Source organism: Arachis hypogaea, chromosome 17, assembly GCF_003086295.3.
Source record: "Arachis hypogaea cultivar Tifrunner chromosome 17, arahy.Tifrunner.gnm2.J5K5, whole genome shotgun sequence".
NCBI lineage: Eukaryota > Viridiplantae > Streptophyta > Magnoliopsida > Fabales > Fabaceae > Arachis > Arachis hypogaea.
Window position 1 is genome coordinate 43,406,502 of NC_092052.1, and position 72,089 is coordinate 43,478,590.

The following is a 72,089-nucleotide window of genomic DNA, read 5'->3' on the forward strand; positions in this document are numbered from 1 at the left end:
CATGATGGCCCGGTCTATAGTAACTTCAGACCGGTTGCTAGTGGGAATGATTGAGCATTGAATAAACTCCAACCATCCTCTAGCTATAGGCTTGAGGTCCAATCTTCTTAGTTGAACCGGCTTGCCTTTGGAGTCAATCTTCCATTGAGCTCCTTCTACACATATGTCCATAAAGACTTGGTCCAACCTTTGATCAAAGTTGACTCTCCTTGTGTAGGGGCGTGCGTTCTCTTCCATGTATGGCAAGTTGAACGCCAACCTCACATTTTCCAGACTAAAATCTAAGTATTTCCCCCGAACCATTGTAACATAGTTCTTTGGATCCGGGTTCTTACTTTGATCATGGTTCTTGGTGATCCATGCATTGGCATAGAACTCTTGAACCATTAGGATGCCGACTTGTTGGATGGGATTTGTTAGAACTTCCCAACCTCTTCTTTGAATTTCATGTCGGATCTCCGGATACTCATTTCTTTTGAGTTTAAAAGGGATCTCAGGGATCACCTTCTTCTTGGCCACAACATCATAGAAGTGGTCTTGATGGGCTTTGGAGATGAATCTTTCCATCTCCCATGACTCGGATGTGGAAGCTTTTGTCTTCCCTTTCCCTCTTCTAGAGGATTCTCCGGTCTTAGGTGCCATCAATGGTAATGGAAAAACAAAAAAGCTATGCTTTTACCACACCAAACTTAGAATATTGCTCGCCCTCGAGCAATAAACAAAAGAATAGAAGAAGAAGAAGAAGAAATATGGAGAGGGAGAGGGAGATGTGGTTTCGGCCAAGGAGAGTGTAGAGGGGTGTGTTATATGAATCTGGTGAAGAATGGAGGTCTTTATATAGGGTAGGGAGGTGGGGTATTGGTTCGGCCATATGGGTGGGTTTGGGTGGGAAATTGGTTTTGAATTTTTGAAGGTAGGTGGAGTTTATGAGGTAGGTTTATTGGGAAGAGTGGGTGGATGTGAGTGGTGAAGGTTTAGTGGGGAAGAGAGATTGAGGTGATTGGTGAGGGGTTTTTAGGGAAGAGTGTTTATGGGGTTGTGTGAAAGAGAGTGGTGAGAAGAAGTGAGTGGAGGTAGGTGGGGATCCTGTGGGGTCCACAGATCCTGAGTGGATCCTGTGGGGTCCACAGATCCTGAGTGGATCATGTGGGGTCCACAGATCCTGAGGTGTCAAGGCATTTACATCCCTGCACCATTAGGCATGTAAAAATGCCTTTGTACCCAACTCTGGGCGTTCAGCGCCAGGTTGGTGGCCATTTTGGGCGTTCAACGCCCATTTGCTGCCATTTCTGGCGTTGAACGCCAGAACCATGCTTGTTCTGGGCGTTCAGCGCCAGAATGCTCCCATTCTGGGCGTTCAGCGCCAGAACTATGCTCTGTTCTGGTGTTTGAACGCCAGACAGATGCTCCTCCAGGGTGTAATTTTTCTTCTGCTGTTTTTGATTCCGTTTTCAATTTTTCTATTTATTTTGTGACTCCACATGATCATGAACCTAAGAAAACATGAAAAATAAGAATTAGATAAACATTGGGTTGCCTCCCAACAAGCGCTTCTTTAATGTCAATAGCTTGACAGTGGGCTCTCATGGAGCCTCACAGATGTGCAGAGCTTTGTTGAGACTCTCCAACACCAAACTTAGAGTTTGGATATGGGAGTTCAACACCAAACTTAGAGTTTGGTTGTGGCCTCCCAACACCAAACTTAGAGTTTGACTGTGGGGGCTCTGGTTGACTCTGCTTTGAGAGAAGCTTTTCAAGCTTCCTCTCCCTGGTTGCAGAGGGAGATCCTTGAGTTTTGAATACAAGGGAGTTCTCATTCCATTGAAGGACTATTTCACCTCTGTCAACATCAATCACAGCTCTTGCTGTGGCTAGGAAAGGTCTTCCTAGGATGATGGATTCATCCTCTTCCTTTCCAGTATCCAGGACTATGAAATCAGTAGGTATGTAAAGGCCCTCAACCTTTACTAATACATCTTCTACTTGTCCATAAGCCTGTCTTCTTGAGCTGTCTGCCATCTCTAGTGAGATTTTAGCAGCTTGTACCCCATAGATTCCCAGTTTCTCTATTACAGAGAGGGGCATGAGGTTTATTCCTGAATCAAGGTCACACAGAGCCTTAAAGATCATGGTGCCTATGGTACAGGGTATTATGAACTTTCCAGGATCCTGTCTCTTCTGAGGCAATGTCAGTTGATCCAGATCACTTAGTTCATTGATGAACAAGGGAGGTTCAACTTCCCAAGCATCAATGCCAAACAATTTGGCATTCAGCTTCATGATTGCACCAAGAAACTTGGCAGTTTGCTCTTCAGTGACATCCTCATTCTCTTCAGAAGAGGAATACTCATCAGAGCTCATGAAGGGCATAAGGAGGTTCAATGGAAGCTCTATGGTCTCTAGATGAGCCTCAGAGTCCTTTGGTTCCCCAGAGGGAAGCTCCTTATTGATCACTGGACGTCCCAGGAGGTCTTCCTCCTTGGGATTCACGTCCTCTCCTCTCCTCACAGGTTCGGCCATGGCGCTTATGTCAATGGCCTTGCACTCTCCTTTTGGGTTCTTTTCTGTATTGCTTGGGAGAGTACTAGGAGGGATTTCAGTGATCCTTTTACTCAGCTGGCCCACTTGTGCTTCCAGATTTCTAATGGAAGACCTTGTTTCATTCATGAAACTTACAGTGGCCTTAGATAGATCAGAGACTAGATTTGCTAAATTAGAAGCATTTTGTTCAGAGTTCTCTGTCTGTTGCTGAGTTGATGATGGAAAAGGCTTGCTATTGCTAAACCTGTTTCTTCCACCATTATTAAAGCCTTGTTGGGGCTTTTGATCCTTCCATGAGAAATTTGGATGATTTCTCCATGTTGAGTTATAGGTGTTTCCATAAGGTTCACCTAAATAATTTACCTCTGCTATTGCAGGGTTCTCAGGATCATAGGCTTCCTCTTCAGAAGATGCCTCTTGAGTACTGTTAGATGCAGCTTGCATTCCATGCAGATCTCTGAGAAATCATATTGACTTGCTGAGTCAATATTTTGTTCTGAGCCAATATGGCATTCAGAGTATCAACCTCAAGAACTCCCTTCTTCATAGGCGTCCCATTGATTACAGGATTCCTTTCAGAAGTGTACATGAACTGGTTATTAGCAACCATGTCAATGAGTTCTTGAGCTTCTGCAGGCGTTTTCTTTAGGTGAATGGATCCACCTGCAGAGGTGTCCAGTGACATCTTTGATAGCTCAGATAAACCATCATAGAATATATCCAGGATGGTCCATTCTGAAAGCATGTCAGAAGGACACTTTTTGGTCAACTGTTTGTATCTTTCCCAAGCTTCATAGAGAGATTCACCTTCTTTCTGTCTGAAGGTTTGAACATCAGCTCTAAGCTTGCTCAGCTTTTGAGGAGGAAAGTACTTGGCTAAGAAAGCCGTGACCAGCTTATCCCAAGAGTTCAGGCTGTCTTTGGGTTGAGAATCCAACCATAATCTAGCTCTGTCTCTTACAGCAAAAGGGAAAAGCATGAGCCTGTAGACTTCAGGATCTATTCCATTAGTCTTAACAGTATCACATATCTGCAAGAATTCAGTCAAGAACTGAAAAGGATCTTCAGATGGAAGTCCATGAAACTTGCAGTTCTGCTGCATCAGAGAAACTAATTGAGGTTTCAGCTCAAAGTTGTTTGCTCCAATGGCAGGAATGGAGATGCTTCTTCCATCTAAATTGGAATTAGGTGTAGTAAAGTCACCAAGCATCTTCCTTACATTATTATTATTTTTGGCTGCCATCTCCTTTTCCTGTTCGAAAATTTCTGAGAGGTTGTCTCTGGATTGTTGTATTTTAGCTTCTCTTAATTTTTTCTTCAGAGTCCTTTCAGGTTCTGGATCTGCTTTAACAAGAATGTTCTTGTCCTTGCTCCTGCTCATATGACAAAGAAGAAGGCACAGAAAAATAATAATAATAATAGAGATTCTCTTTACCACAGTATAGAGGTTCCCTTATGTGAGTAGAAGAAAAGAGGAAGAAATTCGAACACAGATAGAAGAGGGGGTTCGAATTTGGTGATGATGTGAGGAAGAGATGTTAGTTAATGAATGAATAAATAGAATAGGATGAGAGAGAAGGAGGGAATTTTCGAAAATTATTTTGAAAAAGAGTTAGTGATTTTTGAAAAATGTTTAGTAATTTTTTTTTCGAAAAAAAAATTTTTTTTTTTTCGAAAATTTTTGAAATTAAAAATAAAAATAATTAGTTAATTAAAAAGAAATTTTTGAAAAAGGGGGAGATATTTTCGAAAATTGAGAGAGAGAGTTAGTTAGGTGGTTTTGCAAAAGTTAAGAAACAAACAAAAAGTTAGTTAGTTAGTTGAAACAAATTTTGAAAAGATAAGAAGTTAGGAAGTTAGAAAAGATATTTTGAAAAGATATTTTTGAAAAAGATAAGATAAGAAGATATTTTTGAAAAGATATGATAGGAATTAGTTTTTGAAAAATATTTGATTTTTAAAATCACAATTAATGACTTGATTCATAAGAAATCACAAGATATGATTCTAGAACTTAAAGTTTGAATCTTTCTTAACAAGCAAGTAACAAACTTCAAATTTTTGAATCAAAACATTAATTGATTATGTTATTTTCGAAAATTTGATATAAAAATAAGAAAAAGATTTTTTGAAAAATAATTTTTTGAATTTTCGAAAATAACTAAGAATTTTGAAAAAGATTTGATTTTTGAAAAAGATTTTGAAAAAGATAAGATTTTCAAATTGAAAATTTGATTTGACTCATAAGAAACAACTTGATTTTAAAAATTTTTGAAAAAGTCAATCCAAATTTTCGAATTTGAGGAGAGAAAAAGGGAAAGATATTTTTTTTTTTTTGAATTTTTATGAAAAACATGAAAATTATGCAATGCATGAAATTTTTAGATCAAAACAATGAATGCATGCAAGAATGCTATGAATGTCAAGATGAACACCAAGAACACTATGAATGTCATGATGAACATCAAGAACATATTTTTGAAAAATTTTTAATGCAAAGAAAATATGCAAGACACCAAACTTAGAAATCTTTCATGTTTAGACTCTAAGAAACGAAAAATGCATATGAAAAACATGAAAAGACACAAAACAAAAAATCATCAAGATCAAACAAGAAGACTTACCAAGAACAACTTGAAGATCATGAAGAACACCATGAATGCATGAAATTTTCGAAAAATACAAGATGCATATGCAAGTGACACCAAACTTATAATGTGACTCAAGACTCAAACAAGAAACAGAAAATATTTTTGATTTTTATGATTTTCTAATTTTTTTGGATTTTTATTTTATATTTTTCGAAAATTATATGAAAAAGAAAAATAAGGATTCCAAAATTTTTAATATGAATTCCAGGAATCTTGCATTGTTAGTCTAAAGCTTCAGTCCAGGAATTAGACATGGCTCACTAACCAGCCAAGCTTTCAAAGAAAGCTCCAGTCCAAAACACTAGACATGGCCAATGGCCAGCCAAGCTTTAGCATGTAAATCAGAAACAGTAGCAGGTGGATTAACTCCAACTAGCTTGCTCTTGATAGCAAATTGCTGCCTCAGTCCAAATAAATTTATACATGGCTTTACAGCCAGCCAGGCTTCACATGCTTCATGAAACACTAGAATTCATTCTTAAAAATCTTGAATAAATTTTTGAAAACATTTTTATTTTTTTCGAAAACATAAGAGAGATTTTTGAAAATATTTTTGAAAGATTTTTGAAAAGAAAATAAAATAAAAAGAAAATTACCTAATCTGAGCAACAAGATGAACCGTCAGTTGTCCAAACTCAAACAATCCCCGGCAACGGCGCCAAAAACTTGGTGCACGAAATTGTGATCTCCAGGCTCGAACAATCCCTGGTAATGGCTCCAAAGCTTGGTGCTTTGATCTTAATACATAATTGTCACAACTTCGATACAACTGACCAGCAAGTGCACTGGGTCGTCCAAGTAATACCTTACGTGAGTAAGGGTCGAATCCCACGGAGATTGTTGGTATGAAGCAAGCTATGGTCACCTTGCAAATCTCAGTCAGGCGGATTTAAACATGATACTTTATTAGATTAAAATAAACAATAAAAGGGATAGAGATACTTATGTAGATTCATTGGCAGGAATTTCAGATAAGCGAATGGAGATGCTTTTCGTTCCTCTGAACCTCTGCTTTCCTGCTATCTTCATCCAATCAGTCTTACTCCTTTCCATGGCTGGCTTTATGTGATACATCACCACTGTCAATGGCTACTTTCGGTCATCTCACGGGAAAATGATCCAATGCCCTGTCACGGCACGGCTAATCGTCCGGAGGCATCACCCTTGCCAGTGGCTTCATCTTATCCTCTCAGTGAATAATATGCTCACGCACCCTGTCACGGCACGGCTATTCATCTGTCGGTTCTCGATCATGCTGGAATAGGATTTACTATCCTTTTGCGTCTGTCACTAACGCCCTGCAATCGCGAGTTAGGAGCTCGTCACAGTCATTCAATCATGGAATCCTACTCGGAATACCACGGACAAGGTTTAGACTTTTCGGATTCTCTTGAATGCCGCCATCATTCTAGCTTACAACACGAAGATTCTGGTTAGGAGATCTAAGAGATACTCATTCTAGCTTGATTCATGTAGAACAGAAGTGTTTGTCAGGCACGCGTTCATAAAGGAGAAGGATGATGAGCGTCACACATAATCATCACCTTCATCACGTTCTTGGGTGCGAATGGATATCTTAGAAGAGAAATAAGAAGAATTGAATAGAAAACAGTAGTACTTTGCATTAATCTTTGAGGAACAGCAGAGCTCCACACCTTAATCTATGGAGTGTAGAAACTCTACCGTTGAAAATACATAAGTGAAGGTCCAGGCATGGCCGAGATGGCCAGCCCCCTTGATCTAAGAACAATGCGTTCAAAGATGATCCTAAGATCCTAAGGTAATCCAAAGATCCAAAGATGATCAAAAGATGGTCAAAAAGACCAGTAAAAGGTCCTATTTATAATAAACTAGTCACTAGGGTTTACATGAGTAAGTAATTGATGCATAAATCCACTTCCGAGGCCCACTTGGTGTGTGTTTGGGCTGAGCTTAAGTGTTGCACGTGCAGAGGCCATTTGTGGAGTTGAACGCCAGTTTCTGTGCCAGTTTGGGCGTTCAACTCTGGTTTTGGATCCTTTTCTGGTGCTGGACGCCAGATTTGGGCAGAAGGCTGGCGTTGAACGCCAGTTTACGTCGTCAATTCTTGGCCAAAGTATGAACTATTATATATTTCTGGAAGGCCCTGGATGTCTACTTTCCAACGCATTTGGAAACGCGCCATTTCGAGTTCTGTAGCTCCAGAAAATCCACTTTTAGTGCAGGGAGGTCAGAATCCAACAGCATCAGCAGTCCTTTTTCAACCTCTGAATCTGATTTCTGCTCAAGTCCCTCAATTTCAGCCAGAAAATACCTGAAATCACAGGAAAACACACAAACTCATAGTAAAGTCCAGAAATGTGAATTTAACATAAAAACTAATGAAAACATCCCTAAAAGTAACTAGATCCTACTAAAAACATACTAAAAACAATGTCAAAAAGCGTATAAATTATCCGCTCATCACAACACCAAACTTAAATTGTTGCTTGTCCCCAAGCAACTAAAAATCAAATAGGATAAAAAGAAGAGAATATACTATAAATTCCAAACTATCAATGAAACATAGCTCCAATCATATGAGCGGGACTTATAGCTTTTTGCCTCTTGAATAGTTTTGGCATCTCACTTTATCCATTGAGGTTCAGAATGATTGGCATCTTTAGGAACTCAGAGTTCAGATAGTGTTATTGATTCTCCTAGTTCAGTATGATGATTCTTGAACACAGCTTCCTTATGAGTCTTGGCCGTGGCCCTAAGCACTTTGTTTTCCAGTATTACCACCGGATACATAAATGCCACAGACACATAATTGGGTGAACCTTTTCAGATTGTGACCCAGCTTTGCTAGAGTCCCCAATTAGAGGTGTCCAGGGTTCTTAAGCACACTCTTTTTTTGCTTTGGACCTTGACTTTAACCGCTCAGTCTCAAGTTTTCACTTGACACCTACACGCCACAAGCACATGGTTAGGGACAGCTTGGTTTAGCCGCTTAGACCAGGATTTTATTCCTTTAGGCCCTCCTATCCACTGATGCTCAAAGCCTTGGGATCCTTTTTATTTGCCCTTGCCTTTTGGTTTTAAGTGTTATTGGCTTTTTCTGCTTGCTTTTTCTTTTTCTTTTTTTTTCTATATTTTTTTTCGCCTATTTTTTTTTTTCTGCAAGCTTTGTTCTTTGCTGCTTTTTCTTGCTTCAAGAATCATTTTTGTGATTTTTCAGATTATCAAATAACATGTCTCCTAGTCATCATTTTTTCAAGAGCCAACATATTTAACATTCTTAAACAACAACTTCAAAAGACTTATGCACTGTTCAAGCATACATTCAGAAAACAAGAAGCATTGTCACCACATCAATATAATTAAGCTAAGTTCAAGGATAAATTCGAAACTCATGTACTTCTTGTTCTTTTGAATTAAAACATTTTTTATTTAAGAGAGGTGATGGAGTCATAGGACATTTATATCTTTAAGACAAAGTTACTAACTACTAATGATCATGTAATGAAGGCACAAACTTAGATAAGCACATAACATAGAAACGAAAAACAGAGAAAGCAAGAACAAGGAATGAATCCACCTTAGTGATGGTGGCGTTTCCTTCTTGAGGAACCAATGATGTCCTTGAGCTCTTCTATGTCTCTTCCTTGTCTTTGTTGCTCCTCCCTCATTGCTTTTTGATCTTCTCTTATTTCATGAAGCATGATGGAGTGCTCTTGATGTTCCACCCTTAGTTGTCCCATATTGGAACTCAATTCTCCTAGGGAGGTGTTGATTTGCTCCCAATAATTTTGTGGAGGAAAGTGCATTTGAGGCATCTCAGGGATCTCATGGAAATGAGCTTCTTGCGCCTCTTGAGCTCCAAGACTGGGCTCTCTTGCTTGCTCCATCTTTTTCTTAGTGATGGGCTTTTCCTCTTTAATGAGGATATCTCCCTCTATGTCAATCCCAGCTGAATTGCATAGGTGGCAAATGAGGTGAGGAAAGGCTAACCTTGCCATGGTGGAGGACTTGTCAGCCACCTTGTAGAGTTCTTGAGGTATAATCTCATGAACTTCCACCTCTTCTCCAATCATGATGCTATGGATCATGATGGCCCGGTCTATAGTAACTTCAGACCGGTTGCTAGTGGGAATGATTGAGCATTGAATAAACTCCAACCATCCTCTAGCTATAGGCTTGAGGTCCAATCTTCTTAGTTGAACCGGCTTGCCTTTGGAGTCAATCTTCCATTGAGCTCCTTCTACACATATGTCCATAAGGACTTGGTCCAACCTTTGATCAAAGTTGACTCTCCTTGTGTAGGGGCGTGCGTTCTCTTCCATGTATGGCAAGTTGAACGCCAACCTCACATTTTCCGGACTAAAATCTAAGTATTTCCCCCGAACCATTGTAACATAGTTCTTTGGATCCAGGTTCTTACTTTGATCATGGTTCTTGGTGATCCATGCATTGGCATAGAACTCTTGAACCATTAGGATGCCGACTTGTTGGATGGGATTTGTTAGAACTTCCCAACCTCTTCTTTGAATTTCATGTCGGATCTCCGGATACTCATTTCTTTTGAGTTTAAAAGGGATCTCAGGGATCACCTTCTTCTTGGCCACAACATCATAGAAGTGGTCTTGATGGGCTTTGGAGATGAATCTTTCCATCTCCCATGACTCGGATGTGGAAGCTTTTGTCTTCCCTTTCCCTCTTCTAGAGGATTCTCCGGTCTTAGGTGCCATCAATGGTAATGGAAAAACAAAAAAGCTATGCTTTTACCACACCAAACTTAGAATATTGCTCGCCCTCGAGCAATAAACAAAAGAATAGAAGAAGAAGAAGAAGAAATATGGAGAGGGAGAGGGAGATGTGGTTTCGGCCAAGGAGAGTGTAGAGGGGTGTGTTATATGAATCTGGTGAAGAATGGAGGTCTTTATATAGGGTAGGGAGGTGGGGTATTGGTTCGGCCATATGGGTGGGTTTGGGTGGGAAATTGGTTTTGAATTTTTGAAGGTAGGTGGAGTTTATGAGGTAGGTTTATTGGGAAGAGTGGGTTGATGTGAGTGGTGAAGGTTTAGTGGGGAAGAGAGATTGAGGTGATTGGTGAGGGGTTTTTAGGGAAGAGTGTTTATGGGGTTGTGTGAAAGAGAGTGGTGAGAAGAAGTGAGTGGAGGTAGGTGGGGATCCTGTGGGGTCCACAGATCCTGAGTGGATCCTGTGGGGTCCACAGATCCTGAGTGGATCATGTGGGGTCCACAGATCCTGAGGTGTCAAGGCATTTACATCCCTGCACCATTAGGCATGTAAGAATGCCTTTGTACCCAACTCTGGGCGTTCAGCGCCAGGTTGGTGGCCATTTTGGGCGTTCAACGCCCATTTGCTGCCATTTCTGGCGTTGAACGCCAGAACCATGCTTGTTCTGGGCGTTCAGCGCCAGGATGCTCCCATTCTGGGCGTTCAGCGCCAGAACTATGCTCTGTTCTGGCGTTTGAACGCCAGACAGATGCTCCTCCAGGGTGTAATTTTTCTTCTGCTGTTTTTGATTCCGTTTTCAATTTTTCTATTTATTTTGTGACTCCACATGATCATGAACCTAAGAAAACGTGAAAAATAAGAATTAGATAAACATTGGGTTGCCTCCCAACAAGCGCTTCTTTAATGTCAATAGCTTGACAGTGGGCTCTCATGGAGCCTCACAGATGTGCAGAGCTTTGTTGAGACTCTCCAACACCAAACTTAGAGTTTGGATATGGGAGTTCAACACCAAACTTAGAGTTTGGTTGTGGCCTCCCAACACCAAACTTAGAGTTTGACTGTGGGGACTCTGGTTGACTCTGCTTTGAGAGAAGCTTTTCAAGCTTCCTCTCCCTGGTTGCAGAGGGAGATCCTTGAGTTTTGAATACAAGGGAGTTCTCATTCCATTGAAGGACTATTTCACCTCTGTCAACATCAATCACAGCTCTTGCTGTGGCTAGGAAAGGTCTTCCTAGGATGATGGATTCATCCTCTTCCTTTCCAGTATCCAGGACTATGAAATCAGTAGGTATGTAAAGGCCCTCAACCTTTACTAATACATCTTCTACTTGTCCATAAGCCTGTCTTCTTGAGCTGTCTGCCATCTCTAGTGAGATTTTAGCAGCTTGTACCCCATAGATTCCCAGTTTCTCTATTACAGAGAGGGGCATGAGGTTTATTCCTGAATCAAGGTCACACAGAGCCTTAAAGATCATGGTGCCTATGGTACAGGGTATTATGAACTTTCCAGGATCCTGTCTCTTCTGAGGCAATGTCAGTTGATCCAGATCACTTAGTTCATTGATGAACAAGGGAGGTTCAACTTCCCAAGCATCAATGCCAAACAATTTGGCATTCAGCTTCATGATTGCACCAAGAAACTTGGCAGTTTGCTCTTCAGTGACATCCTCATTCTCTTCAGAAGAGGAATACTCATCAGAGCTCATGAAGAGCATAAGGAGGTTCAATGGAAGCTCTATGGTCTCTAGATGAGCCTCAGAGTCCTTTGGTTCCCCAGAGGGAAGCTCCTTATTGATCACTGGACGTCCCAGGAGGTCTTCCTCCTTGGGATTCACGTCCTCTCCTCTCCTCACAGGTTCGGCCATGGCGCTTATGTCAATGGCCTTGCACTCTCCTTTTGGGTTCTTTTCTGTATTGCTTGGGAGAGTACTAGGAGGGATTTCAGTGATCCTTTTACTCAGCTGGCCCACTTGTGCTTCCAGATTTCTAATGGAAGACCTTGTTTCATTCATGAAACTTACAGTGGCCTTAGATAGATCAGAGACTAGATTTGCTAAATTAGAAGCATTTTGTTCAGAGTTCTCTGTCTGTTGCTGAGTTGATGATGGAAAAGGCTTGCTATTGCTAAACCTGTTTCTTCCACCATTATTAAAGCCTTGTTGGGGCTTTTGATCCTTCCATGAGAAATTTGGATGATTTCTCCATGTTGAGTTATAGGTGTTTCCATAAGGTTCACCTAAATAATTTACCTCTGCTATTGCAGGGTTCTCAGGATCATAGGCTTCCTCTTCAGAAGATGCCTCTTGAGTACTGTTGGATGCAGCTTGCATTCCATGCAGACTCTGAGAAATCATATTGACTTGCTGAGTCAATATTTTCTTCTGAGCCAATATGGCATTCAGAGTATCAACCTCAAGAACTCCCTTCTTCATAGGCGTCCCATTGATTACAGGATTCCTTTCAGAAGTGTACATGAACTGGTTATTAGCAACCATGTCAATGAGTTCTTGAGCTTCTGCAGGCGTTTTCTTTAGGTGAATGGATCCACCTGCAGAGGTGTCCAGTGACATCTTTGATAGCTCAGATAAACCATCATAGAATATATCCAGGATGGTCCATTCTGAAAGCATGTCAGAAGGACACTTTTTGGTCAACTGTTTGTATCTTTCCCAAGCTTCATAGAGAGATTCACCTTCTTTCTGTCTGAAGGTTTGAACATCAGCTCTAAGCTTGCTCAGCTTTTGAGGAGGAAAGTACTTGGCTAAGAAAGCCGTGACCAGCTTATCCCAAGAGTTCAGGCTGTCTTTGGGTTGAGAATCCAACCATAATCTAGCTCTGTCTCTTACAGCAAAAGGGAAAAGCATGAGCCTGTAGACTTCAGGATCTATTCCATTAGTCTTAACAGTATCACATATCTGCAAGAATTCAGTCAAGAACTGAAAAGGATCTTCAGATGGAAGTCCATGAAACTTGCAGTTCTGTTGCATCAGAGAAACTAATTGAGGTTTCAGCTCAAAGTTGTTTGCTCCAATGGCAGGAATGGAGATGCTTCTTCCATGTAAATTGGAATTAGGTGCAGTAAAGTCACCAAGCATCTTCCTTACATTATTATTATTTTTGGCTGCCATCTCCTTTTCCTGTTCGAAAATTCCTGAGAGGTTGTCTCTGGATTGTTGTATTTTAGCTTCTCTTAATTTTTTCTTCAGAGTCCTTTCAGGTTCTGGATCTGCTTTAACAAGAATGTTCTTGTCATTGCTCCTGCTCATATGACAAAGAAGAAGGCACAGAAAAATAATAATAATAGAGATTCTCTTTACCACAGTATAGAGGTTCCCTTATGTGAGTAGAAGAAAAGAGGAAGAAATTCGAACACAGATAGAAGAGGGGGTTCGAATTTGGTGATGATGTGAGGAAGAGATGTTAGTTAATGAATGAATAAATAGAATAGGATGAGAGAGAAGGAGGGAATTTTCGAAAATTATTTTGAAAAAGAGTTAGTGATTTTTGAAAAATGGTTTTTGAAAAATGTTTAGTAATTTTTTTTTCGAAAAAAATTTTTTTTTTTTCGAAAATTTTTGAAATTAAAAATAAAAATAATTAGTTAATTAAAAAGAAATTTTTGAAAAAGGGGGAGATATTTTCGAAAATTGAGAGAGAGAGTTAGTTAGGTGGTTTTGCAAAAGTTAAGAAACAAACAAAAAGTTAGTTAGTTAGTTGAAACAAATTTTGAAAAGATAAGAAGTTAGGAAGTTAGAAAAGATATTTTGAAAAGATATTTTTGAAAAAGATAAGATAAGAAGATATTTTTGAAAAGATATGATAGGAATTAGTTTTTGAAAAATATTTGATTTTTAAAATCACAATTAATGACTTGATTCATAAGAAATCACAAGATATGATTCTAGAACTTAAAGTTTGAATCTTTCTTAACAAGCAAGTAACAAACTTCAAATTTTTGAATCAAAACATTAATTGATTATGTTATTTTCGAAAATTTGATATAAAAATAAGAAAAAGATTTTTTGAAAAATAATTTTTTGAATTTTCGAAAATAACTAAGAATTTTGAAAAAGATTTGATTTTTGAAAAAGATTTTGAAAAAGATAAGATTTTCAAATTGAAAATTTGATTTGACTTATAAGAAACAACTTGATTTTAAAAATTTTTGAAAAAGTCAATCCAAATTTTCGAATTTGAGGAGAGAAAAAGGGAAAGATATTTTTTTTTTTTTGAATTTTTATGAAAAACATGAAAATTATGCAATGCATGAAATTTTTAGATCAAAACAATGAATGCATGCAAGAATGCTATGAATGTCAAGATGAACACCAAGAACACTATGAATGTCATGATGAACATCAAGAACATATTTTTGAAAAATTTTTAATGCAAAGAAAATATGCAAGACACCAAACTTAGAAATCTTTCATGTTTAGACTCTAAGAAACGAAAAATGCATATGAAAAACATGAAAAGACACAAAACAAAAAATCATCAAGATCAAACAAGAAGACTTACCAAGAACAACTTGAAGATCATGAAGAACACCATGAATGCATGAAATTTTCGAAAAATGCAAGATGCATATGCAAGTGACACCAAACTTATAATGTGACTCAAGACTCAAACAAGAAACAGAAAATATTTTTGATTTTTATGATTTTCTAATTTTTTTGGATTTTTATTTTATATTTTTCGAAAATTATATGAAAAAGAAAAATAAGGATTCCAAAATTTTTAATATGAATTCCAGGAATCTTGCATTGTTAGTCTAAAGCTTCAGTCCAGGAATTAGACATGGCTCACTAACCAGCCAAGCTTTCAAAGAAAGCTCCAGTCCAAAACACTAGACATGGCCAATGGCCAGCCAAGCTTTAGCATGTAAATCAGAAACAGTAGCAGGTGGATTAACTCCAACTAGCTTGCTCTTGATAGCAAATTGCTGCCTCAGTCCAAATAAATTTATACATGGCTTTACAGCCAGCCAGGCTTCACATGCTTCATGAAACACTAAAATTCATTCTTAAAAATCTTGAATAAATTTTTGAAAACATTTTTATTTTTTTCGAAAACATAAGAGAGATTTTTGAAAATATTTTTGAAAGATTTTTGAAAAGAAAATAAAATAAAAAGAAAATTACCTAATCTGAGCAACAAGATGAACCGTCAGTTGTCCAAACTCAAACAATCCCCGGCAACGGCGCCAAAAACTTGGTGCACGAAATTGTGATCTCCAGGCTCGAACAATCCCTGGTAATGGCTCCAAAGCTTGGTGCTTTGATCTTAATACATAATTGTCACAACTTCGATACAACTGACCAGCAAGTGCACTGGGTCGTCCAAGTAATACCTTACGTGAGTAAGGGTCGAATCCCACGGAGATTGTTGGTATGAAGCAAGCTATGGTCACCTTGCAAATCTCAGTCAGGCGGATTTAAACATGATACTTTATTAGATTAAAATAAACAATAAAAGGGATAGAGATACTTATGTAGATTCATTGGCAGGAATTTCAGATAAGCGAATGGAGATGCTTTTCGTTCCTCTGAACCTCTGCTTTCCTGCTATCTTCATCCAATCAGTCTTACTCCTTTCCATGGCTGGCTTTATGTGATACATCACCACTGTCAATGGCTACTTTCGGTCATCTCACGGGAAAATGATCCAATGCCCTGTCACGGCACGGCTAATCGTCCGGAGGCATCACCCTTGCCAGTGGCTTCATCTTATCCTCTCAGTGAATAATATGCTCACGCACCCTGTCACGGCACGGCTATTCATCTGTCGGTTCTCGATCATGCTGGAATAGGATTTACTATCCTTTTGCGTCTGTCACTAACGCCCTGCAATCGCGAGTTAGGAGCTCGTCACAGTCATTCAATCATGGAATCCTACTCGGAATACCACGGACAAGGTTTAGACTTTTCGGATTCTCTTGAATGCCGCCATCATTCTAGCTTACGCCACGAAGATTCTGGTTAGGAGATCTAAGAGATACTCATTCTAGCTTGATTCATGTAGAACAGAAGTGTTTGTCAGGCACGCGTTCATAAGGGAGAAGGATGATGAGCGTCACACATAATCATCACCTTCATCACGTTCTTGGGTGCGAATGGATATCTTAGAAGAGAAATAAGAAGAATTGAATAGAAAACAGTAGTACTTTGCATTAATCTTTGAGGAACAGCAGAGCTCCACACCTTAATCTATGGAGTGTAGAAACTCTACCGTTGAAAATACATAAGTGAAGGTCCAGGCATGGCCGAGATGGCCAGCCCCCTTGATCTAAGAACAATGCGTTCAAAGATGATCCTAAGATCCTAAGGTAATCCAAAGATCCAAAGATGATCAAAAGATGGTCAAAAAGACCAGTAAAAGGTCCTATTTATAATAAACTAGTCACTAGGGTTTACATGAGTAAGTAATTGATGCATAAATCCACTTCCGAGGCCCACTTGGTGTGTGTTTGGGCTGAGCTTAAGTGTTGCACGTGCAGAGGCCATTTGTGGAGTTGAACGCCAGTTTCTGTGCCAGTTTGGGCGTTCAACTCTGGTTTTGGATCCTTTTCTGGCGCTGGACGCCAGATTTGGGCAGAAGGCTGGCGTTGAACGCCAGTTTACGTCGTCAATTCTTGGCCAAAGTATGAACTATTATATATTTCTGGAAAGCCCTGGATGTCTACTTTCCAACGCAATTGGAAACGCGCCATTTCGAGTTCTGTAGCTCCAGAAAATCCACTTTGAGTGCAGGGAGGTCAGAATCCAACAGCATCAGCAGTCCTTTTTCAACCTCTGAATCTGATTTCTGCTCAAGTCCCTCAATTTCAGCCAGAAAATACCTGAAATCACAGGAAAACACACAAACTCATAGTAAAGTCCAGAAATGTGAATTTAACATAAAAACTAATGAAAACATCCCTAAAAGTAACTAGATCCTACTAAAAACATACTAAAAACAATGTCAAAAAGCGTATAAATTATCTGCTCATCATCAAGCTTCTTGGAAGAGGGCTTTATGATTCTACATTCTCATGGACTTCCAACATCTCCTAGGTCTTCAACCACTCCTTCCGGCTCAATTATCTTAACTTCCTCCCCTTGTGGCAATTCTTGCTTCAACTCCTCTTCTTCACCTTGAAGCTCTAAACTCACTCCCTCACTATGCTCCTTGGTTGCTTCTCCACATTCGTCAATAGGAGTGCCTTGGTTGCTTAGGCTTAGTTGGGAGGAGGCCATATTGCTAACGCTTCCACTAGGATAGCCATCTTGGCTCCTAGCTCTTTAAACTCCTTTTACATCCCCTCTTGTTACCTTTGGAGTTGAGAGTCAAGATCTCTTAGTTCTAGCGTGAGGGCTTCATCAGGGGACGGTGGTGAAAGAGAGGGTTCATTGTTTGAGGGAAAGGCGTTGTAGCTGGAAGGTGGCTCATATTGGTAAGGGTATGGAGTTGGTGTATATTGAGATAGTTCTTGAGAGTAGTTGTGTTGGAATTATGGTGGTTCTATGTATGGTTCATATGGCTCATAAGGTGGTTGGTAGGGTGGATAAGGATTGGGGCCATATGGAGGTGTTTGGTGGTATGGGGCTTGTGAGCAAGGTGGTTCAAAATTATGTTGAGGGGGTGATTCATAGGCATGTGGTGGTGGTTGTTGACAATCACAATAAGGATCACCACATCCATTAGATTGATATGCATTAGGATGAGAGTTATACCCATAAGAATCCGGAGGTTGTTGTTGCCAAGAAGGGTGATCAATCCCTTGAGGCTCCTCCCACCTTTGATTGTTCCATCCTTGATGCATATTGTCATTATAGTTCCTATTTCCTACAATATAATTTGAACCAAACTCAGAGCCAAAGTGGTGAGAATTCATAGTGGCAAGAGAAAATAAAACAAATACTAATAAGAACTAATAAAAACTAACTCCTAAAACAAGAAAAAACTAGCAAAGAAGCATATTAACATATATACAATAGCCAATAACATAACACCATTGCAACTCCCCGACAACTGCGCCATTAATTTGATACAAAAATTGTTGTCGGTCTAGATTTTCTTCTTAAAGAAAGGAATTACTTCGTTGTAAGCATAGCTCCAAACCAACAAACAACTTTCAAATCAAATTAAATTTATGGATTTGTCACAAGTACAAACCCCAATAAGAATTAACCGAAGTATTTAGACTCCGGGTCGTCTCACAAGGAATTTCAATGAAATGGTCAATTATTGGCTATGAAGGAACAAAGGGGGTTTGGTTGATAAAAGGGGCAATAACATAAATGACAAGAAAAGTAAAGAGAGCAATTAAAGAAAGCAATTAATAAAGAGAGACATTCGTGGCAAGGTTTGAGATCATGGGCTTTCTATCCTAGTCATTAATCATAACAATAATTAACAAGAATTTATCTTATTTTGTCATCCCCAATGTTGGAAGAAGGTGTAAGTTATCTTCTATTACAGAAAGTCAAACAAGACTAGTTAACCTAAAATCAAAAATCCTAATTAACTCACTAATTGAATTAGCAAGAGATTAGAGTAATTGAAAATGATATTAACTAACAACTCTAGATCACCAATCTAAATTAGGTATTAATGACTCAAGATTGTCCAATTACTCTTCCCAAGCCAAGAATGCTCAAAATCTACTCTAAAGCCCAACCAAGCATTTTGTCAAACACTTAGTGGGTAATAAAAGAAAGCATAATAAATGTGCAAGAATAATAAATCTACCAACTACCAATTGCAAGAAAAGTAAATCAACAACTCAAATCATCAATAAAGAAACATCAACTATCAAATCTCATTAAAAGAAAATCCAAATCCAACATGAGTTCATCATCACAAAAGAGAGCAAAAAGGGAAATTAACACTACAAATCATGAGAATGAAAGAGTAGAAGCATGAAATTGTAAAGAGAACAAGATGAAAACATGTAATTGAACCTAAATCTAGAAGAGATTAACCTAACCTAATTCTAGAGAGAAGAGGGATCTTCTCTCTCTAGAAACTAACCTACATGATGCTAAAACCGTAAACAATTGCTCTTCCCTTGCCCAAGCTTGAATTCTGCATGAAATAGCATTAGAAATAAGTTGGGTTGGGCCCAAAATGCTCTACAAATCGTTGGCCATGATTTCACTTTAGTGAATCATGCTGCTCCATCGGCGCGCACATATACAGTGCACGTGCGTGTCCCTTAACGCAAAGCAACTATGGTAAATTTTATATTATTTTGAAGCTCCAGATGTTAGCTTTCCAATGCAACTAGAACTGCCTCATTTGGACCTCTGTAGCTCAAGTTATGGTCGATTGAGTGCGAGGAGGTCAGGCTTGACAACTTTGTGGTTCCTTCATTTCTTCATGGGTTCTCCCACTTTGCATACTTTTCTCCTCACTTCTTCCATCCAATACTTGCCTTATGAACCTGAAATCACTCAGCAAACACATCAAGACATCGAATAGAATTAAAGTGAATTGAATTTAGCTATTTTAAGGCCTAAAAAGCATGTTTTCACATTTAAGCACAAATCTAGGAAAAATTACAAAACCATGCTTTTTCATTGAATAAATGTGAGAAAATGTGATAAAATCCCCCAAATTAAGCACAAGATAAACCACAAAATTGGGGTTTATCAAAAAACCACTCAATTTTGCACAAGATAAACTATAAAATAGTGGTTTATCATCATGCCTTCATTCAAAGAAAACAAAAAGGGAAAACCCTAGCTAGCCTCCACCGCCGCCGAACGGAGTGACCTGCTGCCACCGTCTGTGGCTGTCCGAGGAGTCTCACTTTGTACTGTCGGTGTTATCCAAGTCAAATCCCCTGTTTGATGTCTTCTTCCTCACTCGGCGCCCATCCTCCGTCGGATTCGTCCTGCTCGCCGTCGTCTTGTCGCCGTCGTCTTGTCGTCATTGTCTCGAAGGTCAGTGGCTTTGGTGTGCACCTGTTCTTCGATTTCATTTTATTCTCTGAATCTCTGTTCTGAAATCAACAAATTATTGAATGATTATAGGGTTTTATGTTTTGTTGAAATCGTTGAATGATTATTTTATTTTTGGGTTCTGGCTTTATTGTACTGCTGCTGCTTTGTGTTTTTGTAAAATTTGTAGATGATTATTTGATTATTTAGCTCAGGGTTGTGTGTTTTGTGTTTTGTGTTTTAGATTACATAGAAAAAAAACCAATTACTTAAAACACTTGCACACAAACATGCCCAGAAAAAATAACAGCTTCCCAATGGATCCTTCGTTGGGTCCTTCCCCTGTTCTCAGAACCTTGGTTGTAATCATGGTAAGTCTCTAAACTAATTCATTAATATATGTAATTTAAAACCCTAATCCCAAATTGCATGCGACCCATATATAATTAATTTTATCATACAATTGATCCTATTTTTAATACGTCTTTTCACATAATTTTTTTATTTTGTCTAAATCTTATATTTTTTTTATTTGTCTTATGTTGCAATATTCTTTTTAGAGTCAATAAAAATCAATGTCTCAAATTTTAAATTATAGAAATTATGATACTATGTTATAAAATTATTTTTTCTAATAATTTAAGCTCATAAAAAAGGCATATGAATGGGATAAAACTATCTTAAATTTGCTGCATATGATATCTGGTTTAGAAAACAACAATAAAATGATGAGATAACCACAGATTTGTTGAAATAGGAGTGTTCACGAAGAAGATCGTACAAGTTTTAAGCAATCATGACATGGGACCGATGTATATTATTCATATTCTAAATTCTTCAACCTGAAACTCAAAATCCGCAAATAAAAATTAGTATATGAATTTTTCCGAAATAAAATAATAACAATATATTTTTTTCTGATAAAAGTATTATGTGTATTACTATACACGTATATATTATGGATTTTTCTGATACATATATTATGGGTATTATTATATATATATATATTTTGTAATTACAGAAAGGCATGGATTCAGATCTTATTTTCATATCTTTTTTTACTCAGTATATTTTGGATTGACAGTATTTATGATGTAGAATAAGTGTTTTATTTTCAAGTCAAATCTTTTTTTCATTTTTTAAGTTATCAAGACAGATTTTTTCTTCTTTTGGATTATGGAGGATATGTAATTTTGGATGCAGTCTAATTTTAAAATGATTTACCCAAATATATACCTCTTCTTAGTTGCTATAAAAGCCTAGAATGTATGGTCCTATACTCTTACCATACATACTTGCTAGAATTTACGCTTGCTCTTATTTTTTTTTTCTAGAAAAAAACTAGATAGGCGATATGATTTGTTAGAGATAATTGCACCGCCAAAAGAATGCTGGAAGATTCATGTCAGAATAAACAGACTCTGGTCTTTACCGAAATTCAAAAACCCCAAATCCAATAGCTCCATTGAAATGGTGTTAATGGATGAGCAGGTACTTCTAATTTATTCATCCACACAATTATTTTTCTGTTTTTATACACATAGTCCCACATTTGTATGATCCTCACTCTCATAATTATTACAATTTCAATCTCAACAGTTTTATGCTTATCTTGGGACTATTCAATTAAAAACTGAACAAGAATAAAACCCAATTGTATATTTCCCTGCAAGAAAACGTAAAATTTTTATTATAAAAAAAATTTTGCAGTCAAAAAGAGATTTAATATATATAAAATAAATTTATCTTTAATCTGATAAGTCATGTCACAATAAGATCCCCGTCTTGCTTGCAGCTTATATATATCTAAAAAAAAGTATTGCATTTTATTTTGAAGTATTTTATTTCATAAATTTTTTAGGTAATTCAGTATATGTCCTTATTAAGAGTCAATTTAAAGAAAAAGAATTCAATCCAAATACTAAGTCTTTCAATAAGTGTGCGTGGAGAACTAGCACGCATATGTATAGAAAAGAACAAAATCTAGGTGAAAAATATAAAACTAACTCTTCCTTTTAAAAAAAAGTGTACACTAGAAAAAAAAAAATAAAAAATTTTGACTATCGGACATGAGGAATTATAAGGGAAAAGCGAAACAAGGGCTCCAAAGAGTGAGGGGTATTTAGCCAATAAAGAGGGAGATTTGGGGGACTTTTAGCAAAATTTTCATAAATAGTTATATAAAATTATAAATTTTAATATACATGATTAAGAGAAAAATAATAAAGGCATTACTAACGCATATGCATGATTGTCATTAATCTTAACCCTCTTCTACATAATACTTAATGTTCATGCATGATTGTCATCACACATTTTTGCTTTCTAATATCTATGGTTAAAAAAAAATAATTAAAAATTTTCTCAACCTGTTTTTCATGAATTGCGTGAAAAAAAAAGTGTCGTACAAAAATTTTATACTCAAGTGAAAGTCACTAAACAATAAAATCAGTCGTTTAAAATTAAATATTTTAATTATTCTTTCAATATATAGTTAAATATATGTTTAAAATATAACAGTAGTATATATTAAAGTATTAAATATTTGAATCTATTATATGTATATTCTTCCTTTTGGGTGAATATAAATCTGTTATTAATGCTTAATACTTAATATTTTATATTTAAATCATATTTTTAATTTATTCAGTTATAACTATTGAAAGAAATATTTTATATAAATTTTGTTTGTTTATTTAGTTGGACTTTATTTGTACTGTGTGTAGAAAGTGAATAATAAAATTTTATACTTTGTGAAAAAATAGGGAACAACTATGCATGCTTCTGTAGGTGAGGATGTGATATTTGTGTTCGAATCATTGATATCGGAGAGAACTGTGTATATTTTTACATACTTTGGAGTTAGCAACAACTGTGGGTTGTATCGCACAACATCGCATCAATTTCGGTTGTTTTTTCAAGAGAGAACTACTGTCTTACCCTCTTTCTGTGATGCAATACCGTTATATGGTATTAAGTTGGTTCCTAAATTATGGGATACTCTCTTTTGGTTGGTAAGTGTATAATTTATGGCAAGTACACAAGTTGATTTTTCTTCTGTAATTATGACAAAATATCACTAAAACGTGTGATTTGTGCACAATTTTCTGTTTGATATTTATTTAAGACGTTGCTGGAGTTATGACCGGTGTAGAGGGTGAGAGAAAATATGTGAAAGATGACAAACTTATTGACATGATAGTCATTCATATTGAGAATGACGGGTGTATTTTTTTCCAACAACCCTTACTCAGCAATTAATATGTTTATATAAGTAATTTTTTATTTTCTAAATAATTTGTATTTTCTCTACAATTTAAAGCTTAATATTATTGTTTTTGAAGAGATGGTGGACCGGATCAAGGATCTTGTGGCATCGGGCAATCAACAACTGCCAGTGGTTATTTTTCAATTTACAAAAGTAAAAAATGCTGGAGGTATGTGAAAATTTGATTATTATCAAATGATTATATCTTATTGTCACTATTTCTACTAATTATTGAGATGCGAAAAGAGTTAACACTCTCTTTCAGTGATAAAAAATTAATAGTTTGTGTGTGAATTGTTGAAATGAGATAGCAGACTAATAGTAATAAGAATTTTATGTATAACGATTTTAAATATTTATAACTTTAAATGTATTACGATTAATATTATTATTATTATGATTCTTTTAATATAAATATTTATTATATTTGATTAGTTATTTATGTTTTCATTTAATAATCATATATAATAAATTAATTAGTTACTAGGGTTATAATTTAATTGTGTCGTTTTATTGTCATATTTTATTAGAATAGATTTATTTTCTAACGGCAAAATATTGTGAATATTAGGACTCACATTTCTATATGTTACGAAGGAGAGATACATTTTTTTTTATGTTTTGTTCATTTTTATGTTCAATGCAGTGAATTGTTTAATTTTTTTTAAGTTAACCATTATTAACAAGTATTTGCTCAGACACTATTAAGTTATTATTATTTTAATTAGTATTTTTTTATTGTACGTTGTATATATTCCGATTACTTATGTATACTTTTTCAACAGTTTCAATTTATATATAAATTTATGTAGTAGAATTATTTTTTATTTTGGTAAGCTATAATTAAATAATTGTTACTTATAGTTTACCGTTTGGAATATTATTAGACTCATGTTATATAGTTTCAGTGCGAATTAAATTACATGAGAATGTTTAATATTAAATAAATATTTATTTATTTATTATCATTATTAATATATTAAAAAATATTAATGTAAGGACTAATTCACTTTTTTATAATATGCTTTTTATAAATTATATATAATAAGGATTATTTTTGTGTGTTTAATATAAAAATAATATTTTATAATTAATGTATTTTTCTTAAAATAATTTCTAAATTATTCTGTATTCAATTTATGATTGAGAATCTATTATCAAAATAGAAATGTAATACAAAAAAATTTATAAAAGTTAATAAATATTAGAGTTGAGTAGAAAAAAATTTAAAAATATAATGTATTGATTCGGAGATCAAATAGTGACTTATGAATTTTCGGTTAGATACTGGGTGACTCAAGAAAGATTGTTAATAGAAGGAAAGTTATGCCATCAATTTTTTATATAGTAAGAACAGTTGAGATAAGTAAAGATTTTTTTAAATATCATTGAAAATATTCTTTTTTTTTTTAATTTCTAAAATTTAATTAATTGAAGTGATACAAACTATTAGTATATAAAAGTGGATAGACGAAGTATCACCAGTTTTTAATTTCTTTTAATTGTAAATCCTATGTTGAATTACTCAAGAATTAATTAATCAATATATAATTTTAAGCTATATTTTTATTATTATATAATACTTTTTATTATTTTATATTTGCATTAAATATTTTTTTTATAGCTCATTGCTAAAATAAAAAGTTTTACTAATTAATTAGGTTCACAGTAGATTATAATTATTTTTTTAAATCTAAGGACATTTTTGGTTACTTTTCATTCGATAATTCTTCTGTCATGTATAATTGTACAACTCATTTAAGCAATGATTGTTGTATATAGGTACCAATATTATACAAAACATTATGTATGTTACTAGACTCTTGATAAATCCAGATGTTCCTGAGACTATGATGCTTCGAAAAAGGTATTGTATCAATATTGTGAATTATTTATGGTTGTACATATTGACTGTATTTTTGTGGCGTCGTGATTGATAAGTAGCGTGTACTATAGAGAGATCTCGTAGTACCTGTCTGTGATTACTAGCAAATCGGTGTATGCTGATGAAGATGAAGTTTTATATTCCACTGAGAGGAAGATAATTAAGGAGTTACGTGCGGCTGCAGATGTGAATGCTTTATAGAAAACTACTTTTTTATGTTTGGTTCATTTTTTTTTTAACTTTCAAACTGTTCCTATGTAGGTTGGATTCTATGTTATTCTGACCATTGTTCTTGATGTTGAACTCGTTCCAAATTGGTGGTATAAATCATATATTTTCAGCGTGAAGGCAAAAGTTAATGCGGATATATACTTCTGCGATGGCTGTAATAGAGACGTGAATAATGTGGTTGACAGATATGACTCTAATTAGACTTATTTGTGCAATCTTTTTATAAAAAAATAATATAATTATGTAATTGATTATGTCTTTTTTTAATTTATTTAGCAATATCTGACTTAATACCAATAATTATTATAAACAAAAACTCTTTAGTTTATGGATATATGGTCTAGACACACACAAAAATGGCAAACAAAGATAGAGTACACAAAAAAACTTCATATACCTATAACAATTTTATACCAAAGTCTCCTCTGCTGGACCAAAATCTAGAAAAATGATAAGCCTAAAAAAATTGTGTTTGAGCATCTAAATTATGTTGAATATAATTTTTATGATTTTGTTGTAACTAAAGGGTGACAGGCCAAGTGTTAATTGATGTTTTTGAATAAAAAAAATAGGTATAAGTTGAATTTGTTGGTTTTTTATGGTACTGCTACAACAAATTTTGTTGTGTTCGATAAGGAAGTCGTAGCTCTATTCGGATGGACCTGTACTGAGATGGTGAAAGAGTTGAATGTATGTGAAGCCATTTCGTTGATCACGTTATGATTGTCAATCAGAGATGTTTGTTTATTTAACATGATAAAAATATAAAATTTTGGGTGTAGGAAAAAGCGGAAGCAAGCAGAGATCCTACTGGTTTTAATGAGTTTTTCCTTGATAAGGAGTTTCTATTCAAAGTCGAAGTAGAAACTACTGGATGGTATGATTCTTATGATGTATCGGTGATAAGTTCTGATTCTACCATTTTAGCGAGGTGGAGGGACATTCAAGGCCCGGTAAAATCTGGTGTACCCCCTGCTGATCCTGTTAACCCTGTTCAGGTATAATTTTTTTTTTTTTTGTTGATTTTAGACTATGTATATTAAGGCTTAATTTGCCAAATATGAGGTGTTATTTATTTATTTTTTCATTGTTTTTCTATGTAGCCTCGAGGTGAAGATGGATGTTCTGTTTGTGATGAGTCACCTGATCTAATCGTGGACAATTTGTCTACTACTAAAAGACCTGTTGTTAGGGTATTCATTTAGTCTTCACTTATATGGCCTCTTTTATATTTCAGATTTCATTTTTTGGTTAAAATCTTAATTATACTTTTTTGTTTTGTTTTGTTTGAAGAGCCTGTTGAATGAGTTTAATATGTCTGGTGCTCCTTCTATTAAAAAGTAGTTGCTGTGAAACATGAGATTTTTCATGTAATGAAAATAAAGGAGCATGTTTTGAAGGTTTGGTGGAGTCTTAACTATAGCTATTGTCTATTAAAAAAACTGATACTATTTAAATTTTAAGATATTTTAAATTGAACAATTGTTGTTTTGATTTATTTAATTATCTATATTTTTGGGCATGCTAATAACACTAGAAGTATTTTCTTCTTATTTTGATACAAGTGAAACATGACTCTAATATATAAGTCAATAATTATGGGTATTATTAACATATTTTATATATATATACTATTTTAGACGTTATTTATTGTTGATTAATGAAATTCTTTAGAATAGAGATTTTTTTACTAATGGAATATGAGTCAGTAATTGTGTCTGCTATTTTTAAGCTCTTTATTTATTTTTAACCATCGTTTTAGATTTTAATTTTTTTTAAAATCAGTAATAATGAAATTTTATTGATGCTAGATAAAAAAGGCATATGAATGGGATAAAACTATCTTAAATTTGCTGTGTATGATGCTTGGTTTAGAAAACAACAATAAAAGAATGAAATGACCACAAATTTGTTGAAATAGGAGTGATTCACGAAGAAGATGACACAAATTTTAAGCAATCATGACATGGGACCGATATATATTATTCATATTCTAAATTCTTCAACCTAAAACTCAAAATCCACAAATAAAAATTAATATATGGATTTTTTCGAAATAAAATAATAACAATATATAAAAAGTACTTTTAATTTATTATTAATTAGTCATTGAACATTAAATTATCAAATAAAAAATATTAATAAATAAGAGTAATTACTGAATGATAGTGATTGTTAGGGTGTTGGTGTTGTATGCTGCTGTCGCTCACTAAAGTAGGTTACATTATATTTATGACTCCATAAATGGAAAATTTTTTATTTCGCTCAAAAAAGGAAACTTTTGATTTGAAATAAAATAATTTCTTTGATTCTTTTCAACAAATTATAACATATACACATTAAAATTTTAGCACAACTCTACAATTACATATAATTATCATATTCAGTATTTGATATTTGATTATTAAATATTTTTAAAGGTGTTATTGTTGCACATTGCACCACATCTTTATGTAAGTTTTTTTTTTCGTTTCAAATAAATTTTTTAAGTGTCGATTAATCTTCTATTGATTAGTGTTTTCATTTTATTTTGTTCAACTTCTTTGCAATCTTACTTTTTTTCGGTTCACATGTTATAAACTTATTAACTTAGTAATTGAAAATAAATAATATTTGTATAATTGTTAAATATTTAAAAAATATTAAGACTATTATGCAGTCTCTAAAAGCGCTGTTACTACACAATATACTATATTTTATGCAAGTTTCATATGTTTTATATAAGTATCATTTTCTTTTATTAGATAGATTAAAGTTTTTTAATTTGGATACTAATTTTTATTATTCATTTAATCTAATTATCCAAAAAAATATTATATTATTTATAAAATAAATTTAAAAATTACATGTCACGGAAAACATGCAGTACTACCTTTTAAAAGTATATTATTATTATTATTATTGAAACATACCACAAAGTTGTATTTAATTTTTAATACGTAATCCAATTTTTAATATTTAAATTTTAAATGACTAAAATTATTATATGTTGAATATTTTTTCCTTAACTAATTTTTATTTGTTATACGTTGATTAAAAAAATATGATTTATTAATCACTTCTAAATTCAAATTTAAAAATTGTTGTGTATGAGGGTATATTTTTAATTAATTATTTAAAAATATATAATATAAAAATTAATTTGCTTAAGATAGTTATATTTAAATTGGTTTGGCTTATATATATATACCCCTTTTAATTAGATTATTAATTTGTGAATTAAAAGTTACTGTTAATATATTTTTACATATTTAAAAATTAAGTTTTTTACTTTTTAGGTAAAAAATGATATCTCATAAATTAATCAATCAATAATCAGTATTGTAAGTTAATGGATATTTAAAATTTAACTTCAAGATAAGTATTAAAATTTAAAAATTTGTATTCGTAGTTCATTGTTACGGGACAAGTACATTGTAGATAAGTGACTTAACAACGATAATGTATCCCACTCCAGTCACACAATTTAAGGTTGCAAGGTTAAGACGAAGGATAATTTTGGCAAGAAAACGAAAAAGACTTGATGATAATAAGTCTGCTTTTTTTGTGCTTCTATAAGTGTTCTTGTGAAACTTTTTTAATTTTTATTTTTTTATGAGAAATACAGTTTAAACTATCATCATTGTTGAGAATATTAGCGAAAATAGTTTGTACTATACATAATTTTTTAGATATTTTAATTTAGTGATTGAAAAACTGTAAATAACTATTCATCTTTATAATTTTTTTTAAATTCATATTTAATAAGTTATAAATTACATAAAAATTATGCAATCTTCAAATCTTCATGTACTATTTAAGTTAATTAATTATTTAATATTATTTAAGATATATTCTGTCATAATTTAAAATAATATATTATTTAATCTAAATTAATACATAAAACTCTATACTAATTGGAAAAATATAAAATTCGATGCTTTTGTGTAGATCTATTCAAGTCGATTTAAATAAATTAAAATTTTAAAATTATATTTAAAATTAGAGTTTTATTTATTATTTAAATTGAATTGTATTTATTTTTAAGTCATGACCGAGTATATTTTAAATAATATGATATGGATACTTATTGATTTAGTTTAATAATTTAAAAAATAATTCAATAAAACTAAATCAATACAAAAAAATTTTAACTACGAAAGTATACTACTAAAATTGTATAAAATCAAATATGAGATTAGTTAATTGAATAATTATTATTTGTTTCATTTATTTTTCTTGACTTAACAGTGTCGAAGAGCAACAATAATACAAATTTTGACGTACATAAAAATGTACATCATATTACTACAAGTCAAAGAACAGTGTGTCAAGAAACTGGTACCTCATTTAATATTCTCAGTTTACAATCCAGTGAAGATAAAGGTGACATTTTTCTCACTATAATTGACTCATATTTATCTAAATTTAATTTATATCAGTTTAATGACAAAAAATTTTTATATATTTCTCATTACTCATTCATAGGGAAGTAACTATCTGTGTATGGTGTACACTGTGCCTCGCATGGAATTGGACAAGAAAATACTCCTCCTAATTATGTAAGACCTTCTACATCAGAGATAAGATCTAAATCTTTAACTCTACGGACGGATCCCTCACTGACAAGAACTCCACTGTCCATGTTAACAAATAGTATGTATAATTAGTGATTGCCAAATGATTCATACACCAATATTTAACAAAAAGTATACTTAATCGGAAATCATTTATATAACATAGATTTATTACAATTCTAGCATACTCCGGTGTACAAGGACCCGCCAATAATCTAACGGAAGTCGTTCCACAAAATCAGTTTCCATCACACTGCAGTTCCCACAGATCGTGCCTAACAGAAAGGTAATTTAGAAAAGATGATCATTATTATATTCTTTTCTTTCCTATAGTGTCTAATGTTTAATGGAATAAAATTGAACTTTTTGTAAAGAAGTTCTACTATAATTGGGGTGCAGAAAAGATAATCTTTCTCTGTTGTTGCTTCGGTGGCTATTAATTTGGCACAATTTTATGAAGATGTAAATTTATCAACTGTTAAAATGCAACCACCAAGCGGTGACACACAAAGTGGTCAAAATGTTGACCCTTTTGTTGATGATGAAGGTAATTTCTCATTATATCAAGAATTTAAGTTTGTAATTTTCAAGAGATGTGAATTATTAGTAATACATCAACATATATGTTTGCATTTTTTATGATTTCTATTTATTGTAGTTTTGAATGGTTATGATGATTCAATGTTGGATGTGGATATTGAAGATAATTTTATACCATCCTCAGAAACCTTAGACGGTATGCAAAAATTTTATCTGTATGTTTATTTGCATCTTTTTGTACATCATGGACTAAATTGCATCGGTATGACAACTGAGTATATAAAGAGAGTTCATTTGTCAGATGTCTGGGATATAGGAAATCCTATTTATCAATGTCAACACTGTAAAGTATGGATGTGGTCTGGAGAAAGGCTTGCTAAATCCAAACAGTCGCCCTAACCAAAGTTTTTATTATGTTGTATGGAAGGAAAGATCGAGCTTCCTCTACTTTCTGTGCCTCCTGATGAGCTCATTCAGCTTCATAAAAGAGGAGATCAAAGAAGTATTCATTTTCTAAAAAATATAAGGACATTTAATTCAATATTTTGTTTTACATCAATGGCCGAAAAAATTGACCGTGAGGTGAACAATGGGATTGCTCCTCCAATTTTTAAGCTTGGGGGTCAAAACTACCATAGCATTGGTAGCTTACTTCCTCCTGATAGTTTGTGACCAACATTTTTCCAGCTATATATCTATGACACAGAAAATGAGATTGATAATCGAATAGGCACACTTCAATAATTTTCATTCAACCAGTCAAACTTTTTAGTTATTTCTTATCTGTGAGAGAAAATAACATAAATTTTATTGTTTTTTTTTGCAGTTCCAATAAAGCTATAAATGAGCGGGATAGGGAAATTGTGGCAATATTAAGAAACATGCTAGACAAATATAATAGTTTGGCAAAGAATTTCGCTATGCAAGAGATAGGTACCAACAGGAAAATTGCACAAACATAAAGCTTAAGTTGATTAGTAAAAGGACTACAGATGGCAGGACATACAACTTACCATCTGCATCTGAGGTGGCTGCATTGATTGTTGGCGATGTCGAACAACTTAGTAAAGATAGAGATATTATTATAGAGAGTCAATCTAGAAAGATCCAGCGGATTGATTTTTTCATCCATCTTATTTAGCCTTGCAATATCCATTGTTGTTTCCCTATGGGGACGATGTATTTCGTTTGGGTATTGCAACATCAGATTCTATCTCCGCTAGGCCTACAAAGAAAAACAAAACAATCACTTTGTGACAATTCTTTCCTTTTCGACTACAGAAAAGAACGAGTGAATCTCCGTTAATTCTGAGATCAAAGAGATTATTTCAACAGTTTCTGGTAGATGCCTACACAATGGTGAAATCAGAGAGGTTAAAATTCTTTAGGTGTAAACAACCACAGTTGAGGATTGATAAATACAAATGTCTGCATGAAAGTCTTATAAACGGGGATGTAGATGCTGCAAGGCTTGGCAAAAGAATCATTCTTCCCAGTACTTTTACCGGTGGACCTAGGTATATGATGAATAATTGTAAAGATGCATTTGCAATTTGCAGATATGCAGGATATCCTAGCTATTTTATTACCATTGGATTGAAGGCAAAAGACCGTTCTGATATATTGTGTCGAGTTTTCAAGATCAAGCTTGATGGTTTGATTGATGACCTAAAAGAGGGAAAAATCTTTGGCAAAATTTTGGTATGTAAGTCTGTGTTTATTCAACGGTTTATTAAAATCTTATGTTGTAATGCTTTGATCATTTGTCTTTTTCAATTTTCAGACATTTGCACTGTAGAGTTTCAAAAGAGAGGGCTTCTGCATGCACATATCCTTTTATTCATGAGTAACGAGTTCAAGCCACAAACACCAGATGACATAGACAAACATATAACAGCTGAGATTTCTGATGAAAATGAAAGGCCAAATCTACATGGAGCTGTTCAAAATTACATGGTACATGGTCCATGTGGTCCGTACAACAAGAATTCACCTTGCATGAAGAATGGATCCTGTTCAAAGTTCTATCCTAAAGAGTTTAGATAGCGAACACTCATTGATGAGGCCGAATTTTCCAAATATAGGCGTATTGATAACGGTCGAACAATGAAGAAAGGAGAATGTGTACTAGACAATAAGTTTATTGTTCCATATAATCCAGAATTGTTGCTCAAGTTTGGGTGCCACATAAATGTAGAATACACATGCCAAACAAGTTCTATTAAGTATCTGTTTAAGTATGTACATAAGGGTAATGACCGCGTAACAGCTACTCTATATAATGCTGGTGATCCGTCAGAAGCCACACAAGTTGTTGACGAAATTAGGAATTACTGCTATTGTAGGTACATTTCGACATGTGAGGCAGTCTGGCGTCTATTTGGATACGAAATCCAAGAGAAAGAACCATTTGTGATTAGACTTCCATTCCATTTGGAGGATGAGCAACCTGTGGTTTATGGTGAAACTTCTAATGTGAATGATATCGTTGAAAGAGCAATATCTCATAAGTCCATGTTTTTGGGATGGATGGCGGCGAACATGTCATATCCCTATGCTCGAAGTCTGACTTATGCTGAATTTCCAACCAAGTTTGTTTGGAAGGACGATTCTTTAAAGTGGTTTCCTCGAAAGAAATGTTTCGAAATTGGAAGATTGACTCATGTACCTGCAGGTAATGATGAGTTTATATTCATTTTTGATCTTATTTATTTAATGATTTAATTTAAAATCTTAACAGCCTGTACCCCACGTCCATTTTATTCGATTTATCTACACTAGAAAATAAATGTTCAAATAACTTTCAACAGTTATAATCTGTAGATTACACAATTTTTTATTTTTCTATATTTTTTCGAAAATTATTCTTATGCGGATGTGTAGCGACATAATAATTAAAATAGTGTAGCTTAATCCATTTAACAACTTAAAAGTCGGATTTTAACCAAGTTTTTTTCTAGCAAATACCGAAGAATATTAACAACAACTTCTCTTGAATACTCAAAGAGGATGTATGAGTTTTCGAGATATAAGAATAGTAGGAGGAATAATTTATGCTACGTATAGAGATGCATGCTTCGCCCTTGGACTCTTACAAGATGACAAAGAATTCATTGATGCAATTAAGGAAGCAAGCTCATGGTCCTCAGGATTATATGTTAGGAGGTTATTTGTCATTCTATTAACGTCCAACAATATCTCAAGACCAGAACATGTCTGGGATAGATGTTGGCATGAACTCTCAGATGATATTTTGTATCGACAGAGAGCCGTGATGAACATGAGGGGTGAGTTTTTTATTAATTACAATGATAAAAGTTCTTCCTTATTGATTATTTTTAGTTTGATTGAATTTTTACAGTATCGTATAATATGCAGAGTTAACAATGTCAGATGATGAGATTAAGCAGTTGTGCTTAATGGATATAGACAAGATCTTATATTCCTATGGTAAAATCTTGAAAGGCTATCCTCCTATGCCTTTAGCAACTGAAGTTGATAGTTCTTTGTTAACCGAAAGGGTTATTAGGGAAGAGCTAAACTTTAACAGGGATGATTTAAAGAAAAATGCCTCAGACATGTTAGCCATCGCAACACCTGAGCAGAGATATGCATTCGATAAAATTGTTACAGCTGTGTATTGTAATACCCGGTCTAATCGAAATTTAGTAAATAATAAGTTAAATAGGAGCGAATATGGTTGGAAGATTTGGCAATCGGAATTTGATAATTTAAATATGATATTTGGATTCAGTGAATTTTTCCGAGTCGGAAAATATAGTTTTCTGCGTAAAAGTGCGCAGTGAAATTTTGACCGGCAGTACCGGCTGAGATCTGTCTGGTACTACAACTGAGGAAATTGATTATGGGTAAATAAGATTAAGAAATGAGGAATTATAATTAGGGAAGGTAGAAATATTTAAAGTGCGATTTAGAGCGCTAATCTTAAAGGTTTTGGCCCAAAATTGGGTCAATGGGCAAAAATAAGTGAATCGGGCCTAAGTGGGCCCAAGACCCAACATATATAAACATTAGTTGTGAGCATTTCAGCTCATTTTACCCTAAAAAGAAGGGTTGGGGCGCTGATTTGAGAAGAGAGAAGAGAAGAGAGAAAACCTAACTCTCTTTGATCTTCAAACCACCATAACTTGAGCTACGGAGCTCCGATTGACGAGCCGTTTGCGGCCACGCGTTGCTCTTCTCATCCTCTACAATTCTATCTAAGTTTGGTGGTGAGTATTTCATTCATATCTGCCCAGTTTTCGAAATTCCCTACTGTTACACGTTTTTGGGTAGTTAGTGTTGAAATCTTGTGATTTTGGGTGTTTAGGAATACTCCAACATGGATTCTAAGTGGGTTCTATCCCTACTTCATATGGGCTGAGGTAAGAAGTGCTCAAACCCTTGTGATTTGTCATTTTTATGAGCCCTAGGTTGATGTATGTATGTGACATTGGTTATGTTAGTGTATTTGGTGATGTTGGTGCACAATTGGGAGATTAGTATTGCTTGAGGAGCTTTGGTAAGGCTTGGAGCTAAGGTTGGTGAAGAATTCCAAAGAAGAGGCTCAATTGGTTTGGCTACAAGAGGTACGGTTTAAGTTTCATTTAAATACCGTGTGTTGTGATGAGAATTCCTAGGCTAGATGCCCCCTAGGATTAAGTTTGGATTGTGTAAATGGTTGGTGCTAATATGCATAGTTGATATGTAATGTGAATTAATGATTGGGTTGAGAATTGTGTGACCTTGTATGCTTGGTGTATTGAGAATTTGATGTACTGGGTAATGAGTATTGATTTGTGGTTTATGCATTTAAATTGTGAAAATTGGGCCGGAGGCCGTGAATTTTGGGCCGGAGGCCGGAAAGAGGTAAGAAAGGTAAGTCGATGTGTGCATTGTATGATGGCACAAGTGATTGGATGAATTTCAGATAATGAATATATGAATAATTAGGTTGGTTATTGAATAATAAGGTTTGAGAAGTTGAAGTGTGGAATTTGGTAATTTTGGGTGAAATTATGTAGACGAGGTATGTTTGGTTCGGTTGAGATATATTATGTGATCATATATGTGATTATGATTATTGATGCCTTGATGGTATGATGATGCATTAGAGATATGTATGTTGTGATATATGCTTGGGGAATGATTAAGGTTGATTTGTGGGTGAAATCACGTGATAGTGAGTATGATATTGATTACGTATAATGATGGTTGATTGGAAATGGTATTATTGAAAATTGGGATGAGGAAGGATGTATGACATGATATTGTGTTTGTCCTTTAGCCATTTGATTGAGAAGTGTTAAAATGGTTAGATGTGGTTTTGGGAATTTTTGGTAAAGTGTCAATGTGTGAGTTGAGGATGGCTTGATGTGGATTTTGGTACATTTTGATTGATTTCAAAAAGGGTTGAAATTGGCATGTTTTGGTTGATTTTGAAAAGAGTTGAAAATGGCTTGTTTTGAAAATGGCACCTAGTGGTTTTGTATGAAAACATGGTTTTTGGGCATACTTTGACGGGACATAACTTGGACTACGGATCTCTGTTTTGTGCCAAATCTGTTTAGAAATGAAATTGGATCCGGGATGTCCATGCCGTTTGAAGAACGGGTGAAAAATGATTTAAAATGAGAAAGTTATGTCCGTCGGAAGATTGGGGGTTGAATTTGTAAATTCTGCAGCTTTTAACTTAGAAAATTTTTAGCTGAATGACCCTCCACGCGTAGGCGCACTTGGCGCGTACGCGTCGTTCTTCAAGAAGGCACTATCCACGCGTGCGTGTGGTGTGCACGGGTGCGTCGATGCGCTGCACCAAATGCCCAGCTATTTTCCCGAGAGTTATGCTAGAGTTGTGCCAGTTTTGTGCCTGTGGCGCAAGAGCACCCACGCGTACGCGTGGCTGACGCTTGCGCGTCGTTTGGCTATTTTTCAACCCGCACGTCCACGCGTATAACGCTTGCGCGTTGATGAGTTTTGTGGCCATCCACGCGTGCGCGTACGCGTGGCTCTATTTTCATGCCAAAGTTGATTTTTGAGTTTTAAAAGCCAAATCTCATACTTCTAAGCCTCCGATCTCACCTCTTATGTATTAAATCATTCTGATATGCCTAGCAATGAGCTAGGGGATGTGGTAACTTGCGAGTGAAGCAAGGGGAAAAGTTATGATCAATGATGATCAAAGATGATTATATGAGATATGGAGGATGACGGTGGAAGTACCGTGTATGCCATGAGCCGGAGGGCTATATTTATTGATAAATGGCCCGTTCTTGATTGGACCATGATCCGGATGGCTGAGTTATTGCCGGGTTACGGCAAAGCCATTATTGTTTATGGCTGAGTATAAATGCATATATGATTAATGAATAAATATGTTAAATGGATAATAATGAAAAAATATTGAAATGTGATGTGCGACCCCGGGTAGTAGGCAGTGGCGTTGTCCACTTGCTCCGGGTATGAGACGGGAAAGGAGGATTATAATAAACGAGTTTAATCATGGGGTTTTGAACAAATGTGTATTTGTGATACCTGGGTAGTAGCAAGGGTCGTGGTTCGTCCCGCTTGCTCCGGGTCATTGTCTGAGGATTGATAATAATGAAGGGTGATTATGAATAAATGTTTATTTGTGATACTTGGGTAGTAGCAAGGGTTGTGGTTCGTCCCACTTGCTCCAAGTTAATGTTTGAGATTTGGTAACAATGAATGTTGATAATATGAATTGAGATTGAATGAATATATGTTTGAGATGCCTGGGCAGTAGCAAGGGTTGTGGTTCGTCCCACTTGCTTCGGGCCAATGCTTGAGATACCTGGGTAGTAGCAAGGGTTGTGGTTCGTCCCACTTGCTCCAGGTCAGAGATTGCGACGCCTGGGTAGTAGCGGCAGTAGTGGTGAATCCACTCGCTCCAGGTTGAGCTTTTAGACACCCGCCTGGGTAGTAGCCGCAGTAGTGATTATTTCACTGGCTCTGGGTTGAGCGGGCAGTAGCAAGGGGGTTGTAGCTCAAACCTACTTGCTCCGCAAGGGGTGTTTCTGTCCAATGGTTAGCTACCAGGGCATGTCGGGTTGGCTATATAACCGACAGATGATATCATCAGCCATAGGGCAGGCATTCATCATTTGCATATGTTTGAATTGTTTGGATTTGCCATTTGTCTTGGATTTCTACATCATATATGCCATGTTACCTGACTATATGCTACTTGTTCTACTTGTATCATGGTTGTGTATTACCTGCCTGTATTGCTTGTGTTTGTACAACTGAGAGGCCCCTCATGCTGGTGTCGGTGGGTGTGAGGGCTGTTCTTGATGGGATGAATTGATAATGCGATTGCATGATGATGTATTGATATAGAACTGCTGAGGCAGAACAACTGGTGATGGTTTTGCTTATGATTCTGAGTCTGATTCGTGGAAGAGTCAGCGAGTTGGGAAACATGTGAAACATGAATTGAATTTAGCACTCCCTTATGACAGTTGCCTATTCATGGATTAGCGAGAACCTAGGATGAATAATTGGTGAAGAAGTTTAGGATGCTTAGTGAGTTTTTGTTGCAGTACATTGAATTTATTTGGCACTTTTACCGTACTGGGAACCCATGGGCCCGGGGTTCTCATTCCGTATATATCTCTTATTTTTCAGATACAGGTCCAGATGCTCAGAAGTGAGTTGTGGGTCGTCTGAGAGACGGCGAAGATCTTTATTTCCTCTACTTTGTGTTTTGATTAGAATCTCTCCACCTTTGTTTTGGAAAGTTTATATTATGTATTGAACTCTTTGAATTTGCCTATAGAGGCTCTCATGTTTCCTTCGGGAGAGATTAGGATATACTGTTGTCAACTAATTTCATAATGTACTCTAGCCGACCTAAACTTCGCGGGTCGCGACTAGTAGCTATTTACTTATGTTATATATATCTATCTGTTATCTATCTCTTAATCTCCTCTACGCCTTGTCCGTATATCGTTTTCGGCTTCACGGTTTATCTTTTGTTGTCGAAACGTGAGAGATACGTCTTCGCGATTTTATTTCTACTCTTTTCAGGCTTCTCGATTAATACTCTTTTCGAAATTACCTATATTTATTTATTAAAAATCCACCTGAGAGTCGTACCACCGTAATATCATTGACTTATGACTCGAGCATAAGGATTTGAATATTAGGGTGTTACATGTATTGTGATGAAGGGGGCTTTTTCTTTATGTATGGTCATGGGGGTACTGAAAAAACATTTCTCTGGAACCTTATGTCTGCTGAGATTTGCTCAAGGGGTGATATAGTGTTAAACGTTGCTTCGAGTGGTATTGCATCTTTACTTCTTCCTAATGGAAGAACGGCACACTCAAGGTTCAAAATACCGCTGAATATAACTGAGGATTCTGTATGTAACATCAAACTTGGTTCCCCTCAAGCAATGTTGCTGTTGAAAGCCAGACTTATAATTTGGGATGAGGCTCCAATGGTTAGTAGGTACTGCTATAAAGTACTTGATAAAGGCTTGGGTGATATCATGAGGTGTTCCCCAATATATAGCAAAGATTTGCCCTTTGGAGGAAAAATGGTTGTATTAGGTGGAGAATTTAGACAAATTCTTCCTGTCATTCCACGAGAATCGAGACAAGATATTGTTCATTCAACTGTGAATTCGTCCTACCTTTGGAAGTTTTGTCAGGTGCTCAAACTAACAAAAAACATGAGACTCTCTGTAGGGATGACTGCTTCAGATCAAGATGAGACAGAGCAATTTGGTGAGTGGTTATTGAAAGTTGGTGATGGTCTAATAGGTGACAATATGGATGGTGAATCTGAGATATGTCTTCCAAGAGATATTGTTATTCCTTCTTTGGACCAGGCATTTGATGAGTTAGTTCATTTTTTCTTATCCAAATATTTTGGAAAACATGTCCTCAAAGGATTTTTTCAAAGCAAGAACTATACTGGCTCCCACACTAGACATCGTTGAAGAGGTCAACAACCATCTGATGGCTATCATTCCTGGAGAAAAAAAAATTATATCTTAGCTTGGATTCCATTTGTATGGATGAGGGGACTATGGAGAGTCAACTAGATCTCTATGGTTCTGAATTACTGAATAGCATAAATGGTTCTGGTTTGCCTCCACATAAATTAATACTCAAGGTTGGTGTTCCAGTGATGTTACTGAGGAATATTGACCAATCCAATGGTCTTTGTAATGGTACAAGGCTACAAGTTAGGAATCTTAGAAATCATGTCATAGAATGTGAAGTCTTAACGGGTAACAATGTTGGTCATATTGCTTTGATTCCAAGAATGAATATGGTACCAACAAATGAAACCGTCCCAGTTAGATTCCAACGAAGACAGTTTCCCATAATAGTATCATTTGCCATGACAATTAATAAGTCTTAGGGACAAACTTTATCTCATGTTGGATTGTACTTGTCCAGACCAGTTTTTACATATGACCAACTATATGTGGCACTTTCAAGAGTTAAGAGTAAGAAAGGTTTAAAAGTTTTACTTATGAATCATGTAGGAATGTCTGCAAATTCAACCATTAATATTGTTTATAGAAAAGTTTTTAAAAAAATAATATTCTAATATAAATATTTTAATTTTATTTTAAATTCTGTATCAGTGTATAATTATTTTACTTTAAAAAATATAAAATAATTATTACTCACTTTTTTTAAGTTAAACTTTGATTTTGATAATAATTTTATAAATTTTGTAAAATAATAATTATTTTGTATTTTTGTTTTAGATATCGAAACATATAATTTTTTTTTTACTTTAATAAATTTTTCGTGTTAAGCATGGTTCAAACACTAGTTTTACTTTAAAAAACTCACACACATAATTAATATCTGATAAATCTAGTTCAATGAACTGGTTCTCGGTTAAATTAAAGTATCGTACTACATTCCGAATAATGTATACATATAGACCCATATAATTTGAAAATTTTTTTAAATAAAATATGGAGCAAATTGTTAGAAAAATAATTTCTCTTCTACCTTTATCAATAAATTTTAAAAGGTTTTTGTATCAGATTTTTTATTAAAATAAAATAAAAAAATTATTATTTTTCTAAACACGATTTTTGAACTTTATTTTTTAAATACGATTTTTTTTTTTAGCATTTGGTCAAGTTTGTCGCACCCCCGACAAACTCTATAAAAATGAGCAAGTTCGTCGCACCCGACGAACTCTATAAAAATTATAGAGTTCCCCTTACTCCCGGCGAACTCCACTCAAATATATCAAAACCCACATTTTTAATCCATGTCATTGTTTCCAAAATAATATATAGATCTCCAAATAGTATATAGGAGTACACAAAATAGTATATATGACTTATTACTGTGTATTCTTATGTATTCTTATGTACTTTGGAGACGATGATAATAGTTACCATTGTTAACTTTTCAAACTCAATCTCATATATTTGAGTGGAGTTCGCCGGGAGTAAAGCGAGCTCTATAATTTTTACAGAGTTTGCCCGGGATACAACAAACTTGTTAATTTTTATAGAGTTCGTCAGGGGTGCGACGAACTTGTCTAAATGCACAAAAAAAATCGTAATTAGGGAATTAAAGTTTAAAACTTGTGTTTGAAAAAATAATAATTTTTTTTTATTTTATTGCAGTGAAAAAACCTTTTTGTATCTTACAATTGAACAAAATCTATCAATACCCTTACAAAAAATAAAGACATAAAGGAAAAAATTCAAATTTTTAATATAAAAAATGCCGTACTTTAAAATGGAAAAGAAGACTACCTAGCTCAAATTGAAGCTGGCTTGGATTTTTTAAATATCTTTTAGTATCCAGATAAAAAGCTCGTCTAATATTCTTGGAACAACCCAATTACACTTTCCTCAATCTCATCTAAGTCATCCAGGTTATACTTAACAATCACATGGTTCTCTTCCCAATACAAAGGGAAAAAGGGCTCATCCGTTTCACCTAAAAAGAAAGGTTGGATATCCTCTATAGCGTGAACCTTGAAAAAGTAAATATTAAAATCATGAAAGGACTCATCAAAGATAGCAAAAACTTTTCTACCCTCAATAGTTCGGAAAGAGACTCGACCTTGCGTTTTGGAGCTAGGGCTGCACACGAATTGGATCGGATCGGATATAGCCTAAAATTCTATCTGATTCGCACTGCACTCATCGGATCGGATTGGATACGATATCCGTTTTTTTTCAGGTTGGATCCGATCCAATCCGATCCGCATACTTGTGGATCGGATATCGGGTATATCCGCATAATTCAAAAAAACAATTTTAAGATTTTGTTTGGCTGTTTTTACAAAAAAAAATTCAGAAAATTCACATTTCACTTGTTTAAACCTATTTACTTCTAAAATATTATTAATAAAAGTTCTCTTGAATAACAAAAACAAAATAATAACACAAGATTTAAGTTTAATTATTCTAAGTTGAAGTACAACATAAAAAATTAAAAACAAGATATCATAAAATTCATAAAATAACACACTAAAATTCATATCACATTAGGGTTTACTTTCTTAAACTATGCTATTTATATGAGATGTGCGGATATGCGGATTTGCGGATCGGATCCGCGGATATCACTGCCAAATCCGCAATCCGATCCTGTTATAGTGCGGATCGGATCTGATCCGATCCAATGACTCTGCGGATCGGATAATATCCGCAAAATTCGGATCGGATACGGATAATTACCGCGGATATGCGGATATTATTCGATCCATGTGCAGCCCTATTTGGAGCTAAAGGGTTGATCAAGACAAAAAAGATAAAAGAAGACCTTAAGAGAAGGTCGGACATCAAGTTTCCGATAAAGAAGTTGGTATATTTTTAAAATTAGAGAAGGGAAGGGTAACTCCTATTAAGTACATAAAATGACATTCCAACCTATTAAGTCAGGGAAAATAAACCTTCTCCTTAAGCTCGACAACTAAGATCTTATACCTACGCTCATCCTCTTGATTCTCACACAACCTATGGTGCCTACGAAAGGTTTCGACATACTCTCTATCAATAATGGGGATAGCGGTAAGAACAGATATATCTACCCAAGTCAGGTCAAATAAAACTTTAAAGGATATGTTGTGAACAACTGACTAAGACATGCAAGCTATACCTACAATACAAAAAATAAGAAAATTGTCACCACAAGAAATCGGGTAACATTTACAGAAAGTCGAGTCATCATTAACAACACCAATAAAGAATTACAATTCTTAAAAATTCTTATACAACACAAATTATCATCATTATTCGATACAAAAATGAAACCATCTTTAAACATATAAAGTGGCACCATTTGGAGACAACACAAGCATAAAAATTTCACATTTAGACTCATCAGCAACAGTAACAAATAAAGCTCAAGACCAACACAAAATTTACAAGGCTAAACCCCATTTTCAAAAGCATTTCCAACACCAATAAAAATGACGACACCATCTAGAAATCCAAGAACGCAAGAACCAGAGCAACAAGAAGTGGTAAAAACCAACCTAAAAAGAAAAATACGAAACGAAAAAATGCACACTTCAAACAGCAAAAGCACGTACGATCCAAAAATTCCTAGTAAAATGAATAAACAGAAGAAGTTTTGAAGAAAGAAAAGAGCTATGAAGAATTTTTGGAGAGAAAATGAAAATGAAGCAATTCAGAAAAACGAAAAAGAAGAAAATTGAATATTTATAAGAAACTGGGCAAAAATATCATTTCGCACCCCACATTAATAGCATGCACAGTTACCAAGGATACTGAAGAAAGAATGTACGTGGCGTTACGAAAAGACATAATGTTTCGAAGTTTAAAACCACGTCGAGTACCCGATCTATCCCATATAGGTGATTTACTCGACGTGACGTGTCAACATCCAAAGTCACAAAATGCTCGAACCCGACCTCATAAATTTTGGGCTCAAGTACGATCAATGTTCATACTCTGACCCAAAATAAAGCCGGCCCAAAAAGAACAAAAGCCTACCCCATAAAGGTGACCTCCACTACTCCTACTTGACCTCATAGAGGTCGGGGTGCAACGAAGGTTGTTCAGCCTTACTTATTTGAATAAGTAACTACCTCATAAGATATCTCCCACTTATCTAGAAGGGAGATCACAACAGCCTCCCTAGAAAAAGGGAATAGTTATCCGCCAATAAAGGTGGAACTACTCTAAAAAGTGGTTATCTATTCTACTATAAATAAACTGATACCCTTAGGTATATTGAGGTTCCAATCTACTAAAATCTTCCTAAAGTCCTTGCTAACTTAAGCATCGGAATCTCTTGCAGGTACCACCACTCACCTTCTCACGAAGAACTCGGACGGCGGCACTTCGGCACCGATACGAGTAAGACGCTATCGAAGGAGTCTGGACCTCACGTTTAGACCCAAATCACTGTTGCAGGTAACCCTCGAAACAACAATCATAAAAATATAAAATTATGTTTGGTAGGTAAGACATAAACACAAACATTATGTCTAAAAATATTGAATTAATATATTTTATCTCTTTTCTGAATAAAAAAGACATAGAAACACTAACAAATAACATAATTTAGTTTTTTATGTTTTATTATTTCTATTAATTTTATAATTATATGTTTTATTATTATATTTTTTATAAGATTTTTGTATAAAAAATAAATTAAATTTTTATCATTTATTTTTTATATTTAATTTATCACTAAATAAAATATAAAAATATCAATTTTTTCTAAGAACAGAATAAGATAAGATATTGAGAATAAGATACAAAGGATAAAAACACGAAAATTAATATTCTTATATTTTATTTAGTGATAAAATAAAATAAATTATGAAAATCTAATTTATTTTTTTATTAAAAAAATTTGAGAAAAATATAATAATAAAAAATATAATTATAAAAAATTAACAGGAATAATGAAAGAAAAAATAATAAATCAGTTATATTTTTTGTTATTGTCTCTGTGTCGTTCTTGTTAGCATAGACATAAAATACACTAATTCAGTGTCTCTGGACATAATGTCATTGTTTATGTCTCATCTGCTAAATACGACTTTATATCTCTGTGTTCTATGCCTGTAAATAAACGCAGTCATAGAGATATAAAATTATGTTTGGTAGATAAGACATAGACATAAATATTATGTCTAAAAATACTGAATTGATATATTTTATATTTTTTTGACATAAAAGACATAGAAATATTAACAAAGAACATTATTTATGTTTTTATTATTTCTATTAATTTTATAATTATATATTTTATTATTATATTCTTTTTAATATTTTTGTATAAAAAATAATAAATTAAATTTTTATAATTTATTTTTTTATATTTAATTTATTATTAAATAAAATATAAAATATCTATTTTTATATTTTAATTATTATTTCATTTTTAATATTCTATTTTATCTAATTCTCCTAATCAAATGCAGTCTAAGGAATAGTTAAAAAGGATTGAATTACATGATCAAAGTTAGTAAAAATTAGGGTTAGTAAAAATTTTGTTCGTCTCTAATATTTTTTTTTATACAAAATTGTCCCTAAGATTTAACTTAATTTTAAAATCTTTCTTTTATCAAAATTTTAATTTTTATTACTAAACTATTCCTAACTAAAAAAATTATAAAATAAAAAAAAAACAAAAGCAAAAAGAAAGAACAGATGAAAAGGGGAAGGGGAAGGGGAAGGGAATCACGCGAAATGGGAGGGGGAAAGAAGGAGGGGGAAGGAAAGGTGGGGGAGAAGGGAGTCACGCAAGGGGGAAGGGAATTCGCTGTGTCGTCATTCTGCTCATCCTCCTCTCGCGAGTTGCCGCTGCTCGTCGCCGCTCACAGCTGCTCCTCGCCGCTCGTCGTTGATCGTCATCGTTTGTCGTTCCTTCCTGTCCTCGTCGCTGAATATCACCGCTGCTCCTCTTCCTCGGTAGCTTGCCGCTACTCCTCGCATGTCGTCGTTGGGTTTCAATTCTAGTTCAGATTATGTTGATTATTCTGTTTCTATTTTTAATTATTCTGCTTCTATTTAAATTTTGATTTTATTAATTATATTGTTGTTATTGACTCTGATTCTATCCTGGATATTGATTTTATTGTTTTTCTGTTTCTATTTTACTTCTGATTCTATTTCATTCTTCTGTTTTTCTGTTATAAATATTTATATCCGTTAGTTAAAATTTTGTTGCTGTCGTTAAAATTATGTTGCTGTTAAAATTATGTTACTATTGTTAAAATTGTAGTTAAAATTTTGTTGAAATTCAAGTTAAAGAGAAAAAAAAAGAGATATTATTATCATGGACATGAAAAACTGAATATTAAATATTGTTATGATAAAGACAAAAATTAGGTATTTTAATAAAAAAAATATTTTAATTTAAATATTAATTTTAAAATTAAATTAAATCTTAAAAATAATTTTGTTTAAAGAACAAATTAAAAATAAAAACATTTTTAATTTATATCTTAAAAATTAACATCATACTTAATCCTAAAAATTATTTATTGGTTGGATACTGGGAAGACTCCTTCCGGTGTAATTGGATAGTTAGACCATCTCCAGTAGGGAACTCATCCCAGTTCCTGTTTATAGCCCACCTGTCATAAAAAGTAACTCCACATCAGCTTTTGCGTTATAAACAATAAATAGGAACTCAAAGTATCTCTCTCTTCTCCATTAGGAGGAACTAACTTTAGTTCTTGTTGTGGTCCCACTTAATTAATTAATTAAAATATTTAAAATACTTAAAATTAATATAATTAATTTTTTTTAATAATATTATTTAAATTTATAAATTTAAAAATAATTCATTATTAAAAGATATTAATATTAAATAAATTCATATATAATAATAATACACAATATATAATTCGAGATTATACTAATTTATAGTTTTGTGTTTACAACGGCTAATTTTAATAATATCATTAGCATTTTAAATTTTAAAAATAAAAATAACCAACTCAACTAAAAATTATTTTATAAGATATAAAAATTAAATTTATTTTTTAATGTAAGTAAATTTAATTAATTATAATTTAATATAATAATATAAATAATATTCAATATTAATTATAATATAAATAATTAATATAAATTATTAATTAAATAAAAACTTAATTATTTAATTTAATAAAAATATAATTATTTAATATAATTTTTATTATAATTATTACTAATTTAATTATTATTTAATTATTTAATTATTTCAGATTTTATATTATTATTTTTTTATAATAATTTGCCAAATGACAAGTTATTATTGGTTAATTTGAGTCCCTGTTTAGAGGAACTCCCTTACTTTGATCCTTGTGCAGGAACTCACTCCTTTTCTCCTCCAATGGTTAGAATTCCTATATGTTAGAAAAAAGTCAAAGAGGAACTCACCATTGAAGATGCTCTTACAGGCGTAGAAGAGTAGTAAGGTTAACGCTAATCCCTAATAATATATTAATGAACAAATTTAGGAAAAAGAGGAAGGGAAGGGTAGTGACGTCACGTCCTGTCGGATTAGGAGGGCACGTAGGCAGCTCCATTAAATGCCGACACAGATTAATTCGTCCGATGTGAAGTCTGTGGCTGTGTCCTAAGAATTCATTTTGGTTTGCACTTCATTTTTATGGTTTCCTCTCTCTTTAATTCCCTACTCATTCCCGGTTTCTGCTACCACTCCAAATTCAATTTCTCTCTTTCTCTCGTTCCTTAATTCCCATCACAACTCGAACATAAGCAAGCACTACCACTACTCTCTCACTTCCCCTCCCCCACTTCCTTTTCCCTTTTCCCCTGCTCTCCCATTTCTCCCACCATACTCTCTCTCTCTCTCTCTCCACCGTTTTTATTTTTATTATTTGTTCTTTTCAATATTCATCGCTCCACTCTCACCCCTCATGCTTATGCTTCCCCTAAAATGGTAACTAAATGATAAAGTTAAAAACGTGTTCAATCTTTCTTCTCCACAATGATATAATTCTCTTACCTCCTTTTAACCTTAGCTAGTAAGTTAACTCTTTTTTCTTTTATCTATTATATAGGCAGATAATGATAATTAAGCAAAATTTTGTGCATAATTTTTTTAAAATATAATTTATAAAAAAATATTTTTGTTATTTCAAATAATTAAATCTATAGTCTTTTAATTTTAATATATTATACTTATTATCTTAGTTAAAATTAAACTTATCATTTTTATTCATAATTTATAAGAAAATAAATTGGTAGTCAGATTAATATTTTTTCATAATATAGGTTACAGTAATAGAAAACATTTTAAAATAAAAAAGAATAACACGTGGTTGGAAAAGAGGAGAGAAATTTGGGCAGTAAAAGTAAAAAGGTAAATGTCTGAGCATAATAGGTACAGGTGTTAATTATGTAATGGGAAGTGTTTTGAAAAGCTTTCGAGAGTGAGACACCTCTTTTCTGCTGACCGGTTATTGATGACCACATCCTCCCTCCCATTAGGGATGGCAACGGGTCCCCATGGGGGCGGGGACATGCCCCCCGCCCCCGCCCCCCGCCCCCAATATATGTCCCCGTCCCCGCCCCGTCCCCATGACGGGTAACGGGGACTCCATATCCGCCGGGGACCTGGGTCTCCGCGGATATCCGCGGATTTTTATAAAAATTAATAAAAATTGAAAAAAATGAAAAAAATTAGAGAAAATCAAAGATAATCCTCAATTGCCATTACAAACATAATATCCATAGTCTTTAAAGACTTAAATAGAAATAACAACAAACATAAACATCCAAACATATCCATAAACAACCAAATATTACATAAACAAACTACCATATTCATAAACAACTAAATAAAGTACATGACATCACAAAAACATAATTCCACCGTCTCAATCTTTCTTTCATCCTGTAATGGTAGTGATGGTAGATTCCGACTTACTTGAATCCTACATCGACAAGAAAACAATTTAAAGTTAAAATCATATAATAACTCAATAAGTCAATAATATAAAAACATAGTGTGTTATATGTAATTTAATAGTTTACTTACGTCAACATCTCCTTCAATATTATGAATTGTGTAGCACTCAAATCCTATGTTAGTTGTGGTGCCAAGTTCATTCCAAAGCCAATCTTGATTACACATTAGAGCCTCTAATGTGTCCGGACGCAACCTACTACGATGTGGTGTAACAAATCGACCACCCGTACTAAATGAAGATTCAGAGGCAACGGTAGAGATAGGATCGCCAAAAAATCCCTAGCAATAGCTTGCAAAGTAGGAAACTTCGCCCCATTTGACTTCCACCAATTTAAGATATCAAAATCATGTTCAGTTTGTGGTACCGGTCTCTCTTCAAGATAATAATCCAACTCACTCTTTGTATCAATAAATGCGGATTCCTCACTTACATGTGCAGCAAAATCAGCTTGCCAATCTTCATGACTGAACTTCCTCCCCTTTGAATTTGAAGGAATTGATGGTGGTGGCGGCATATCTAATTGAGCAGCTTGGTCTCTTTCTCTTCCCTTTGTTGCATATTCTAAAACTAAATCTTGCACTACCCTTTTCACTTGACCAATTACAACACATGCCTCCGTCTCACCATATATTTTACGAAAAAAGAAATTCAATAAATACATCTTGTACCTAGGATCCAAAAGAGTCCCAATAGCCATAACTATATTAATCACACCCCAATACTTTTCAAACTTAGTTATCATACTAGTAGCCATCATTTCAATTATCTCATTTCCACAATTTTTCCACTCCATCAAAGCCAACTTAATCACACAAACCTTAGGAAAATAAAGATTTGATGTAGGATAAGTTGTTCCAGAAAATAATTCAGTCACATCAAAGAATATCCTCAATCTTTGAAAAATCTCATCCGCCATATCCCAATCCTTCTCACTAGGCAAAGATTTATATTGACTCTCACGCAATGACAATCTTTCAAACACATCTCGATACATAATTGCAACTTCAAGCATCAAAAATGTTGAATTCCACCTAGTTTTACAATCAAGACAAAGATTTTTTGTGTAGGGTATTTTAAGTTGTGCACATGTTTCCTTAAATTTTTCTTCTCTTTTAGGTGTTGCAGTCCAATAATGAACACTATCCCTCACCCTTTCAATAGCATGTGAAATAAGTTGTAACCCATCCTTGACAATCAAATTTAATATATGCGCACAACATCGCATATGAAATAATTTACCACCCAAGATAAAGTTTCTATGTGACATTTTAGTCAAAATATTCTCAATCATAACGTCATTAGTACTGCAATTATCAACAGTCAAAGTGGATACCTTCCTATCAAGATTCCAATCCATCAAACAATCTACAAGAACCTCTGAAAGTACCTCAGCCGTGTGGGGAGCCGGCACATATATAAACCTGTAATGATAATTTAGTACAATTATAAACAAAACAGCTTTGCAATTATATATAAGACAGCTTTGCAATCATATAAACATTCAAAAGAACCTATAATGATAATATTATTACCTCACAAGACGGCTTTGCAATTTCCAAGAATCATCAATGTAATGAGCCGTGATAGCCATATAACCTTTGTTTTGGTTGCTTGCTGTCCACATATCAGTTGTAATTGCAACTCGACTTTTATTACACTCAAGGACATTCATTGTCTTCGATCTCTCATCATTGTAGAGCTTCAAGATGTCATTCTTTAAAGTGTTACGAGTAATCACCTTGAAGAGAGGTTGCAAAGCATTGCAAAATCGTCGAAACCCAATGTGGTCCACAATAGATAACGGATACTCGTGAAGACAAACCATAACTGATAACTCTTTCCTTGCATTTTCTTGGTCGAAGGTATATGCACCAACCACAACTGTTTCCCCACTAGTTGTTGGAGTTGTCTTCATCATACATTGTCTTATATCTCTAGTGGTGCGGAGCTTGCAGCTTTTGAAGTGATCACGTAAGTGCGAAGTGCCTTGTTTTGGGTCACCAAGTAGCTTCGATTTACAATAATTACATTCAGCCTTTAATTTTCCCTTGAATTCCACAATCTTAAAGTGATTCCACACTTCGGAGGTTAACTTCCTCTTTCGAACACCACTTGTAGAGTTTGTCGTTCCTTCATTAGTAGTTGCGGTATCCGTTGGGGGTTCTTGAGGTTGAGATTGAAGAGCCTCTTGTGTAGTTTGAATATTAGTGCCTATAGGTTCTTCCGATGGAGTACTCTTCTCAAGAGTATTGCTCAATGCATCCGAAGAAGACATTCTATAAATCATGAAATATAAATCATGAATCAAATTCACTTTAATCCCAAATCAAATAAAATGAAATCTGTTATGCTTATAATGCCTACTCTGATGCTTATAATAAATAAATATATGTTATTAATCTCCTCAACATTATGCTTATAATGCCTACTCTTATGCTAACTTTCTTTATACATGACAATCCATCGTTATCATTGGTAGTATTAGGAGATCAAATAAAATGAAATCTGTTATGCTTATAATGCCTACTCTGATGCTTATAATAAATAAATATATGTTATTAATCTCCTCAACATTATGCTTATAATGCCTACTCTTATGCTAACTTTCTTTATACATGACAATCCATCATTATCATTGGTAGTATTAGGAGATCAAATAAAATGAAATCTGTTATGCTTATAATGCCTACTCTGATGCTTATAATAAATAAATATATATGTTATTAATCTCCTCAACATTATGCTTATAATGCCTACTCTTATGCTAACTTTCTTTATACATGACAATCCATCATTATCATTGGTAGTATTAGGAGAGTGCACGCTAAGGACAAAACACTCCACATTCACATTACTTTTGGCTCAACTAAATTTGAAGTTTCTATCTAATCCACATATATGAATCATTCCAAGCAAACTATTTAAAAAAATTAAAATTAGGCATTCAAATAAGTATGCATCTTTATGAATCAAATTCACTTTAATCCACGTATATGAATCATTGCAAGCGAACTATTTAAAAAAATTAAAATTAGGCATTCAAATAAGTATTCATCCTTATGAATCAAATTCACTTTAATCCCAAATCAAATAAATAAAATCTGTGAGTTACAATTTGTGAGTTATTATTAAGTAATAATCTTAACAAAATTGCATGTCGAAAATAATCCCTATTTGAAATTTATGAATAAAAATTTTGGTACTGTTTGGTTTATTTATTTATTTTTGTATTGTTGTAAGTTGAAGAACCAGTACCAGTAGTTATATTTCTGTGCAATGTGCAAGATAGGTGCTAGTAGAGTACAACAATTCCCCAAATATAATCAAAAAAATCAAAATCAGAATACCAAATTTAGAATTAGAAATTTAGAACTCAGAATCAAATAACCCTAAATAGAAATCAGAATCAGAAACCTAATTACCCTAAATAAAAAATTCAGAATCAAATTTAGAATCAGAAATTTAGAACTCAGAATCAAATAACCCTAAATAAAAAATTCAGAATCAAATCAACCTTAAATCAGAAAATTCAGAACTCTAAACCTAATTACCCTAAATCAGAAATCCAGAACCAAATCAATCATAAATAGAATTCAAAAACAAAAATTTCAAAGCCACAAGACTGACTTACCTGACGTAGAAAAGGGGCAGAAGTGAAGAGCCGAAGACCAGCGACGAGGAGAGGACGACGTGGCCGCCACAGTGAGATCAAGACCTGCCGTGAGCGACCGAGCCACTTAGGAGTTGGGAGGCGGCACTGAGGAGAGGAGACGCGAAGGAGAGGTCAGAGGAGAGGAGAAGAGACGGTCAGTGGTTGGCGGTCGGCAATGTTCGAGAAGGAGAGGAGAGGAGACGCGGCAGTCAACAGTCGGCGGTCGGCGGTCGGCGATGTTCGAGGGAGGAGACGAGACGAGATGAGATTTTTCACGGTGAGGACTGAGGAGTGAAGAGAAGAGGAGTTTTTTGTCTCTGAAGGCTGAAGCAGAGTAAAGCATGTATGAGTATGAGCAGTGAGTATGTGACGGCTAGGTTTTCTTTTTCCAACAATGAATCATATATTATATATACTAAGGGCATTTTTGTCTTTTCATATATACGGGGATTAAACGGGTCTCCACGGGGCGGGGACCTCTACCCCGCCCCCGCCCCGTTTATTATACGGGGCCCCGTCCCCCGTCCCCGCGGATAGAAATTACCCCCCATATCTGTCCCCCAGCGGGTAAATCCCCGCGGGTACCCGCCCCGCCGGGGATTTTTGCCATGCCTACCTCCCATTTCTTATCTTCCCCTCTCACTACTCAGTACTCAGACACATTTAATAATCCAATAAATATATATCATCTAATAAATAAATCTTAATCGTAATTCCAAATTAATCTATGTATGTTCTCGGTATAATTTTGTGTACACATACACTTAATTATATTACCATATTAATAAAAGTAGTTTAATTTTTTAAATAAATTAAGTAAATAAAAATATAAAAAAGTTTTTATTGAACTTTTACTAATTTTATTTATAGCTAATCACTATTATCTCATATCCCAGAGATAAATATACACAAAAAGACAATCTTACTTAGCATATATAATTATTATTATTATTATTATTATCCCTAGTGAAATTCCCTGTGTCTCATCGCTCGCTTGTTGCTCCCTCACTCACTCACTAACCCCACTCACCTTACCCCCTTTATGTAGACAGATCTTCATCCTCTCGTTCCCATACTCCAAACACAAATTCTCAACTAAAAGAACCTAAACCCTACTACACCTAGTGCATAACCACAACCAAATTCCAAAACAAGAAGAAAAAATAATTTAATATTTCTTTTTTCTTTTTCTTATTTTTAGAGGAAAAAAAAAAAGAGTGTGGTATGGAATTTGACGAGCAAGAAGAGCAAGAGGAGGAACTGGGAATACCTGAGGCACCGCAGCCGCAAGCCACGCAAGCGTGTTACGACTCACTCGGAAACTCAGCGAAACTCACTGGGGATGGAACCGCCGCGTCAGGCTTTGGACGAAAAGGAGCAGCAGCGTCGTCGGTGAGGTACCGTGAATGTCAGAAGAACCACGCCGTCAGCTTCGGCGGCCACGCCGTAGACGGTTGCTGCGAGTTCATGGCCGCCGGAGAGGACGGCTCGCTGGAGGCCGTCATCTGCGCTGCCTGCAACTGCCACCGCAACTTTCACCGCAAAGAGATCGACGGCGACATAAGAGGTGGAAGCGGCGCCGGGACCTTACACCACCACCGTCCTCAACCTCCTCCGCCGCATCTCCACCAATTCTCCCCTTACTACCACCACCGCGGTCCGCCGTACCCGGCAGGGTACCTTCACCACCTTGCAACACCTCCGATGGCTCAGCACCGTCCTCTAGCACTTCCTGCAGCGGTTTCCGGCGGTGGACTAAGCAGAGATGAGGAGGACATGTCGAACCCTAGCAGCAGCGGTGGCGGCGGCGGAGGCGGAGGTGGCGGTTGCGGAAGCGGTTCTTCAAAGAAAAGGTTCAGGACGAAGTTCACGCAGGAACAGAAGGATAAGATGCTTGCTTTCGCTGAACAAGTTGGATGGCGGATCCAGAAGCAAGATGAAGCCATGGTTGAACAGTTCTGTGCCGAAGCTTGCGTTAAGAGGAGCGTTCTCAAGGTTTGGATGCACAATAACAAGAACACTCTTGGTAAGAAACCCTAATTTGGTACTAATTTATTTTCTCCCTTCATTATGATGATGATTAATTAATTTTAATTATTGTGTCCCTTTCTAGTTATTCTTTGTTTCTTTGGTGTCCCTTTCTCTCTCTTTTTTATGAGATTATGAATTTATGACGAGTTTTAATTTTGTGTTGAGAAAAAAAAAAAGAAAAGAAAAAAGAATTTGTAATGTGAAGCTCTTTAATGGGAGATCAAGCTCGGTTTGATTTCTTACTTCTTACTTGTTACTTTAAACTTCTGCTGATTTTAGATTTATTTCTAAGTTAACCGTTATTTTATGGAAATTTTTTTGTTAGTGGTAGTTCTAAGTTTCATGTTTGGAAATGGCAAGTGCTGTGGAAGCTTTAGGAAGTAATAAGTGAGGAATGTAATTAGCAGATTTATTAAACATTAATGTCAGGTGAACCCGTACTGCTACTAGCTAGGTTTCATTATTAATCTTGAGTTAATCATGGAGAGAAATCTAATAAAGACAAAATAACCCAGCATATAATGCATGCATTTGTAATAATACAAATAATTTTCTGTGTGGTTTATTTAACATGCGTAATCCTCTCCCGCATTTTCTCCTTTCTTTCTCTCTCATATTAATGTCCCAAGTGAGTCTCCGTAATTAATCTTCCCATTCTGTTCACGCTTCAACTTTATAGTCAGCTAAGAAATTAATTCACTAATAGTCAAGAGAGATTCACTGATTCATGAACCAAACTCCCACAGTGACGTGAGTAACAGTAAATTTGCTTGTGAAATTGTGTCATAGAGTACCTTTTCTCTCTTGTCTTTGTTCATTCCACCATTAATTCATAAATTTGGTATTATTATTAATTACTTCCGCGCAATTATATCCGGTACTTACTTTTTGCTGAAGAACATGCACCTAGTCGTCCTCCATTTATGAATTATTCTATAGACTTTCAGTTTAATTTCTTCCTTTATGTTAGGTCGCTGTTACGTTTTCTTTTCTTTTGTTAATTTATTTTCTTTGGCTTTTTGTGGGGGTGGTGGTTTGGGTTTTGGGTTTTGGGAGGGAGAGGGGGAGGGGAGAGGAAAGGAAACTACACTGTTGAAATTTTATGGGTTGAATGATTCAATTCCATTCTCGTATATGTTTAGTGACTGGTGAGAGTGGTGGTGTGAAAAGCGAGAAAGCAAATGGAAGAACAAATTAAACTAAGAGTGGGCGGTTCACGCGGCAAACTCGTACACTGTTTGCTTGTCTGGTCATCACAGAAATCAGTCTTTGCAGAATCAGATTTTGCAGATCTTTTTTTTTTTCTTCTGATTATGATGAACAGAAAAACCTTGCTTGGTGCCAGGTTGCTGCACGACAGCACTAATAAACTATTTTTGCTCATCTGTTTCTTGTTCGTTTATTTTTCATTTTTAAAATTTAAATTATTTGTATTTTGAATGGAACATCCATCCGTTTAATGATTAGCTTTAGCTTTAAGGTTGTTTAGGGTTAGTTTTCAATGTCGTTATTTTCATGATGGTGTTTAGCTAGGGTGCCTAGGCACAAATGCATATGCCACCTATTGCTGTGTGTTAATGTATGTATAAATGCACAAGGGTGGTCTTCATCACATAGAGCGAAGACCTTAAACAAGAAATGCTAATATATAAGCAACACTAATAATTTTAACTACTACATAAAAAATTACACTAGAATAAGAAATATGTGTATTTTGAGAGACTCGCATACAAAGTTAAAAAAAATACGCATCCTTTTTATTTTTGGTGTAATTATTGGTGTAGTTTTCAAAATTGGTAATTTGTTTATATTTTTGCTTAAACAAAGATGATGTAACCTTTTGGTTTGATAAAAAACAATTACTAATATAATGATTCAATGAATGTCATTGACTTCAAAGTTGCAGAAAAGGTGCAGTTTTTCTTCCTCAATAATTTTCGTTTTATATTTTATTTATATTTTTCCAAAAAAATGCTACCATTTTTTATTATTGTTTTCAAAAGTGAATGACATTATTTCTTACGGAAGCAGCAGAGCTGATTCCCATTTGAAGGGACCAAATAATTTTTAGTTCCATATAAATACTTATATTATGACTCAAAAAGTCATTACTTCTATGAATTGTTTTTATATAATTTTCATTTCTCTACGATGATGCTAATTCTTTTGATACTTAATGATAATGAGGACGTTTGAACTTATTAACTTCATACAGTTTATTCAATACACTACATTATGCTAATTGATTTGACATATCACATATGTAGTATTGAATTTATTCTTTTATGGATCATATAATTCCAATGCATCCTATGAAATAACTACTTTAGTATATCTAATATATTATGGAGATTAAGGAGTTTGTTGTATAAATTTTGTTAAAATGTTTTTAATTATATATATTTATAAAAATATTTGTTATTTCTAATATTGAAATACAAAATCAGTGTGTTTTTGGATAAAGTATTTTAAAGAGAGAATATATTTTTTGAAAGCATTTAGAAATTTTAAGAATAAAATATTGTATTTGAATATCTCATCGGAAATATTTTCAATCTTTTTAGAAACTTTTAAGAGAATTTCAACTACTAAAAGCATTTATATAAATTAATTGAAATTTGAAACTAATGATGATAATCAACTATATATTTTATTAATAAAGCTAATCTAACTATTTTTCTAAACAAAATATTTTTAAAATACAACTAATATAATTAGCTCAACTAAAAAATATTTTAAAATTAAAGAAAATTTAATTACAACATTTAAATTCTTTTATATTTATTAAGATACACTATAATTTAAAAATACTCAATCTAAACACACTCTTAAAGTGTAAGATGTTTAACAGCTAGACTAATCTCATCTAATTTATTATGAATATATTTAATAAATAAGGAAAAATAGATTAATAGAGACATGAATAATTGTTAATACTATATATATATTTGTTTACAGTTTCCATTGTGTGTCGTATCTTTTTTATTAAGTATGCATAATGCAAGTGTTTACGAGCATTTGCTAAGAATATTAAACAGGAAAGATTTTACAGAAACCTGAACTTTTATGCATTTATTATTTTTGAAGTCTTCAAAATTTATCGTCTTAATAAAGTTCTACTTTTATATTTTTAGTTAATCCCCTTATAAGACTTGTATGTTAATAAAATCATGTCTTTTATTTGTTTAACAAGTGTAGAATATGTGAGAGAAATTGTGTGTGCCTGTGTGGGAGAGAGAAGAGAGACGACGAAGAAGAAAGACCGTCCCCCCGGGGGGTGCTGCGCCCCCGTGACCATACCGCTCCATCATTGCCTAAAAATGAAAGATAATAATGCTACAGAATAAAAAAATAAAGATTTTTGTATAAAAGGAACTAAATTCTCATTTTGGTCCTGAGATTTATTTAATTATTTATTTTGGAGAAAATTTTACTCTTTTTTTTTAGAAAATGTTAAAATGACATTTTCTTTTTTTTTATTTGTAAAATGTATAATTTTCTTTTTTATAGCTTTTAAAAATTTTTTTAATTTATTTTAAATTTTTTGTATTAACTAATATTAATTTTATCTATTTTTTAAAAAAAAATAATTTTTTTTACAAAAATATTTTTTAACAAAAATTTTATTTTTTATTATTAAATTTTATTTATCAAAATACTTTTTAATAAATTATTTTTTATTAATTAAATCGTATTTTAATCAAAATATTTTTTAAAAAATTTAATAATTAAATTATTTTTGCTAAGATACTTTTCAATAATTTTATAATTATTAAATTATAATTTTATCAAAATTTTTGTTAACAATTATTTTTATATTTTACTATTAATTTTTCGATATTAATATATATTATTTTAATATTACATAAAAAATTTTACCATTGTTAATATGTATAACAATTATTATATATTAATATCAGAAAATAATTGTATCAAGATTTTTTTATTTAACCTTAAAATAATATATATCGATATCGAAAAATTAATAATAAAATATAAAAATAATTGTTAACAAAAATTTTGGTAAAATCATAATTTAATAATTAAAAAGTTATTGAAGAGTATTTTAGAAAAAAATAATTTAATTATTAAAATTAAAAAAATATTTTGATAAAATATAATTTAATTAACAAAAAATAATTTATTAAAGGATAATTTGCTAAGTAAAATTTGATGATAAAAAATAAAATTTTTGCTAAAGAGTATTTTTATAAAAAATAATTTATTTATTTTTTAAAAAATAGATAAAGTTAATATTAGTTAACATCCAAAAATTTAAAATGGAATAAAGAGAAAGTTTTTTAAAAATTATAAGAGAAGAAAATGTACATTTTATAAATAAAGGGGAGAAAAGTATCATTTTAGTATCTCTCAAAAGAAGGTAGTGAAATTTTCTCTTTATTTTGATCTCCAAAAAATTTAAAATTATCTATATTGGTCCTCTAGTTTAGACACTAATATCCCTCGATTCTTTCTGGCGATAACTAGATAAACAGAATGTTAAAGTGGTACCTTCTCTGCCAAATTAGAAATGAGTAAACGTTGTTTACCCTTTGGTGTCCGAAGAAATTAGAAATGACGTCCTTTTGTATATGAAGGAAGTAGAAATAGTTTTGACCAATAATAAAGTATTCTTTTTTTTTTTGTATATGAAGGAAGTAGAAATAGTTTTGACCAATAATAAAGTATTCTTTTTTTTTTTTCGCTATTCTTTTTCGTTTCTAATGAATGACGCCAATAAAGGATTAGTGAAATCCTTCGTCACTTAGGTTGAACTAACGCACAACTAAGTTAAAGTGAAAATTAGTATTTCAAAGGAAGGAAGTTGTTCTTCTCTCATTTTTAGTCAAGGTAATCCTTAATTTTGGGTTGAGTGATTTTAAAAAATTTTTAATTGATTTTTAAAATACATGTATGATTGTGTGTTATAGTGTTGGTGTTTTTGTCGATGAAAAAACATTATACTTTTTTGCTGCTATTTTTTTTGGTTATGTTAGTTAGTCCTTGCAGCATCTAACATGATAGAGAGGATGTTATTTTAGCATTCTATTTGTTAAGTCATCTAATAAAAAGATTGAAGAACTACATTATTAATATTTTGACCTGAATATGAAGGACTAATATGAATAATTTTAAATTTCGAAGATTAAAACGGATAATTACATGAATCTTAAATATTAAAATAGAGATTTAGTTGTAGATTTACGTATTCCTATAAGTGAATATAGTGAAAGAATAAATATTTAACTAATTTAAGTTAATTTTTAAAATTTCACACGACTCAACTTGATCTTAACTTGGACCACTATCTTGGAAAAATTGTTCATGCTGACATTCAATTGTCTATTATATATTATTTTTTTATATTTTATATTTGACAAAATAAAATATGTTACTAGATATTTTTTTATATATTAATATAATATTTTTTATTGTAATTAAAATTAAATTTTTTCTTCTAAAATTAGAGTTTCTTTCATTTTTTTCTCTATTTTTTTCATTCCTTCACTCACTTTAATATTTTTATATATTATTATCAATAACTAATTACAAATTTAACCATCAAAATATATAACATGATATTTTTTAATTGTGTTTAAATTAAATTAAATTAAATTATTAAAATTAAAATTAAAATATAACTATATATATATATTACTAACTAATTTAATAATCAAAATATATTACATGACACTCTCTTATTAAAATTTAAAAGAAATATTTCTCTCTAAAATTAATAAATTTCATTCCTACATTCTCTTATCTACTTCTATTCTTTTTTTTTTATTTCTCCCTATCCTTTTTACTTTACATATAATTTATATTTTATATTTGACAAAACAAAAATATGTTACTAGATATTTTTTCATTACAATTAAAATAAATTTTTTCTTTCCAAAATTAACAAATTCTCTCTCATTCTTATAATTTTGTTTGTTTTCTCTCTCTTTTCTCTCATTCTATATTTTTCTCTATCTTCATGTTTTACAAAAATAAAATTAATAAAATAATATAATTTAAATTAAAAATATTATTATTATATGCATATTTTTTATTTAGTTTTAAATTTTTACTATTTATTTTTTTAATTTATATTTTTAATTCTTTTTAATTGATGAAAATTTTTGTCCTCTACGATCTTTTTATAAAAATAATTTAATTTTATAAATTTTTTGTATCATAATCTATTATGTCAAGATATCATAACAAAATTGATATAATTTTCAAATATTTATATTCCGGTAATATTTTTACGGATAAAAATACTAGTTCTCATATTAGTTTCAGGATTTACTAATTTCTAAGGTAAAATAAATCGTCATAATATACCTGTTATCGGATCATTATTAATTATAATCTAAAGAAAAATGTATACATTTTATCGAATAAATGTTTCACACTTCACATTCCTTGAAGTAAAAAACGATATCTTTCACTATGTACCTATAATTTTTTTTTTCTTTATGTAATTAAGTATTTATGGTTTAGTATCCATGTCCTGCTAAAGCATATAATGTATTCATACCAAACAACAGAATAGAATTTGACATCTTATTGAACGAGCTTATCATTGTGTTGGTGCGAACTGAGCTTCGATCAAACCACGGTATTTGACTTGGAGTAGCTCTTGAACAAGGGGATGAAAATATGAAATAAGTCATTCTCGACATAAACGTGTTATGTTGGGCACTAGGGTCAAAAGCGGATAAGGTTTTGAGGATCGGCAATCTATGTTTCATCTCTTTTCTTGGATTTATATTAAACCAATAAAAATATTTGCGAAGAACCATCGAAATTGGTTTTTAAAAAATTTTAAATTGCACATTTTGATCTTCAATAATTTTTTATTTTAGAAGTCTTTGAGACCAATCGATCTCTTTATAAGGAAGAATAATTTGTCTTATAATAATTTTTATTAGAAATATAATAATAAAATTTTACTAAAAATTTATTCAGTGGTCATATTAAATATTTTATTGTAAATGATAAAGAAATTAAATTATTTTAAAAAAAATAATACTTAAAACTTTTAAATAATAAAAATTTATTAAAAACTAAAATATTTTATCTGAAGTTCGATGGGAATATTTGGGATATATTCTACGTTATTTTTGCACTTATTAGGAAGTTTAATGCATATAAAACCCATGCATCTGGATACGATTATAGATAAATGTATGTATTAGGACAAAAAGAGCAATTGAAAGCAGTCCATTTGATTTTGGTAATAAAAAGTTTTCTTATGGCGTTTCTTAAAGAGTAAAAGAAAATAAAATAGAATAGTTCATATAGATAAAGTGTTTCGATTAGGAAAGAATTACGCTATAAATAAAAATAGTGATGGACTAAAAAAATTTTAGTGAACAAGGCAAAAATATACTAAAACAAATTTTATATATTTTGAAATTAAAATCATATCTATAAATACCTAAAAAAACTAGACCTATATATAAAACTTGAAAAGTATATTAATTTAAAATAATAAAAAATTAATTAAAATAGTTTTTTTCTTTTTATTTTAAAATAATTAAATAATATTGTACTTTATATATGTTTTTAAATTTAAGTTTGATATATTATCAATTTAATGAGTATTATCAATTAATTACTTGGTCAGTTTTAAAAAGTATATGGTTAATATTTATTAATGTTGAATTTGTTTATTTATTTATTTTTAATTTTGATACTTATAATAAAATAATATTATTTCATGTTAAATTTGATAATATAGTTTTTTTAAACATATTCCAATGGAGCAAAGATAATATAATAATTGGAGCAAAATGTATTGATCTATATGTACTTGTTAATTTGTTTACAAATTTTTAGTGGGGCAAGTGTCTCCTTCCTTCTCACCTAAGTCTGTCATTGAATAAGAATATTATGTAATAGTATGGATATACATGATGTAATTAAAAATTCTAATTTCTCTCTTGGTATTAATTCTAAAAATTTTTATTTTATTCTCTATGAATTTTTATCTAATTCTCTCTATTTTTTGATAAAATATCATATCAAATGATACTTTTATTGAACACAATGCTGGCAACGATCACAACTTCTCATGGTAGTTTGAATTCAAGTCACATTCCTTGCCATGATGCTCTCCCAATATTTGATGGTGCAAACGGATATTGGTGAATTCTTTGTGTTTGGAAGCCGTGGAATGCTAGAGAAACTTTGGAGGCTCAACGTTTTCGGGAGGTCGCTTGGGGACTGATTGACCGCAATCTGACATGGTTCCGATTCTGGCGGCAGCGCAATCTAGTGACAAATTGGCCAACCTACGAAACAATATTCCTGCATCGTTACTAACCAGATTTTCAACCAGTATTACCAGAAATTACTCAACATAGCATTTCAGATTGGGAAATTAAATTAGAAGAAGTAATGTTCAAATTATAGCAACCGCAATACATCATAGAACTAGAAGAATTAGTATATTTGAATTTTAAATTTCAACAATCACAGCAATAAAAAGAATCCATGAAACTTACAGATCAATCACAATTTCAAAATCCAGATCCAATTTTAATGAAAACTACGTATTAAGTAGAACTTCAAATCTTAAATCCAAAAATTCAATCAAAATTTCAAGGTCGAGTTCCCGCATCATCAATCACAATTTCGGATATGACAACACAAGCAATTCAACAAGTAGAAGATTTAGAAGCATATATGGAATTACCTACCACGATTGCAGTTGGACGATATTGATGTATGAGCAGTAGATGGCACCACTCCAGGCAACAGTGATGGAAAACTCATGGCCAGAAGCGGCGCCAAGGATAGCGTCATCGCGATGGAGAGGTGGAGGATGTAGGTCAAGAACCGGCAAAGGTGAGGGTGACACGTGTAGCGACCCAATTTCTAGCATGTCATAATTACATTAGAAGCTAAACATTACTAACTTACTTTCCTTGTCTTTAACTAGTATTTATTATATGAGCCTGGTTCGTTGTTAAAACGTTATTTTCGCGAGTTGATTTTTAGAAAACATTGATCGATTCATCAACTCAAGCACACAGTGATAATTAATTTACTGAACCTTACCTCGTCGTGTTAGCTTATAAAAACCGATTTCCTCATATAGCTCGCTTTCTTCCTAGTTTTTGATAGAAAATGTCTTATAAATCATAATATATATAATAAATGAATCTTCATTCCCGAAATTAGGAAGAAGTTCCTCACCTTGACAAATTTAACACGGTTGTGAAGAGGAGGAAGAGATGAATACTTTAATCGATTTAGAGTTTTCATTGGAGTTTTTAGAACTGAAAGATCGGACCTCAGAAGTTTGACGACTACGAAGTTTCCAACCTCCCTCTCTCTCTCTCTCTCTCTCTCTCTCTCTCTCTCTCTCTCTCTCTCTCTCTCTCTCTCTCTCTCATATACGAAGAAAAATAAAGGAAGCATGAGATACTTCTCGAGATTATATACGAAGAAAAAAAAACAAGCAAGAGGTGGCTGGACATAATGAGGCCATGGGAGTTATAAGGATGATTCATCAAAATTAATAATAAAATATCATTAAAGAGATAATTACTAAAACAAGATGTAAATAAATATATGAGCTACTAGTATAAATGATACTAGTAATTGACAAGCCAAGAATTTGATACGCTCGAATATTGGCAAGTGCACCAAATCACTCCAAGTAATATGACGGTGAGTGGATATCATTCCTACAAGGATTAATGCATTGAATCAAGCAACGTCTAATTTAACCTCTAATTAGATCAAACAAACCTTGACAAGAGGATTGTGAATCTTGAAGTAGAACCTTGAATAACAAAGAACAATGAAAAAAATGCTTGTTTGTGAATGAGAGAATACTTTTGAATTCGGAGAAGTAATCAGTGAATAAGATATTAAAGACTTCGGAGATGTTTAACTTTTAGAAAAGGTAATGTTAATGTTTTCTTATTTTGTCTCATGCAAAAATATTTTCACGAAAAATCATTTATAACCAAATTCCAATTTTTGGCAATTCAATTTCTCTTAATTTAGTTAATTGCAATGCCTTGGTCAACTAATTAAGAGAAGATGTTAAGCACAGTTTCAATTTAAAGCCGCACAACTTTTAAAATACTATTCCTAGTCAAGTTAAAATTTATGAGAAAGAGTTTCAAACTAATTCCGATATCAAATTTTCTAAAGTAATAACAGAATCCAAGATAGAATTAGAATATTTTCCAATATTTCTAACGATTAAAGATGAAGAACGAGGCTCAAACTTGAGAAAGAATAAAAACATGAATCAAAATTAAAAAAACACTTACATTACCAATCTATAAAATCAAACAAAGCTCCTAGCAACCCTTAACAGAGGAGGTTTAGTTACTCATGATAGAAAAGAAAAATAACCTAAACTAATGAGATGAGGGATGCACGAATGCAGGATGTGAACCTTGTTCACTTATTTATATCCTAGCTTCCTAACTTTTAAAATAAAAAAAAAAACTAATCTTATCTTCTTATCTCCGAAGAATGAGATAAGAACTTATTCAAATTCAAAATAATAATTCAAATCCAATCTAAAACTAAATCCTAAAAATAAAATCTTATCTTTTTAGAAGAATTTATGATGAGTGAATATTTTATACGCTTTTTGGTACTATTTTTCTAGTGTTTTTAGTTACATTGTCTTAAGTTTTATTAAGTTTTAGTAGATTTTAGTGAAAAATTCACTTTTTGGATGCTACTTTGAGTTTTTGTGTTTTTTTTATGATTTCAGGTAAAGTCTGGCTGAATTTGGCAAGTTTTGGCAAAGTCTGATTCAGAGGCAAAGAAAGAACAACAGATGCTGTCAAATCCTGACTTCGTTGCACTCCAACGAGCATATCTTGAGCTACAGAGGTCCAATGATGCGTTCTCAACGGTGTTGAAAAGCTAACTTCCAGAGCTTTCCAGCAATATATAATGCTCTATACTTGTCTTTAGAAATGAAGGCCCAAAACAGGTGTTGAATGCCCAAATTACCCCTTTCTGGCGTTCAACGCCCTAAGAGGACCAAGGCCAGCGTTGAATGTCCAAACCTGGCGTTCAACGCCACCAAGGGAGTACAAGGAAGCATGGACAACCCCTTAATGGGCGTTCAACGCCCATTCCTCAAGTTGGACGCCAAGCTCAGGCCAAAACACTCACCAAAGTGGGCCTAGACGTGGATTTTCACACCTTTAGCATAGTTTATTTCATTTTTTTTAATTTTTAACTACTAGATTATTATATAAAGGAGAAGATCACCCATGTTTAGGATATTCTTCCACCACTTTCGAATTACACACTCTATTCTCTATAAAGCATGAGTAACTAAACATCTTAGGTTAAGGTTAGGAGCTCTGCTGATTCCTATGGATTAATAATATAACTGTTTCTATTTCAATATATGTTTAATTATATTCTATGATGCATTTTCGTACTTCATTCTTATGAATCTGAGGTGGAACTGGCGTATGACCCTTGATTCTACATGGGTTCTTGCGAGTCCTTGGCGGGATAGTATTGAGCTACAGCTTGAGAGTGCATCACAGGTTCCAAGAGAGTATCTGGGCTAATTGGGATATGTGACATATAATCTCGTTAGTCATGGGTAAATGAGGTCTCTGTGGCGCTAAGGCTAGAGTTATAAAAGTATCATTCTCCGATCCAGAAGATCCGACCTTGTCTGTTGCGTTTTGAATAGGATCAACAAAAGGGGAGTGGAATGCATGGAGCTTCATCTTCGGCTATAGTGAGAGACCATAAGCTAACTTGATGAGAGGATATGAGTTACTTGAATATGGTGGATTGCTATGATTTAGAGGAGATTAACTTGATGAGAGGACATGAGTTAATCACTTACATCCTTGCCATGGAATGAATCATTCATTGTTGAAGTAGTTAGTAAGAAAACTTAATCCAGAAAGATAAAGCATCTCCGAAGCCTTAGCTGATTTCCTATCATGGTTTCTCTGCTATTTCTTTTTTGCTTTCTTTAATTATTTTATGCACATTCAACAACAACTACCTTTTCTATTCGCCTGACTAAGATCTGCAGGATTACCATTGCTTACTCAATCCGACAATCCTTGTGGGATCGACCCTCACTGACCTGAGGTATTACTTGGACGACCTGGTGCACTTGCCGGTTTAGTTGTGCGAGTTCTAATTTCGCGTAGCAAGTTAATGCTAACTAATCATTTGAATCTTGAATCTTCGGTTGAATTTAGAGCTTCCTGGGAGTGGCCATTGGATTTAGCACTGGGCTTGATCCACTGGTGATGGGCTTTAATGAATTCTGGATCCATGGGAGTTGAAAAATCACTTGAAGTCGAGCTCTGAAGTTGGCTACTAGGCGCTCAGTGTGTTGAAGTTGGGTGGCGTTAGGTGCCACTTCTGAAAGTTCGGCGCTAGCCCATTTGGGTCCTTCCAGGTTCACAAAGGCGCTGAGCTTGGATGGTGAAGTTGGGCGCCCAATTGGGCACTGGGTTTGGGGATAGAGGCGTCGGGCTTGGAGGCAGGAGCCAGGCTTGGAGACAGGACATTGGGCTTGAAAGTAGGGCACTGGGCTTGAAGGCTCTAGAGTTGGGCGCCTAACCTAGGGTTAGGCTTCCCTATGCTTGGAGACCAGGATTGGCCTCCTGAACCCTGGCACTAGCTTTGTGTCTCTTCCCCTGAAAGTGCAATTGTGTTTTTTTGTTTTAATTCTTTTATCCTGATTACCTAAAAATAAATCATAAAAACACAATCATTATAAAATAACTCCAAACATATGATTAGTCATAAAAACTTCAGTAAAAACATAAGAACTTCGATTTAAACCTAAGAAAACTATTCAAAAAGAAAACTAAAAATAACTAAAGATGTCTAGGTATCACAATATCAAACTTAAAACTTTGCTTGTCGTCACGCAAAAGGAAGAGTAAACAAAGTTTTTCTTAGTGAAAAGAATTGAAGAGTTTGTAAACTTAAGTACAAATAAAAATGGGTTTATGATAACCTCCATGATTACACACGGACTTCTCTTTTCTTGATAAATATTGCATACTTCGGAATCAAGAATATTTAAAAACTCAAATCCGGTTGTATTATGTGAATCCTTCTTAGAATTGTATGACCTTGGAAGCACTTACCTAGCAAGTTGATAAACCCATATTTTATGATTCATTTTGTGCTCAATTAAGTGTTTTTATCAATTCTTCACCCACTTATTCATATGAATTGCATGGTTTTACTTTTCCTTCCTTATTTTATGATATATGTGAAAACATGTTTCCTATGCTTTGAAAATATTAAATTTATTTATCCTTCATTACCATTCAATGCCGTGATTTATGTGTTATAGGACAGCAATGGCTTAAATGACAGAAAGGAAACATACAAAAATGGAAGGAAAGCAAAAAAAAATGGAGTTTTGAAGAAAAGGCAGCGACGCGAACGCATGGATGACGCGGACGCGTGCCTAGCGCGAAATGGCATAGGCGCGTACGCGTGACCGACGCGGACGCATGCCTTGAGCAGAACGCAAATGACGCGTACGCGTGACAAGGAAAAACTCCAGACCACGCGAACGCGTGACCCACGCGCTCGCGTGACAGATGCCACGTACAGGAATCTACAGAAAACACCCCCAGCGATTTCTGGACCCTTTTTCGGCCTAATTCCAAATCCAGGAACACAGAATATAAGCCAGAGAATGGGGGAATCAAACAGCAACTGGCAGAACGACACATACAACATTCACACGCAATTTTTAGGATTTAGATGTAGTTTTTAGAGAGAGAGGCTCTCTCTTCTCTCTCAAGTTTTAGGATTAGGATTTCAACTTCTTCTCAGGTTCAATGTTCCTTTAATTTATTTTCTACTTTTATTTATTCTATTACTTTAATTGTTATTTATCTTTTCAAATTGATTTATGAATTTTTCCATGTTAGATTTAAATATTCTATTTAATATAATTCGAGGTATTTCAGACTTATGATTGTTTTATTCTATTTATGATGCTTTCAATTTAATTTAGATTTATTTTCTCCTTTTGGCTTTGGTTAAGTAATTGGTAACACTTGAGTTATCCCTCTAAAGCTAGTCTTTCCATAGGAGTTGACTAGGACTCGAGGAATCAAATTTATTAGTCCACTTGACTTTCCTTTATTTAGTAAGGGTTAACTAAGTGGGAGCAAAATCAATTCTCATCACACCTGATAAGGATAACTAGGATGGGATTTCCAGTTCTCATACCTTGCTAAGAGATTTTCTAATTATTAATTTATTATTTTTTTCGTCATTTAAAATTACTTGTCCCTTATTTCAAAAACCCAAAAATATAATTTTTTCCATAACCAATAATAAATCATACTTCCCTGCAATTCCTTGAGAAGACGACCCGAGGTTTGAATACTTCGGTTATTATTTTTATTGGGTTTGTTACTTGTGACAACCAAACTTTTGTATGAAAGAATTCTCTGTTGGTTTAGAAACTATACTTACAACGTGATTATTTTCATAAAATTCTTTACCGACATAAAATCCCGATCGGTCAAAATGGCGCCGTTGCCGGGGAATTGCAACTGTGTGCCTTATTATTGGTTATTGTAAATATTTTCTTTTACCTGTTTATTTGTTTTTATTTTTGTTTTTAATTTTTATTAGTTACTATGAGTTCTCACCCCGTCACTTTGAGTTTGGTTCTAATATTGTTGAAAGGAATGGAAGCTATAACAGGAACATGCATCAAGGTCAAAACAATCAGAGATGGATGGAGCCACGAGGATCTGATTAACCCTTTAGGCAACAACACCTTCCAACGTACCATGGACGACGACCATTCAATAATGCATGTCGAGACTATAGTTATGGTGGACCCTTTCGTGACAACCAAAATCCACCAAATTACTATGGTCAAGAGCCATTCCGAGGTGCATTGACAAACCCCATTTGTAGGGTTTATCTTGTATTGATTTTTGGGGATTTTATCAACTTTTACCCACATTTATTCAAGAAATAGCATGGTTTTACATATTCTTCTTTAATTGAGCTTAAGAGTGAAAACATGCTTTTTAGGTCCTTAATTGTTTAATCTTGATTTACCTTTGATTCCATTAGATGCCTTGATGTGTTTGCCAAGTGATTTCAGATTTAGGAGGCAAGGATTGGATCAAGGGAATGAAGGAAAAGCATGTAAAAATGGAGAAATCATGAAGAAATAAGGGAATCGCAAAAGCTGTCAAACCGACCTCTTCGCACTTAAACGACCATAACTTGAGCTACAGAGATCCAAATGATGCGGTTCCAGTTGGGTTGGAAAGCTAACATCTGGGGCTTCGAAACGATATAAGATTTGATATGGTTAAACCGCGCATGGTGACGCGTACACGCATAGTACGCGCACGCGCCGTTGCTGCCACCTGGTTCACTTAAAGCAAAACGTGGCCAGCGAATTCTAAAGCCTTGTGGGCCCAATCCAACTCATTTCTGATGCTATTTAAGCCAAGGATTAAAGGGGGAATGGGGATACTTTTCATACTTTAGAAGTTAGTTATCATTAGTTTAGTTTTAGCTTAGTTTAGTAGTGAGAGTTAGTTTCTAGAGAGAGAAGCTCTCTCTTCTCTCTAGAATTAGGATTAGAATTAGGTTTAGTTTTTAGATCTAGGTTTTAATCTTTGCATTCTTCCACTTCTATCTCTCAATTCCTTGTTGTTACATTCATTCTTCTTATATTCTTTTGTTGTAATTTCCTTTATGTTGTTCTTATGTTTTGTTGTAGATCTACTTTTGCTCCTTCTATTTTCTTCCAATTCAATAAGAGGTAATTCATAATAAATGTGTCTTCTTTGCTTTTCTATTGTTGATCTCTTGTTTTTGTAGTTGTAGATTCCTTTAATTCTTGCATTTAATAATGTTTACTCCTCTTGCACTTTATGTGTTTGTTGAAATGTCTCTTTTAGTTTTAGTGTAGATTTTGTTCCTCTTGGCCTAGGTAGAGTAATTAGTGACACTTGAGTTATCTAATTCCTTTGTTGATTGATAATTGGAGAGATTGCTAATTGGTTTGGAGTGCACTAAAGCTAGTCTTTCCTTGGGAGTTGGCTAGGACTTGTGGCTCAAGTCAATTCATCCACTTGACTTTCCTTTAATTAGTAAGGGTTAACTAAGTGGTAGCAATGAACAATTCTCATCACAATTGAGAAGGATAACTAGGATAGGACTTCTAGTTCTCACACCTTACCAAGAGCCTTTTATAGTTGTTAGTTTATTTTCATTGCCATTTACTTTTCATGCTTCTTATCCAAAACCCCAAAATAACTCATAACCAATAACAAGACACTTTATTGTAATTCCTAGGGAGAACGACCCGAGGTTTAAATACTTCGGTTTATAGATTTTAGGGGTTTGTACTTGTGACAAACAAATTTTTGCATGAAAGGATTATTGTTGGTTTAGAGACTATACTTCAACGAGATTTCATTTGTGAAATTCTAAACCGTCAAAAATCCATTCATCAAAATGGCGCTGTTGCCGGGGAATTGCAATGGTGTTATGTTATTGGTTATTGTACATATGTGAATAGTGTGAATATCTTGCTTTTTGCTTTATTTGCTAGTTGTAGAATTTTGTTTCTTTTGTTTTCTATTAGCTTTTGTTTTTATTTTATCTTTTCACCATGAATTCTCACTTTGGCTATGAGTGTGATTACAACTATGTTGTAGGTGATGGGAGCTACAATGAAGATGTGTATCAAGAATGGGATGACCAAAGGTGGGAGGAGCCATATGCATATGATCAATCCTCATGGAAACAACCCCCACCAATGCACTATGAGGAAGAGCCATTCTTTGATGCATATCAATCAAATGGCTATGGTGAATCTCCTTGTGACTTTCAAGAACCACCACCATATGCCTATGAGTCATATCCTCAACATGAACCTCAACCACACTCACAAGCCTATTTTCAACAAACACCTCCATATGACCATGATCCTTACCTACCATACCAACCTCCTTTTAAACCATATGAGCCATACATGGAACCACAATTCCAAGATTACTACTCCCAAGAACCACCTCAATACACACCACCACCTTACCAAGAAGAACCACCTTCCTATAATGAACTCTTTCTCCAAGACAATGAACCCTCTTATCCACCCCAATTTCTCAATGGATGAAACCCTTAGCCTTATACTTCAAGGGCAAGGAGAAATGCAAAGGGAGACACTAGAATTTATGGCTACCTTGACCAAGGTAGTAAGCATTTTAGCCTCTCAATGCTTGAGCACTCAAAGCACTCCCATGGTCACATGTGGAGAACCAATTAAAGAGCATAGCATGAAGGAAAGATTGGAAACTCCGGTGGAAAAGGAGGAATGCTACTTTGTGTTAGAACAATTGGAGGAGCCTATGATTATTAAAGAAAAGGAAGAAGTGGTTGAAGACTTAGGAGATGCGGAACCTCCATGGGAAGCTAAAATCAAAGAAAATCCCTCCAAGAAGAGTAAATTTGATGTTGAGGAGGAATGTGCACAACCTCCGAGGCATATTCTATATGAAGACTTGGAGAGAATGAAGCAAGAATTGAGTTCCCTTGGTGATGAAGATCATGCACCCAATCTTCTTGGTGAAGAATCCTTTGAATTTGAAGAACCTTCTCCCAATGAATTTAAAAGTGATGTGAAGGTAGATTTCTCTCAACCTCCCATTTATGACTTGAGTGATGTTGAAGAGTTAGAGGAAGTTGATGAACAAAGGATTGAAAATGAAGAAGTTTATGAAGAGGTGGAGATTGACAAGGAAGCAAACAAGGGAGTAGAGCTTGCAAGCACATTGGAGATACCTCTCCCCAAGCCACCACCATCCATTCTCTCATTCAAGTGGGTAAATTCCTTATACTTAAGCTTTGTTATTCCCCTTGAATATGGTTTGCTTGAGACGGATGGTCAACTTAGAAAAATTAGTGGCTTTAAGAGTAAAAAGGAGATGGTTAGTGGTTGGAAGCATCATTCTAGGTTCATTATGGTCACATGTCCAAAGCTTGATAGCAAAGGTTGGTGTATAACTAGAGTACATAGGTCTAGAAGGATGTTTAGTCACTTTGTTGAGAATTCACCTTGCTCACCACCCACATGGATTAATGATAATCAACTTGGAGATGGGTGTGAAGACAAAATATGGGATCCG

At 33.7% G+C, this 72,089-nt stretch overlaps 4 protein-coding genes and 2 non-coding genes across 7 annotated transcripts; 5 read left to right on the forward strand and 1 right to left on the reverse strand.

Moving 5' to 3' along the window:
• Nucleotides 1–3,280: 3,280 nt before the first annotated feature.
• LOC112768277 (small nucleolar RNA R71) lies at nt 3,281–3,388 on the forward strand. Its single transcript, XR_003185713.1, has one exon. It is a non-coding gene; the product is annotated as a small nucleolar RNA R71 (small nucleolar RNA).
• A 9,150-nt stretch (nt 3,389–12,538) lies between these two features.
• Nucleotides 12,539–12,646, forward strand: LOC112768279 (small nucleolar RNA R71). The gene has a single exon (XR_003185716.1). It is a non-coding gene; the product is annotated as a small nucleolar RNA R71 (small nucleolar RNA).
• A 19,777-nt stretch (nt 12,647–32,423) lies between these two features.
• LOC112763220 (uncharacterized) lies at nt 32,424–39,285 on the forward strand. The gene is made up of 3 exons (XM_025808948.1): nt 32,424–32,991; nt 33,696–33,959; nt 38,486–39,285. The coding sequence occupies exons 1-3, from the start codon at nt 32,424–32,426 to the stop codon at nt 39,283–39,285; spliced, it is 1,632 nt and encodes a 543-aa protein (XP_025664733.1).
• An 89-nt stretch (nt 39,286–39,374) lies between these two features.
• LOC140180590 (uncharacterized) lies at nt 39,375–39,713 on the forward strand. The gene has a single exon (XM_072221837.1). The coding sequence runs from the start codon at nt 39,375–39,377 to the stop codon at nt 39,711–39,713; it is 339 nt and encodes a 112-aa protein (XP_072077938.1).
• An 8,245-nt stretch (nt 39,714–47,958) lies between these two features.
• Nucleotides 47,959–52,328, reverse strand: LOC140180947 (zinc finger BED domain-containing protein RICESLEEPER 2-like). The gene is made up of 4 exons (XM_072222798.1): nt 51,880–52,328; nt 49,781–50,524; nt 48,317–49,669; nt 47,959–48,212 (listed from the first exon to the last, which is right to left on the reverse strand). The coding sequence occupies exons 2-3, from the start codon at nt 50,521–50,523 to the stop codon at nt 48,421–48,423; spliced, it is 1,992 nt and encodes a 663-aa protein (XP_072078899.1). The 5' UTR covers nt 50,524; nt 51,880–52,328; the 3' UTR covers nt 47,959–48,212; nt 48,317–48,420.
• A 537-nt stretch (nt 52,329–52,865) lies between these two features.
• LOC112765272 (zinc-finger homeodomain protein 2) lies at nt 52,866–58,349 on the forward strand. Of its 2 annotated transcripts, none has more exons than XM_025811187.3 (2): nt 52,866–53,926; nt 55,074–55,314. In XM_025811187.3, the coding sequence occupies exons 1-2, from the start codon at nt 53,125–53,127 to the stop codon at nt 55,127–55,129; spliced, it is 858 nt and encodes a 285-aa protein (XP_025666972.1). In that variant the 5' UTR covers nt 52,866–53,124; the 3' UTR covers nt 55,130–55,314. The 2 variants fall into 2 exon arrangements, with proteins under 2 accessions (XP_025666972.1, XP_025666971.1); XM_025811186.3 differs by lacking the exon at nt 55,074–55,314 and adding an exon at nt 57,130–58,349 and having other exon boundaries at nt 52,871–53,926.
• The last annotated feature ends 13,740 nt before the right edge of the window (nt 58,350–72,089 follow it).

Bases quoted from the DNA above. Each gene is read 5' to 3' on its own strand.
- LOC112763220 (XM_025808948.1), top strand. From the start codon at position 32,424: ATGAAGAAAGGAGAATGTGTACTAGACAATAAGTTTATTGTTCCATAT. The intron at 32,992-33,695 runs GTAATGATGAGT...TATAATATGCAG, and splicing joins ATTGACTCATGTACCTGCAG to AGTTAACAATGTCAGATGAT. The intron at 33,960-38,485 runs GTAATACCCGGT...TTTGAATATTAG, and splicing joins AATTGTTACAGCTGTGTATT to GGTGTTACATGTATTGTGAT.
- LOC140180590 (XM_072221837.1), top strand. From the start codon at position 39,375: ATGGAGAGTCAACTAGATCTCTATGGTTCTGAATTACTGAATAGCATA.
- LOC140180947 (XM_072222798.1), bottom strand. From the start codon at position 50,523: ATGTCTTCTTCGGATGCATTGAGCAATACTCTTGAGAAGAGTACTCCA. The intron at 49,670-49,780 runs GTAATAATATTA...TTATCATTACAG, and splicing joins TTGCAAAGCCGTCTTGTGAG to GTTTATATATGTGCCGGCTC.
- LOC112765272 (XM_025811186.3), top strand. From the start codon at position 53,125: ATGGAATTTGACGAGCAAGAAGAGCAAGAGGAGGAACTGGGAATACCT. The intron at 53,927-57,129 runs GTAAGAAACCCT...TAACAAGTGTAG, and splicing joins CAATAACAAGAACACTCTTG to AATATGTGAGAGAAATTGTG.